General features: G+C 37.8%; 1 protein-coding gene and 1 non-coding gene across 4 annotated transcripts; one reads left to right on the forward strand and one right to left on the reverse strand.

Moving 5' to 3' along the window:
* Positions 1-7,318: 7,318 nt before the first annotated feature.
* On the reverse strand, positions 7,319-7,426 carry LOC138175216 (U6 spliceosomal RNA). Its single transcript, XR_011171935.1, has one exon. It is a non-coding gene; the product is annotated as a U6 spliceosomal RNA (small nuclear RNA).
* A 16,276-nt stretch (positions 7,427-23,702) lies between these two features.
* TMEM184C (transmembrane protein 184C) lies at positions 23,703-48,197 on the forward strand. 3 transcript variants are annotated; one of them, XM_069105484.1, is made up of 12 exons: positions 23,703-23,800; positions 24,497-24,596; positions 29,394-29,462; positions 34,104-34,234; positions 34,342-34,378; positions 37,040-37,245; positions 39,753-39,827; positions 41,279-41,372; positions 42,477-42,589; positions 43,267-43,366; positions 46,967-47,138; positions 47,396-48,197. In XM_069105484.1, the coding sequence occupies exons 4-12, from the start codon at positions 34,152-34,154 to the stop codon at positions 47,662-47,664; spliced, it is 1,149 nt and encodes a 382-aa protein (XP_068961585.1). In that variant the 5' UTR covers positions 23,703-23,800; positions 24,497-24,596; positions 29,394-29,462; positions 34,104-34,151; the 3' UTR covers positions 47,665-48,197. The 3 variants fall into 3 exon arrangements, with proteins under 3 accessions (XP_068961585.1, XP_068961586.1, XP_068961584.1); XM_069105485.1 differs by lacking the exon at positions 23,703-23,800 and adding an exon at positions 24,020-24,172; XM_069105483.1 differs by lacking the exons at positions 23,703-23,800; positions 29,394-29,462 and having other exon boundaries at positions 24,331-24,596.
* Positions 48,198-50,636: the final 2,439 nt, after the last annotated feature.

Genomic DNA, 50,636 nt, shown 5'->3' on the forward strand with positions numbered 1-50,636 from the left:
CATATGGTGATCCCTAAAAGCCTGGTGTACAAAAGGATTCTGACTGATACTTATGAATTTTAAACAGTCCTCACTGTCCAGTGTTATTCCTCCGGCGCCTTCATCAGTGATTCTTACTATCCAAGACACTAAAGACTCCCCCATTCTTTGGGTAAATCTACTCAATATATCAGTGATCTCCTGTTGAGTGAAATCCTCAATTATCTCCCTGGACTCTGTTTTGCCTCGGTGGCTCTCCTGTCTTCTTCTTCGTATGGGGAGAGCTTCTACATTAGAAGACTCCTCATCTAACCTTGCTCCATTCTCCTCACACACATTCTCCTGGAAGCTGTCAGGGCAACTCTGCCCAGCCTGTACAAAAGCTGCATGCACATTCGTTCTGCTAGTTTTTTGCTTCCTTTTAGCTACATGAATAGTAGCTTGCTCCTGGACTGGAGTCCCTCCAGTTTGCTCTTCTGAGTGCTGTGACACAGAAGAATCCTCAGGCAAACCAGCTGACTCCCTAGCCATCTGAGCTCTTTCCTTCAGCAGCTTATCCCTACTTTTACACATAAGGCGATAACTTGTTAGCAGCACCCAGCCTCTCCTGCACACTCCTGCCAGTTCTTTGCCTGGTTCTATGGGTATTGCTTTCAAACATCTTTCCAAATCTCCAGGTTCTCCCTCTTTTAGCCTTGGTTCCCAGTTTTCACAGGGCCCTGTGCTTTTAGCCCATTCTCTGGCTAGAGAGGAATAAGGCAAATCCTCCCATCCTGGAATAGCCATTTCTCCCTCTAAAGCCCCACTGCTTCCAAATAGAGGCCTGACATTTTGTGATCCCATCCTGGTCGCCAAATGTATCAGCAATGCCATATTCACAATGCCTATAGAGATTACAAATATGCTGATATAATTATCCATTAGAAAATACGTCATGTTTGCCATATGAGGAAATAAACTAGAAAATTTATTAAGATACCAAAAGACTGAGTCCCAAAACCAGAAAGTGAAAGCCATCAGAGTAGTTATGACATTGGCACAGGTAGATAAAGTAGAAAGCACCCACATTTTCAAGCCTTTAAAACAGAACAGGCTACCTCAGGCAAAGGTCCTCCTCTCCCCACTCACAGCAACCACCCAGCGTCCTGGAAGAGCGCTCCCAGCAGCTCCGGCCCCTGGCAGTCCTCAGCAGGAGTCCTTAGCAGAAAGTCCTTAGCAGTTCTAACTCAAAAAGGGCTTCGCGCTGCCACTGCCTCTGCTGCTGCCGCCGTCACCACCACCGCCAGCCACCGAAGGAACGCTAGCTTGGCTTCCGCTTCCTCTTGCTCCGCCCCTTCCTGCTACGTCAGCAAGTCCAACGGGGCATGGAAGATCTTTAAATCCCATAACCCTTACATAGTCCTAGCTCCTTTGACCTCTGGAATATCATATTCCAAGCCCTTTGATCCATTAATGTAGAAGCTGCTAGGTCTCTCCTGATTGTGTTTCCACAGCACTCAATTTGTTTCTTCCTGACTGCTTGCAGCATTTTCTCCTTGACCTGGGAACTCTGGAATTTGGCTATAATGTTCCTAGGAATTTTCTTTTTGGGATCTTTTTCAGGAGGCAATCAGTGAATTCTTTCCATTTCTATTTTGCCCTCTGGTTCTAGAATATCAGGGCAATTTTGCTTGATAATTTCTTGAAAGATGATGTCTAGACTCTTTTTTTGATCATGGCTTTCAGGTAGATCAATAATTTTGAAATTATCTCTCCTGGATCTATTTTCCAGGTCAGTGGTTTTTCCAATGAATTTTTTCACATTGCCTTCTATTTTTTCATTTGTTTGGTTCTGTTTTATAGTATCTTGATTTCTCATAAAGTCATTAGCTTCCAGTTGCTCTGGTCTAATTTTGAAGGAGTTATTCTCTTCAGTGAGTTTTTGAAACTCCTTTTCCATCTGGCAAATTTGGCTGCCGTGGGCTGCTCAGTGTCCAGCACTTAGCATGATTCTGAGATGTGAATAAGAAATGACCAGGCCATGTGGGTAGTTCAAGGAAGAATGATGAACTCTATTTATTGATTCTCAGGATAAGGTTTTTATAGAGCAAAAGAGACAAAGGAAGAGGACTCAAGTTTTCTAATCATTACCTAGTCTGTTGTATCCTGGAAGTAGCACAGGTTAGATAATTTGATAAGGATTTGTTATCTAGGTAACTAAAGTCTTAGAGTAAGACCTTTGACCTAGGCCTCAGGTATCTGCTAATGCAGTCGCAGTCATAAACAGATACAACTGAGAACAAACTTCAAAGCCAAAGCTGCAATCCTCAAAAGACATCACATTTAGAGCTGACCACCCAAAGACACCTGAGTGCTGAATCAAATATTTTAGCTCTTAATAACTAAAGTCTTGGGGCAGAGCCTGTTGATCTCAGAAGTCAAACAACATCCTTGTAAGTGTAACCCATAATAAAGAACTCAGGAGCTAACTTGATGAAAAGTCACTTCTCAAAGAGGTCTTTGATATTCAGGTCCACTGATATCAAGGTAATTATCTGAAGTTCTGGCTCAGGCCTCTTTGGCTCCCAACATTCAGCAATTTAAAGCATTTAAATTAAATATTTTTCTCCTCATTGGATTTTTGTGCCTCTTTTGACATTTGAGTTAGTCTATTTTTTAAGGTATTATTTTCTTTAGTATTTTTGGGGGGTCTCCTTTAGCAGGCTGTTAACTCTCTTTTCATGATTTTCTTGCATCATTCTCATTTCTCTTCCCAATTTTTCCTCCACTTCTCTTACTGTATTTTCAAAATCCTCTTGAGCTCTTCCAGTAACCAGTTCATATTTTTCTTGGAGGCTTTTGATGTAGGAGTTCTGATTTCAATGTCTTCCTCCTGCTCCATGCCTTGATCCTTTTTGTCCCCCAAAAAAGCATTCTATCGTCTGTTTTTGTGCTTCCATTGCTTGCTCATATTGGCAGCCAATTACTTGCCTTTTGAGCTCTTTGCCACACTAGAACCCTGCTTCCAAAACGGGGAGAGCTTTGTCCCAAATCGCTGGGATTTTTGCAGTTGCCAGAGCTATTAGATGGGCGCCCTCTCTACAGGTCCCACACACTCTGGCTTACTGGTCATACACCCCAGGACCACCACCCATGACTGCGGTCTGGATCCAAGCAGGTCAAAGCAAGAGTGGTTACCCTCTGAATGGTCACTTGATCCACCTACCATCTTCAGGCCAGGAGCTTCAGAAGCAGCCATATAGCAGCAGCTGCAGCCACCATGCCTCCTCTGCTTCTCACTCTGGGGATAGCAGCTGGACCACACTCCCCCTGATCCAACAAAGTTCCACACTGACCTTTTACTTTGTCTTTGGCATTTATGGATTGAGAAGTCTGTAAACCACTACAGCTGCTGGTGATCCACTCTCCCAAAGTCTGCTCCAGGGATGGCTGATCTGTGCTGCCCTGGGGCTAAAACCACAGCTCACACAGGACTGTGCTTGGCTCCCAGCATGCTGTGATGGACCCTTTCTTCCAGCCTGTCGGGCTTCCTTCAGTGGGAGATTTGTTTCTCTCTGTCACTTTGTGGATTTTATAGCTCTAAAGTTTGCATAGAGTCATTTTTTACATGTATTGGAGGAGGTGGGAGCCAGAGCCTTCTGCTCCACCATCTTGGCTCCAGCCCCAGGTTTCTTTTCAAGTTACTGCTATTCTGACTCTACTATGGGAGCTCGAGTTGCCAAGATAGCTAGTTGTAGTGATTTTCTGCATTGTGAATGGACTAAACCTTTCAGCCCAGGCTGATGGTGCCCTCAAGTCAGACACAGAATTGGGTTTCAGCAGGAAGAGTTTTAAAGGCTTCCATTCTTGGGTAGTTGTTATATCACGTTTAATCTCTATTGGTCTTTGATTTGTTGTGTCTACCTCTGCTACTCTGACTGCATATGAGTCTGTAGCAGCAAGCACCCCAAGTGTCCTCAGGGTTTGCTGCCAACACAGGTTCTTAGATCTGCTTTGATAAAGGAAAGCAACTCAAAATGGGTCAACAAGCTTACTTTAATCAAACATGTATCATTTACCTAGTTCAGGGGGAAAAGGTCAGCACCCCAAACTTCAGAATACACAGACAGAATTATCAAGTCAGAAAAACAGATCAAGTAGACAGATTTCCAAACTGTCCAACCATTACATCCATACCAAATCAACATCTGGGTTTCAACCTCTGGGTTTTTCAAAGCCGAGGGTGGGGCTCTCAACAACAGCTTCCCAGAATCCAGATCAAATCACAGAACACTTCTCAAAGTGAGCCCCAAAACAAAGCTACACATCAGGGCTTATATAGCCTTCTCCTGGCTCAGAGAATGTAACAACCTTATTGACTCACTGCCCAATCAAAAAGTATCTACTGAAAAACAAGCCTCTCACCCCAGGCTCCAGGTGCACTTTAGACTAGGGGCAGGGAAGATCTTTAAATTTACATTCCCATTACAGAGTCTCAGACCCATTGTTTGTTTTACATTCTGGTTTCAATTATGCTCCTTGGCTCTTTGATTTTGGCTGGCTTTGACTGCCCATTCTATCTGAATGCTTTTGGATCTTGCTTAACACTGCTTATTAACACTTAGCACATAGCAGGCACTTGACAAGTATTTGTTGAGGTGAATTTACTAGACTTACTTCCTGATGTGGCCATGAATGTTAATTCTAGCTCTTCTCTCTCTCCATCCTAAGAAACACAGATTTACAGATTCTAAGAGTGGGAAAGAACAATTAATACCAATACTTCACAAATTATTCTCATAAATTGAGAAAAAAAAGCACACTACCAGAATCCTTTTACAAAGCAAATACAGTCCTAATTAATACCTCAACAAAGGAAAAATAAAACATACAAGGAAAACTATAGGCCAATATCATTCATGAATATTGACTCAAAAATTTAAAACAAAATCCTATCAAACAGTCTACAGCAATTTATGCAAGAAATCATTAAATATGGCCAAGTAGGATTTATGCCATGGATGCAAGGGTGGTCCAATATCAGGAAAACTATCAACATAATTAATCATATTAAAAACCCAAAAACCTAAAACTACATGACATCTCAATAGATGCAGAAAAAAGCCTTTTGTAAAGTGTAGCTTTCTTTTTGCTCAAGATTCTACAAAGTATAAGCATAGAGTCCTTTTTAAAAAATATTATAAAAAGTATCTATCTAAAACCAAAAGCAAGCATCATATGCAATAGAGATATGGTAGAACCTTTCCCAGTAAATACTAGATTGAAGCAAGGATGCCTACTATATCCACAATTGTTTGATATATTCTGGAAATGCTACAAATATCAATAAGAAACAAGAAATTAAATTCATAAAAATAGGTAAAGAGTAGATAAAACTAACCTTATTTGCTGCTATGATGATGTATTGTTCTTAGAAAATCTTAGGTAATCATTAAAGATACTCATTGAGGCAATAGCTACAGAAAAATTGCAGGCTACAAAATGTACATTAAAAAATCAACAGCATTTCAATATAATGATAACAAATTCTAAGAAACAACAATAGAAAGACCTCATTGCCTCTCCCCTAAGCTATTGCAACATTTTCCTAATAGTTCTCCCTCTTTAGCTAGAGTAGTAGGATGGTAGGAGATGTATTTTTTTGTACTTAATAGTATTTTATTTTTTTCCCATTTCATGTAAATATAGTTTTCAACATTCATTTTCGTAAAGTTTTGAGTTCCAAATTTTTCTCCCTCTCCCTTCCCTCCTCCTCCCCAAGACAGCATGTAATCTGATATAGGTCATACATGTACAATCATGTTAAACATATTTCCACACTAGTCATGTTGTGAAAGAAGAATCAGAGCAAAAGGCAAAAACCATAAGAAAGAAAAAACAAAAAGAAGTGAAAACAGCATGCTTTGATTTGCATTCAGACTCCATAGTTCTTTCTCTGGATGTGGATAGCATTTTTCATCATGGGTCTTTTGGAACTGTCTTGGATCATTGTATTGCTGAGAAGAGCTAAGCACTTCTCTCCACATCAGTTCATGAGTCTTTCCAGGTTTTTCTGAAAGCCACCTGCTCATCGTTTCTTATGGAACAATAGTATTCCATTACATTCATAGTATTCCATTACATTCATATACCACTGAACCTGATTCAGCCATTCTCCAATTGATGGGCATCCCTACAATTTCCAATTCTTTGCCACCACAAAAAGATCTATAAATATAAATATTTTTGTACATGTGGGTCATTTTCCCATTTTTATGATCTCTTTGGAATACAGCCCTAGAAATGGTATTGCTGGGTCAAAGGGTATGCACATTTTTATAGCCCTTTGGACATAGCTCCAAATTGCTCTCCAGAATGGCTGGATCAGTTCATAACTCCACCAGAAATGCATTAGTGTTCCATTTTTTCCACATCTTCTCCAACTTGTATCATTTTCCAGTTTTGTCATGTTAGTCAATATGATAGGGGTGATGTGGAACCTCAGAGTTGTTTTGATTTGTATTTCTCTAATCAATAGTGATTTAGAGCATTTTTTAATATGACTATAGATATCTTTAATTTCTTCAGCTGAAAACTGCCTATTTATATCCTTTGACTATTTATCAATTTGGGGAATGATTTGTATTCTTATAAATTTGACTCAGTTCTCAATATGTTTTAGAAACAAGGCCTTTATCAGAGACACTAGTTGTAAAAATTCTTTCCCAGCTTCCTCCTTCCCTCCTAATCTTGAATGTATTGGATTTGTTTGTGTAAAAACTTTTCAATTGAATATAATCAAAATTATCCATTTTGCATTTCATAATATTCTCTATATCTTGTTTCATCATAAAATCTTCCTTTCTCCATAAATTTGACAGGTAAACTATTCCTCACTCTCCTAATTTGCTTATAGCATCAGCCTTTATATCTAAATCCTGTACCTGACTTTATCTTGGTATATGGTATATGCTCAATGCCTAGTTTCTGCCATACCATTTTCCAGTTTCCCCAGCAGTTTTTGTTAAATAGTCAGCTCAACCCAGAAGCTGGAGTCTTTTTTTATCAAACAGTAGATTACTATAGTCATTGACTACTGTGTCTTGTGTATCTTACATACCTAACCTATTCCACTGATCTACCACTTAGCCAGTACCAAGTAATTTTGATGACTGCTGCTTTATTTTTTTTAAAGCAATTGGGGTTAAGTAATCTGCTGACGGTTACACGGCCAGGTGTTTCTGGGTGGATGCTAAGTGTCTGAGCCCGGATTCGATCCCCCAGGTCATCCCGACACTGGGGCCGGTGCTCTTACTCTCTGTGCTACCTGGCCACCCCTGTAACTGCTGCTTTATAATATAAAAATACAGAATACTTTACAAATTTGCATGTCATCCTAGTGCAGGGACCATGCTAATCTTCTCTGTAATCATTCCAATTTTAGTATATGTGCTGCCAAAGCAAGCACAGTTGAAGATGTAGTCTTAATCAAACAAGAGATAGAGGCAATTATGAAAGATAAAATAGATAACTTTGATTACGTGAAACTTGAAAACTTCTACTTAGACAAAATGAATGCATCTAGGATAAGAATGGAAATGGTTGTATAGGAAAAAATCTTTTTGTCAAATTTCTCTGATAAGGGTTTGGTATCCAAGAAATATATTAAACATATATATGTATGTATGATTAATAGCCATTCTTCAATAGGTAAGTGGTCAAAGGATATGAACAATCCTCAAAAGAATAGCTGCAAATTATCCACAACCACATGAACAAAAATGCTTCAAATCACTAATAATAAGAGAAATAAAAATTTAAAAACCTGAGGTTTCACCCCTTATCCTGAAAACTGACAAAGATGACAAAAAACAGCAATCGTCAATGTCGGAGGGGTTGTGGAATGATACACTATTGGTGGCATCGAGATGGTACAACCATTTGGAAAGCAATCTGGAATTGTGTAAGTGAAGTGACTAAGTCCAAAGTCTCCATTACTGGGTTTATACCCCCAAGAAAGCTACGAATAAAAAGAAAATCCCTATATTCACCAAAATATTTATAGCATCCTTTTTCGTGAGCTAGAAAAGACTTGGAAACAAAGTAAGTGCTCATCATTTGGGGGATGGTGTTAAACAAACTTTGGTATTTGAATATAATGGAATATTACTGTGCTATAAGAAATGATGTATGTGATGAATACAGTAATGCATGGAAAGATCTATATGAACAGATGAAGATAGAAGTAAACAGAATCAAGTAAACAAAATACATAATAACCACAATAATGTAAATATAAAGAATAATCATACACCAAAAAATAAAAGTGAATGTAACAAAATTATAAAGATCAAGCATGACTTTGGAGAGTCATGTACATTACTTTTTCAATGTAGCAACCAGCTGTGCTAGTGGTTTTTTCACCCTGTTTAAAAAAAATAGCTGTTATATTGGATGGCTAGGGAAGGAATGGGATAAAATATTGGGACTAATTTTGATGATATAAGAAACAGAACCCATCAATACTTATTTCTTTAAAAAAAAAAGTCCACGAGTAGAAATCACAGTTTATATAAAAGGGTATGTTATAGGTAGACAAATGTATGAAATTATTTTAACAAAATTCTATAGTGTGCAATAGAGTGGCACAATCATATTGATAGTGGAAGATAGTGAGAAATCAATCAAACAACAAGTATTTATTAAGCACCTACTATGTGATAGGCACTGTACTAGACATTTAGTTCAAACAATGAGATAATCCCTCAAAGAATTTGTATTCTATTGAGGGAGATAAGAAGTACATATATATATATATATATATATATATATATACATATATATATATTATACTACAGAAATATAGGGTGCATAAATATAAAATAGACAAAGTAGTTAAATACAAGGTAATTTCAGAGGGAGAGCACTAGCATTTTCAGGGGACAGGGAAAAGTTTGATACGGTAGATTGTACTTGTTGTTATTGTTGGTTTCCTTCATTCTCAAAGAGGACCATAATATTAGGGAGATGATGTCATGACAGGAAAGTGAACTGGATTTAATTAAGGGAAGGTGGTGCAAAATCACCAGTCTCATATTTTCCTCCAGAGCCATCTGGGTCCAGTGGCAACACATAAATCAGGACAATTGGAGATGATCCCAATTCTGGCCTTATTAAGATAAGGTCTTTCCCAGGTCTTCCCAGGTTTGACTGAAGCAACACCCATTCAGTGATTAAGGCTAGGTAAGAAATTAGGCAGAAAATGGCCTCTTTACCCAGTCCAAAAAAACATTAAAAAATCTATCTGGGAAGGGAAGACCTCAGAGTTTCTGGTTAAATTATTATTTCTTCCTCCCTTTCTCTCTCTCTCTCTCTCTCTCTCTCTCTCTCTCTCTCTCTCTCTCTCTCTCTCTCTCTCTCTCTCTGTCTTTCTTTCTTCTTGCACAAAACCTTAAACCCAGTTCACTCTGAAGCTCACAGATTAGATCACAATAGGTCCCTGACCAAGCTCCACTTAATGGCTGTATTTGGGGCCCCTTTGGGTTAAAGTGAATGTCAGTGGTAATTGCTTCCTTTTGGAACAGCAATCCTTAAGGTCTTCCCCCTCCCAGCTTGATTTCTTTTCCTTTTTTCTAATTAAAGTGGCCATCCTTTGACTTACTTCTTAAAAGGCTGAATGGATGTCCTCACTCTAAGTGAGTATGTGAAAAGGTCTTAGCCTAAAGGCCAGGGTCTCCCATTGCATCCTGGGTCATCTACAGTCATTCAGATGAATATCTGCTCACTGGATAGCTCTGGAGGAGAATATGAGACTGGTGACCTTGCACAGCCCTCCCTCAGTCAAATCAAAGTCACCTGCAAGTCATGTCATCATTTCCCTGATGCCATGATCCTCTTTGAAAGCAAAGGACAAACACAACAATTATTGGGTAATCAATGAGAGCCAGAGTGATTTGGGGTTAAAGGTGATCTTTAAGAAAGAAAAAAAGTTTCATAGATTATAATTGACATCCCTTTTGGGTAAAGCACCTGAAGGTAAGGGTGTGATATCGAATAGTTGAGAGAGACAGACAGACAAACAGACTGAGACAGAGAGACAGAGACAGAGAGGAAGAGGAGAGGAAAGGAGAAGGGAGGGAAGGGGAGGGGAAGGGAGAATAGGGGAGGGGAGAGGATAGAAAATGTTGCCCAACTACAGTGGGCAGATTCCTTTCTACTCACAGAGACAGTGTTTCATCCTTCAAAAAGTAGAGGAAACAAAAAGAAGAATTTTTCTGCTTCTATTTCTCACTAACAGGGAAGAACTGGTTGCTAGAGTGGGAAAAATGGGAACCTTGGGTAAAAATGAACACTACATCTTAGGGTTTAAGCTAAAGGAGAATAAAAAATCTGGGCACAGTATAACATGCACTCTAGATTTTGTGAAAGCAGGCTTAAAGGGATTCAGAAGAAGTCAGGTAGGATACTATTGAGTAAAATTGAGAGGAAGTCAGATGCAGGATCTTGCCAACAAACTTAAATTTTAAAAGGAAATACAGAAGATCAAAGCAACTTCAAGTAGCAGAAAATGAATACAAAAGTATGGCATGGCTTTATAAAAATAGTCAGGAATGATGAAGCTTAAAAAAGCTGTCTGGCAAGGGGAAGCCAAGGGCAATGAAAAAGGTTGGGGAGGGGGGTGTTTTTTAATGTATTTTTTAAAAGTTATACTGAGAAAAAAAACATTCAAAGAAAGGAACTTTGCTTGGGGTGGGTGTGGTAATGATAATAGTAGAGCTGCTTAAGTTTTATCTGGATCTAATATACACTTTTTCTTTTTCTTTTTTCTCTGCCAAGGACATCAACCTTTCACCCTGGAAATGACTGAATAAAAATTACTAGTAGGGAACTAATGTCCAAGATTAAAGAAGGGAGTAAGAAAGTTCCTGGGTACTTTTGAAGAATTCCAGTCATTTGGTCCCAGTGACATACATCCCTGGTTCTCAAAGCACTGGCAGATGTAATGGCCAAGGCACTGTCCATAATATCTGAAAGTTATGGAAAACAGGAGAGGAGCCCTAAGATTGGAATAGGATAAAAGTCAAAATTTTCAAAAATGGAAAGAGAAGAGTCTATTGGCCAGGACTTCCAATCCCTGGAAAATTCTAGAAAGAATCTTTAAAGTATGTTTGGCAAATATCAAGAAAGGGAAGGGGGAAATTATAAAAGGCCAGCATGGCTGCATCAAAAACAAGTTATGGCAGGCTAAATTAATTTGTTTTTTTTTTAAAGGATTACTAACTGATGCAGGGAATGTTGTGGATACAGTTTACCTAGATTTTAACAAGTGTCACATAATTCTTGCACTGAAGATGGAGATAGATACATGGATCAGAAAATAATACAGTCAGATGGAGTCATAACTGATGACTCTAAGAGGCAGAGATAAGGAAGGAGTGCATTTCGGGTATGTGGGACAGCCAGTGTAAAACCATGGAGAGAATGAGGAAGGAAGAGAAAAGGGTCAGTTTGGCTGGACTGTAGCCTGTGAAGGGAAGTAATATCTAATGAGGCCATAAAGATAGGCTGGGAGAGATTGAGTAGGGGTAGACAAAGAAAGGAACTTGTGTTTCACCCTGGAGACTATAGGAAATCAATGATGTTGACTGAGTAGGGAGTCCTATAGTAAGATTGACGTACCAATTAAGAAGCTATTCTACTAATTTAGAGGAGAGGTAATAAGGGGTTGAGGGCAGCTAGGTAGAACAGCAGATAGAGTGCTGGGCCTGGAGTCAGTAAGAGTCCTCTTCCTGAGTTCAAATCCCATCTCACACATTAGCTGTGTGACCCTGGACAAGTCACTTAATTAACCGTGTTTGCCTCAAGTTTCCCCATCTGTAAAATAACCTGGAAAAGGAAATGGCAAACTACTCCAATATCTTTGCCAAGAAAACCTGTAATGGTAATGGGAATTTGAAGAGCATCCCAGAGACCCCAAACTACATTATCACTTCCCCTAAGATTCAAAAAGATTCCTCTCAGAGATCAAGAATCTCTTCTGAAAAAGAGAAGAATAATAAATAGTAATAATAATAATTCTGAATAGTGGAATAGTGGGCATTTCCCTTCAGTGAGTGATAGTCAAAGGACAGAGAATACTAGAAACAAAAGAATACCAGGTCCTAATCTATTGCCTTATGAAGTCTTTTTGTCCTCTACCAATCTATCAACCACAATCACAAAGTCTAAAAAGAAAGAGAGAAAATAGTATTTATTAATATTTTTAGTTTTCCTAAAAAGTTAGTTTTTCACATGCCTCTATGCTACCACCATTTAAATGTCATTATGTTGAAGTTTGGGGCTTACAGTGCACGAGATCCCAAAATACCAACATGCTTGGTCCTGCCAAATGAATTCGACTCAAGTCTTCTCTCAGTAAAAGTAAAGCAAAGTTTATTAAAGATTTGCCATAATGAGTAGACTCTTAAGGAGCCTATGTATATTGTGATTCTGGGCCAGATTGAATCTCCTATAGATTGAATCTAAGTGCCTTTCCCTGACCGGGAAAAACTGCTAATCACAAGTTCTTTTCCAGCTGGAACTAGAAGGTATGTAAGCCTCTCTCTTTCCCTAGTACCTTGGAAGTGCAGTTTTTTGTATTTTTGTTTTGTAGTTTGTGTGTGTGTGTGTGTGTGTGTGTGTGTGTGTGTTTTGTTTTGTTTTGTTTTTTTGGACCTGACCTCTCAGGTCCCATTAGGTCAGACAGCTAGGAGGCTGTTTTGTAATCAGCCTGACATCAGGTTTTCAGTCTTATTTGGTTATTTTGGAGAACATGGACATGTGAGCAGTTCCTGAGGAATGGAAGATAAGGATAGATACCCCATCTGGAAGTGTAAGTCATATTCTTTCAATTCTCTCGGCGCTAGGGAACTGGGAAGACTTCAGGTACTTTTTTGTGGGGTTTTTTTTGTTTGTTTTTTGAGGCTTACTCTCAAACCTTCCTTTATGGAGGAAGGGACTTCCAGGCCTTATGCCTGTAGCTCCCAAAAGTTCACCTTTGGGTTATCTTTTACAACACTGCTGGAAAAAATGTGTTTCTCTGGAGATCTTAAAAAGCAAAAATTGGGGTTTGTTTTTTTTTTTTTGCAACATTGTTTGGCCTAGGTATAGCCTAAAAGATGATGGATCATGGCCTGTTTTGGGGACTTTAAAAGATAATACTCTCTTGCAGTTAGAATCATACTGTTGCAAAGAAGGAAGATGGATAGAACTTGCCTACTTAATGGCTTTTGTTTAACTTTCTCAGAACAAAGTTCTCAGGAAATACTGCTAAATGCTTGAAGCTAGAGCGGACCAATTGAATGACCTCTTTCCTATGGCTTCAGTCCTAGCCCCTCCCCCTTCAGCAACTTCTGCTCAGGTCACTGAGGCAGCTCCCCCAGCCCCTTCTGTTGCACCCCAACCCTCTTCCCTTTGGTTCCCCTTTCCTTTTCCTCTAGCCCAAAACCCCTCATTTCCTGTTTCCTACACCATCCATATCTCCTACCCTGCATCTCCCAGCATGGCCCCTCCCCACTCAGGGACCCCTGCTCAGGTGACAGCCAATGGTCAGGCTGAAGTGCCTCCCTCTGTGGCCCCTCCCCCTAAGGCAACATCCACTCAGCCCTCAGGCCCTAATCCCTAGGTAGTCATAGAGATATCTCCTCTTCTGACCCCTTCCACTCCCCAGGTACCAGCTGACTTTCCCCCTTGCCAACCAGATCCCCCAGTCTTACAGTCTGATCCAGTTCAGCCAGCACCCCCGTCACTCTCTCACAGAAAGTGGGATTTCCAATCTCCCTTCCCAAGCCTCTGTCCCACACAGCCTTCAGGGTTTTTTCCCTCAAGGGAAGCAGCTCTTTCATCTGGTGGGACAACTAGAGTGCATGTCCCATTCTCCATTTCGGATCTCAATCAAATTAAAGGAAAGTTGGGTAAATTCTCCGAAAACCCAACAAAGTTTACTGAAGGCTTTTGGGACTTATGTCTGCAATTTGAGCTTTCTTGGGAGTGACTTGCATATCTTCTTCTCTACCTGTTGTTCCACTGAGGAAAAGAGGAGAATCTGGGAACAAGCCCAAAAATTTGTGGTATATAATTTTTGCATATAAGATATATCTTATATACAGAAAGACTGTGGGAGGGATCTAGGGGTGGTCTAGAGGAGGGCTTTGGTAAGGGTCTTGAGGAAGATCTTAACCAGGACTGAGGTCAGACTCCAGGAATGGAAGCCTCTCCTTCCCCTCTTCATCAGGTGGATCCTTATGATAAATGATCCCGAGACAAAGACAAGGAATGGGATTAAGGGTGAGAAACATCTGAAGGCTACCTGAAGATGACAGATGATGGAGGACTAGGCTAGTCCTAGATTTGAGTATAGATATTTTGATAGGATCAAGAGTGGGAAGTAGCTGGACAATTGAGAGTTAGGCTAAATTAAGATTAACAGAGATTTGGGCCTAGCTCTAATGAAAGGTTTATGGCTTCAATCAAATGCCTCATCAAGTGGGAAGATTCAAGGGGTTCCCAGAGCCTAAACCCCATCAATTGCATCTCTGGGATGGGATATATCTGTGACAAAGCCTAACAATATCACTATTCAAGGACAGAGGGTAAGTTGGTAGAGATTGCATCAAACCTCCTAGTAGTCCATCGAGAACCTAGTCCAAAATAACATTGCACATAATCAGAAATAAACATAATTCCTGACCATGTCCTCTGCAGGTTATCATGCCCTTTCTTCTACCATAATTTTTGTATGTATCTTTCCCCTTCCTTGAGAGCTGGGCCTCTGTTGTTATATTTGTAATCTCAGAGACTATCACAGTGCCTGGAACATAAATACTTAATAAATGTTTGCTGAATCAAATTTGTTATTGGGTTATTCCATCTTTGCCCTTGGGTGATCAAAAATGACTGAAAGGATCATCCTGGCTCCAGCACCTGAGGCAGAATACATTCAGCTAGGCAGAAATGGAACTGGTTGAAAAATGGGACACAGAGAGGTATCATTAATAGACTGATGTCAACCTGCAGGCTAGTTTTTAGGGGTCTGCTACAGGGATCTGATCTTGACCCTATGTTATTAAACATTATCAATGACTTGGACGGAAACATAGATCATGCCTCTGACATTTACTGGCTATGTGAGTTTGGACAAATTACTAAAACTTTGTGAACTTCACCTGTAAAATGGAGGTAACACCTGTAGGCACTCATCACATAGTTTCTGTGAGGATTTTATCAGATAATTTTATAAAGGTCTTTGAAAAAAAACCTTAAAAGCACCACGAAGACATTGACTATGGCATGCTTATTAAATCTTCAGATAACACAAACCTAGAAGGGAAAGTTAATAAATTGGACAACAAATCCAGAATACTGATGAAGTTCAGGGCCACCCCAAAATGTTGGGGTACAAGTTTGTCTCAAAAGAATTCACTCAAGCTGTCTTCAAGTCAAATACCAATGTTTATTGGGGGTAATACAACACAACACAGCAAGGAAAACATGCCAAGAAGGCTTAGGAAGATGCCCAAGCAAGGGAGGGGATCTCCGTTGAGGGGACACTCACTTAGGAGGATGTCCTCTGCTTCCTAGGATGCCCATTAGCCAGGAAAGGTTAGGGATTCTTATAGATTAAGACCTGCCTTGTGGGCAGGGAGATAAGGTGACTAAAGACTTGTAGGCACAGGGGTAGAGGAGATGAGGTAATAAGGGACAGTAGGTTCAGGCATTATCTGTTATTATTATTAATTATTCCATTGTCCAGCCCTAGGCAAACTGGCAGAGGCCCCAGTTAGTTTTGGTTTTTCACTACACAGCCTACTTGAATCTCATTGTCTCCTCAAGTGGCTTTAAGTGGTACTAGAGATAATGGGTCTTTCATTGACTGCTCTATTTGAATCTCATAGTCTTCCCCTTTTAGAAGTAGGCACCCAAATTCATTTGGGAAAAAGCCCAAGGGTAATTCATTCCTCAACTGGCTAAAAGGATGGGTCAAACCTTATAAAATGAATTTAATTAGGGATATAGGTAAAGTCTTATGCAGGTTCAAAAAATTAACTGTTCAAGTACAGGATGCAAATGGAAGAAGGGGAAGTGTGGTTAGTAAAGAATTCTTATTGGAAAAAAAGATTTGAGTTTTTTACTGGGTTGCAAGTTCACGTGATATGACATCCAAAAAAGTTGATGCAAATTATACTAAGTTAAGACAAGCACAGTATCTCAGAATAAGAGGTAATGGTCCCACTGATGAGGTACAGACTATGGAAACCTCCTTGAGCTCTCCTTGAATCTTCCCCTATAAGGCATTTGTCTGAGGCCATAGGCCTTTCATTATGGCTCTGCCCAAATCTGCCCAGCAATTTTCCACCCTTGATCCTCCCAGGGTATCTATGCCCAAATCTGTTGCACCCTTGAACTGGCCTAGCCCACCATTGTCTTGTCTCCAGGTAGCCTCCAGCAACTTTTCACCCTTAATCACTCATTACTGGAGTCTGACCTCTTCTGACTCCTCCTGAAGACCCTCCCCAAACTCCTCCTCTAGACTACCCCTAGATTCCTCCCACAACCTTTCTGTATATAAGACCTAATCTTGCCATGTAGTGTGAAAGCCCATAGAATTTTCTAGCACAGACTTGCTCTGTGTCAGATGATTCTGACCCACTTGTCCAATGCAAGCATCACAGATGCCAAGGCTCCTTAAGAGTCTACCCAATATGGCTAACTTTTAATAAACATTGCTTTTCTTTGGCTGAGAGAAGGCTTGAGTCAAATTCATTTGGCGGGACCCAGCGTGTTGGTATTTTGGGGTCTCACGCACCCCTAGCCCTTCCCTCATCATTTTTAGGTGACCTTCAACACCAGAGTACTTTGTCTTAGTTGATGCATATCTGGATGTATTATATTAAGTTCTGGAGGTCATGTTTCAGAAAGTACTTCTAAGAGTAGGGCAGCCAAGATGCTGAATAACCTCAAATTCATGAAACAGGGAAACTGGCTGAAGGAGCTAGGGATTTTTTAGCATGTAGAGGACTTAGAGTGGGGAAGGATGCTTCATACCTTAGTGGAAGAGGGATTAAATGTGTACTACTCTGCCCTGGAGGAAAGAACTGGGAGTTATGGATGGAAGAAGAACAAGGAGAAATGGCAAGAAATTGGAATGAAGTAGACTCAGAAAAGGAAAAATGAGTATCACTCAGAGGGATCCAAGAGGAATATGGTGGGTGTGAGCAGGGCATATGATACAGAATAAATGAGAAAGATGAAAACTTCTCAGCCCATAAGTTTTGAGGGAGCAAGTCGGAATTTCAGTTTCACCCTTTCCCCTCTCCTTACTACTGCCACATCAGCATTAGGCCCCCTTCAAAGGTCTTTCCTTGTTTAATCAGCATTAGGCCCCTTCAGAGGTTTTCAACCTCCACCTTTGCTTGTGAGCTTTTTTACCCTCCCTTGCTTTAGCCTCTACCAAATAAGGACATGAACGATACTTTGGCTCCCTGTCCCACCTCCCAGCCAATAGGAGATAGTGGCAGACTTATTTGTTATCTGCCATTGGGTTAGATTTCAAGCCAAGACTGAGAGCCCGCCTCCCAGCCAATGGGAGAAGAGACAGGGTAGGGGTGAAGAGAGGTAGGGTTTTTTTTAATGTATATTAGGGTATAAATTCTTGTTCCATCTTTTACAACATGCCTCATTCTGCTGGTTCATACTGGTGGAAGGGATGCCCTCTTCTCTAGAGAACTGAATAAACTTCCTGTTCCTTCCTCAAGATACTTCTGACTTTTAATTTTTCTGGGTATGGGATTTTTGGGGTCCCCATACTCCACACACAGAACAATAAGGAACATTGGAGAACTGGAAATAAAGGATGTCAAAGAAATGTATGGTCAAAAAATAAGATGGGCTATTCATCTGGCAAGAGTAAGGAATAACTGATGGAGAGCCAGTGAGGAAGCCTCTCCTTCCCCTCTTCATCAGGTGGATCCTTGTGATAAACTGATCCTGAGACAAAGACAAGAATCTAAAAGTCAACCAATCAACCAACAAGCATTTATTCAGCACTCTGCCCTAAATGCTGAAGATACAAAGAAGGCAAAAAAAAAAAAAAACACAAACACACAAATCAAACAACATGGTCCCTGACCTTCAAGACCTTGAATTCTAATGGGGAAGAAAATATGCAAACAAATGCATACATAAAAGACACATACTATGTAAATAGGAGGTAATCCCAGGAGGAAGGCAATAGGAACAAAGGATGGGGATTTGGGGTTGGGTCTGGCAAATGGGAGTTCTCTTATAGAAAACAGGATTTGAGCTGGGTCTTAAAGAAAGCTAAGAAAATAGGCTGAGGTGAGGACTTCTGCATGGGGGACATTCCGTGAAAAGGCACAGAGTACAGTGATAAAAGAGTCCTGTGTCAGGACATAAAGTACATGGAGAATAGCACATTACAGGACTGAGAAAGTAGGAAGAAGGCAATTGTAAAGGATATATATATATATATATATATATGAAATTCTAGAAATAATAGGAAGTCACTAGAATTTATTGTGTGGTTGTTGGGAAGGGGGTAGAGGAGGTAACATGATCAGACCTGTGTTTTAGGAAAATCATTCTGGCCACTGTGTGAAGGATGGACTGAAGCGGGGAGAATCTTGAGTCAGAGAAAACAACCAGCAGTTTAATATAATAGTCTAGGTATCCATACTCTAGGGTGGTAGCTGTGTGAGTGGAGAGAAGGGGATATATATGAGAAATATTGTCAATGCTGAAACAAGACAAGTGACAGATTGGATATGTGGAGTTCAAGAGAAGAGTAAAAGACAAAAGTGAATTAGCCAGCCTGGGTGACTAAGAGGATGGTGGTGCCTTTGACAATAAAAGAGAATTTGGGAAGAAGGATTGGATTTAATGGGAAAAGATGAGTCTTCTTTTGGCCATATTGGATTTGAGGCACCTACCGGAAATCCATTTCAAGATGCCCAAGAGGAAGTTGGTGATGTCAGACTAGCTCCAGAGAGAGGTTAGGGCTGGATAGTTCTAGAAATTATCTGCATAAAAATTATAACTGAATCCATGGGTGCAGATGAAATCACTGAAGAAGAGAAATCCCAGGACAGAGCCTTTTGGGATAGCCATAATTAACAAGCATGACCTAGATGAAGATCCAGTAAAGGAGACTAAGAAAGACTTGTCAGTCATGTAATAATAATGATGACAATTAATGATAATAGGCAACATTTATATATCACTTACTATGTGTCTGGTACTGTGCTTTACAATTGTAATCTCACTTGATCCTCACAACAACTCTGGGAATAGGTGCTATTATCCCCATTTTATAGATGAAGAAATGGAGGCAGACAGAGGTGGTGACTTGCCCAGGGTCACCCAGGTAGTAAGTGACTGAGGATGGATTTGAACTCAGGTCTTCCTAACTCCAGGCCTATCACTCTATCTACTGCCCCACCCAGCTGCCCCTAAAGTAAGAGAAGACCTAGAAGAGAGCAGTGTCTTATAGGAACCTAGAGAAGAGAAAGTATCCTGGAAAAGAAGTAATCAGTGGTATCAAAGTCTGACTTTTGGAAAGAACAGTTTTAGTTGAATGATAAGATGAGAAACCAGATTGCAGAGGAATTTAAAAGAGAAGAGAGGAAGAGGAGGCACCAACTGTAGACAGTTTTCTCAGTGAGTTTATCTGAAATTGAGAGAAGAGGGGCAGCTAGGTGGCACAGTGAATAGAGCACCAGCCTTAGAGTCAGGAGGATCTGCGTTCAAATCCAACCTCAGACATTTAACACAAAAAACTAGCCATAAGACCTTGGGCAAGTCACTTAACCCCAATTGTCCTCCAAAAAGCAAAAAAAAAAAGTGAGAGAAGGATTAGAGAATGATAGCTAGAAGGTAAGTGAAGGGTTGATTTTGTTTTGTTTTTTTTAAAGATAGGGGACATGAGCATGTTTGTAGGAGGCTGGGAAAGATCAAATAGCTATGCATAGTGAGGCTGCAATCTGTGTTATTGAAAGGAACACCCACATTGAAGAGATTATAGATCCATGTGAGGGTGGGGAAAAACTTCCTAACAACTGAAGTTAACCTAAAATAGAATAAGCTGCCTCTGGATTCTCAGTCCCCGGAGGTTTTTCAAGCAGGGGCTAGATGACCATTTGTAAGCTATGACAGACTGGCTTCTTGTTCTGATATTGATGACACTAACCAATCAAAAATATTTATTAAATGCCTGTTATTTGCCAGGCATTGTAATAGGCACTGGGGATACAAGTGCAAACAATGAAACAACCAATAAACATTTCATCAATAAACATTTATTAAGTACCTACTATGTGCCAGTGTAGTAGCAAGCACCCTGGCACACCGAGGATGGCCTGCTAGCACAGGTTCTTTGATCTGCTTTGCTAAAGGAAAGACAACTTTTAAAGGGGTCAACAATGTTTACAGATAAGTAGAGAATACAAGCAGAGAAATTAGCACTGAGATTCAACAGACAGGACTCCTACTGTCTAAACAAAGTAATGCAACCACTTACATCCACCACTGCATAAAGAGAGCACAAATTTTTGAGTAGTTGGAGGGCTCTTAACAAACAGCTACTCAGAGTCTTGTCCAGGGAATCAAAAGGTCTTTCCATAATCAAATCCTCAAAGTAAAATACCAGTCTCCCAGTATATATAGTTTTCAACTAACAGGCTCAGAGTCAGAAGGCATCACAACCCTCCTGACTCAGTGCCTAATTAGTTTAGTACCAAAAGGTGTGAAAGCCTTCCTACAAGCAAGCCTCCCCCTAAACAAACTTCCCCCTAAGCAAGCTCCCCCCCCCCAAAGCAATATAAATCTCCCTGAATCACCTGATGGGCTCTATGTCAGTCAGGATGTGTCACAGCTATGAACTGAGCCAAAGTTCAAAGCAACAAGATACTCATGATTGAAATACCTGTGTACCTTTAGACCTGGGAATATAGCTCCTGTTCCAAGGGAAAGGGGGACAGGTAGTCACATAGATCTATTAATGGACAGGGAAAATGTTCCTATTCTATTAACATTACAGCAAGTCACTGCGCTACTTTCAATGAGCTTAAACAATAATGTGAGATACAAGTATCTATAAAATTATATACAGTAGACACATAAAATTAATAAAGGCAACTATATACAAAGTGTTAAAAAACAGAGTAGTTTTATAGTAAGGAAGGACACCATTGGTTGAAGGGGATCAGAAAATGCTCAGTGTAGGGGCAGCCAGGTAGCTCAGCGAGTAAGAGTACCAGCTCCAGTGTTGTGACGACCTGGAGATCAAATCCTGGGCTCGGACACTCAGCACCACACCCAGAAATGACTGGCCATGTAACCTTGAGCAAGTTACTTAAGCCTGATTGCTTAAAAAAAAAAAAAAAGAAAATGCTCAGTGCTGAAGCTGGTGCCTGAGCTGCATATTAAATAAAGGGAGACTCTATGGGATGGAATGAAGGAAGTAGTAGAAATGTGGGACAGTCATAAAAAATCATGGGGAGTAGAAATGGAATGTCACAAATGAGGAACAAAGAGAAGGACAGTTTGCCCAGACTGAAGGGTGTGGGAAGGAGAGTAATATTTAATGATAATCATTTAATATCATTTTGAACCCCCCAAAAGATCCAGAGCCTGAACTTATCAACCAGAAGAAGAGCCTGGACCTAACAGCTTCTTTGTTCTCTGAGTAAACTCAGAGAATACTTCTTCCTATGTCAACATGGCCAGATGGGGCTGCCTTAAGAACATTTTCTGTTTATGGCCCATTAAGGATAAGACCCTTAACCCAAGACATGATCTTGCATAATGGGACTTTTTCTGATTGTGATATTTTATGGACATATACTATGTTAAGTCATGTTAATGGTAAAGAAAACACAGATATACTGGGCTGTAATTTCAATTGACACTTTTGTCAACTCTCTTATCTTTTTGAATTTACAGTCTATTCAGTTAAGAAAATTCCTTTCTCATAAAATGGTTAAACATATATGGAGATCACAAATTTGAGTGACACAGACATGCTGAGTTGGGATTGTTCTAAAACATATTTAAGCCTGGTCATTCTTGTATCAGACATTCAAAACTTACATTTTGGCTCCTTGTACATACAAGCTCGCTAGCTTTGGTTAGATCTAAGGGAATAAACAATATGGATTTACATATCAACTAGACTGTTTGCCTCCTTTAACCAAACTTTCAGACAGTAACACAACTGAAAAAGCAGATGGGGCCAAATTGTGTATGGTATATGAACCACAGGTAGAAATCATAGTTCAAATAAAAGAATATGTTCTAGGTTGATAAATGTACCAAGTTATTGCAACAAAATTCTTCTTTTGGGCAATAAAGTAGTGCAGTCATTTTGATGGTGGGAGATCAAACAAGTATTAAGCATCTACTAAGCATCAGGCACTGAGCTACACCCTTAAACAATGAAACAATCCCTGTTTTCAATGAATTTACATTCTAGTGGGGGAAACAAGTATATATGAAAATACATGTAGCAGAATTTATAAGTACACATGGTTAAATATCTTTGTTTGGGAGAGAAGGCATTAGTAATTATGGGAATCAAGAAAAGCTTCATGCAAAAGATGGTGCTTGAGCTGCTTCTTAAAAGAAGCTAGGAGGTAAGGAGAGAATGTATTGTAGGTATTGAGAACAGCCGGTGCAAAGGCACTAAAACAAAAGATGGCAGTGTTGTGTGCAAAGAATAGCAAGAAGGCCAGTTAGACTGTCAAAACCTCCTCCTATTTATGTATTCCTTTGAAGCTGGAGTTCTTAACCTTTCCTGATGTGGACTCCTTTGGCAGTCTAATGAAACCTATGGGCCCCTTCTCAAAATGATGGATTTTTAAAAATTCATAACTGAAGAAAGTTAGAAATTTCAGTTTGAGATTAGTAAGAAACATCTATATATAGGTATATGTATATCCCCCATCGAAGTTCAGAGATGCCCTGAAATTTATTCACGGATTCCAGACTCTCAGGTTAAAAACCCCTGCTTTAAAGTTTGCAAAGATCTTTCGGTACACTACCCCATTTGAGACCCACACTAACTCTGTGAAGTAGATACAAGTAACTGTTGTTATATTCTCATTTAACAGCTGAGGAAACAGGCTCAGAGAGGTCAAGGGATTTGCCTGGTGTCACAGAGCCGGTAAATGTCGGAAGTGGGATATGAACACAAATCTTCCCAAGACCTTCAGATCTATCAATCATCAACATTTATTAAGAACTACTCTTAGGACCTGAGTTCAAATGTGACCTCAAGACACTTGACACACTAGCTGTGTGACCTTGGGCAAGTCACTTAACCCCAATTGCCTGCCTTCCCCCCTCAAAAAAAAAAAAAACTACTCTGTGCCAAGCATCCAGCTGCCTGCCCTGCGAGTTCCTTTCCAGCTCTGAGATGCTAGGACGAGGAGTTTAGGCTGCTGCCCTTCCCCCCACGCAAATAAACCCAGGCAGTCCTAGTCTGGGAGTCCTCCAAAAAGGGAAGCAGGATAGGGCTACCATGAGGAGGGGCCGCATCCCGGCCCATCCTCCCAAGACTCCTTCCCTACCGCCACCCACACTGGTATCCCAAAAGCGAGGTACAGGATTGTCTAGCCGATCCTCCACCGCGCAACCGCAAACCCCACAGTGCGTCGGCCAGCCTCGTCCAATCAGAGCATGGTTAATAGACCGGATGAGGCGGGGCACGTTGGGCGCTGAAGAGCGAATCAACGCCTTCGGGTGGCCACAGGCGGAAGCGGAAGCGGTCCAGGAGCTGTTGTGGGGACTGGTGTGTTTGGGTGTGAGAGGGGGACTGTGCGTTTGTTCTTTGGAGGTTTTGGGGGGAAGGGCCTGGAGGGGGCTTCGGGTCTCGGCCGTGTGGAGGCAGCTCCTTGAGGCCGCCGCCGCCGTCGCCATGGTGCAGGCAGAGCGTGGAGTGGCTGCCGGGTGAGGGGAGGAGGGTGGGGGGGTGACGGCTGCGACTTGGCCCGGCCCGGTTGGCTCCGCTGTGTCGGTCCGAGCTGGGGCGATACCCGGGCGAGCGGGACGAGCGGCGCCGGCCGCGCCGGGCCAAAGACGCGGGCCGCGGCAGCCGCAGGAGAAAGAGGAGCTCTTACCCCCGAAGCCGCGGCAGTAGCTGCGCCGGCACCACCAGCTCCTGGTAAAGTAAAGCAAACAAAAGCCCGGCCGCCCCCTCCCCACCTCTGATTGTGCCACCCGAGCCCGTGCCCCAGGGAGGCCTGGAGGGCGGGCGACGGGAGGGGCATCGGGCCTCGGCCTGCAGCCTCCTCCGGCTGCTCCTCCTTTTTTTCCTCTCCCTCCTCTTCTGCTCTTCCTCCTCTTCTTCTCCCTTTCTATTCTTTCTTCTACTTTATTCCTCCTCCTTTCACCCCTTTTCCTTTTCTTCCTCTCTCCCTCCCCTCCCCACCCCCTCCTTTCTCTTTCCCGGGGTTGGTTTTGACGAAAACATGCCTTGCACCTGGAGGAACTGGAGGCGATGGATCCGGCCCCTCGTGGTGTTTCTCTACCTGGTGGCCTTGGTCGTCTCTCTGCCTCTGTGTGTATGGGAGCTGCAGAAATTAGAGGTAAGATGAGCCTTTACTGGGACACTTTTAATACCCTGTGCACCTTACTCCTAGGGAAGGACATTTTTCATTTATAGTTTTTCTTCTGCCCTTTTCCCTTTATTCTCCAAAGACACTTCATATAGGATCATACATTTAGAGCTTGCAGGTCATCTGATTGCAAAAACTCATCATTTTGTAGCTGAGGAAACTGAGGTTCAGTAAGGGTAAGTGACTTGCCAAAGGTCATGCATTTAAATGACAGTCAAGATTTGAACCCAAGACGATTGCTCCACATGCAGTGCTTCTCTTAAGGACTGTAGCTTTAACCTGTCTTGTTGTCTTGAAAAAAATGCATGGTCTGTTCAGAAATAATGTTTGGGGTATATAAAGAAGCCTAGAAAAGCAATATTCCAAATAAATTCATTTTCATGAAAGTCCATTTTCAGGAACAAATGTTCCTCTTTTTAAAATTATGTGTTTTACTACTTTTAACTCGGGTAGTTTTGCTTAACTTTTTATAGGTTAGAGATGTTAGGAAGTGACTGCAATAGAACAAAATTATCACAGTGATTTTGGTTTTTCACACAAATTGGGTTTACTACAAAAATATCAAATAAGTGACATTGATGACATGCATTTGCATTTATTAGCAGTCTTTAGCTTCTTAAATTAAAAGATCCAATTAATTTATCTTTCTCTTTTTTAACTTTAGAGGATAATTAGGTCATACCTATCAAAGGTTTTGCAAAATAATCCTTGTGGTTCTATACAGTTTTTTTATGTCACATTCTTATTATGACATCAGTAAAGTAACTCTAAAGAGCCTGAAAATTCCTAAGGTAAAAACTTATGTTACATAAACTTTTCAAAGTTTAACTGGTAAAACACAGAGTAAACTGGTTAAGCTCTTAATCTTTTCAGTAGCTCCAATTTAAATGTCATTATCCATTAAAGTAAAACTTCAAATATGTTTATCCAGTAAAACAGGTTTGAAGCTGCTTCAGCCTAACTGAACAGGCTCCTTTTCCTTTCTGTTTCAAGGCCAACAAGTTTATTAGTTTAGAGAAGAACTCTGGATGGAGAAACTCCCTCCAAATGTAATGTAACTTAACTAACTTAGTTTTGCGTGGGAACCCTGAAGGTCATGCAGCTAATACATAATATTGTTTGAACTCAGGTCTTCTGACTCTTATACTGACCGACACACTGCCCTATAGTAGCATGATAATAACTTTTAAAAAGCAAGATGATTTATTACAGCAAGAAAAGCACTTTTGTCAAAAACTTTATCATGCTTTCTAGAAAAAATGTTTTTAGACATCCTTTAAATCTATATAAATCATACTGCTAGTGTCATTTATTAATAAAACATGTCTTGCCAGATGCGTCAGTCTTTGGTAGTAAATGTAATGGGCTTCTGATGCTTTTTAATTGAGATGCTTATTCAGACATTCCCTTTTTACTTATGGTTTTCATAACCAGTAAATTTATGAAAATAAATTTCATAACCAGTAAAATATTTTAAAATAAAGAGAATTATTGTTGTTAGACATGCCCTGCGAAATATCTTTAGGTTTGTCACTTATGGTAGATAACATCCTTAAATAAGTAAATTGTAGGAATCAGTTATTCAACAGGTAGTGCCTTCCTCAAAAAATAAGCATATTCCTTACTCTAAAAAAAAGCCATATCAGCACAACAGTTTTTATCCCTCATTTTTCCACTGGAATATTGTTTTCTTTTCTCCCACAGCACCTAAGTTTTGTTTTATGGAATATTGCTATACATCAAGTTAAGAAGACCTGACTTGAAAATTCAAATTATGAACTTAAGAAAGGCCCAGTGTCTCTCTACTCACTCTACTGACCCCAAAGCAGTTTTTGGCTTTATTTTGTTTGCTGCTGGTGCTCTGTGTGTTAATGCAGCAGCCAGGCTTTTTGAGATTTGAATCCAGGGCAATTGTATTAAACAAACTTACACTTTTGGAGTTTGATTACCTGTTATTGTTGCTTATGCTTTTTATATGTGTTAATTCCACCTTGAGCAGACCTCTGGAGAGAGACAGATCTGTCCTCTTCCTTCTATGTCTTCCCCCTGTCACCTCAAAAGTATCACTTTGACTCTGTCCTATCCCCCATCTCCCCAATTTGAAAGCCAAAAAATACTCTGCTAGTTATGGGAGAACAAAGTCAAAAATAAAACAGTGCTTACTTTCTAGAGGAGGCATAGACATATAAATATATGCAAAAAGTATACAAAATAAATAAAAGGTCATTTTGTTGAGGAGGATATAGGCAACTAGAGAGAAGGCAATCTTGTAAGTTGTTTATTTTTTTCCCCTTTTACATTTTATTGATTTGGATTTTTTTTTAATTCCATACATTTAGCGATTACTCTTACTTGATGAGAGGTCTTTTGTAACAAAGTAAAACATTTAAGTAAAGCTAAATACAGTGACCTCATTTGAAAGTATGTGCAACATTTTACATTGGTGTGCACTCCCCCCCATTTTAAAAATGTCCATTTTCTCTCCCTCCCATCCTCTGCCTTATTGAGAAAGAAACCATTTATTATAACAAATATTCATTGTCAAGCAAAACAAATTCCCTCAGTGATTGTATACCAATATATATGTCTCATTCTGAACCCTAGATCCATCACCTCTCTGTAAGGATGGCATATTTTATCATCTGTTCCTCAGGAATTATAAATGGTCATTGTATTGGTCACAATTCTTACAAAGTTCGTTTTTACAATGTTTTTATTGCATAAATTTTTCTCCTTGTTCTGATTAATTCACTTAATGTTTTCATAATGTTATAATATTGCTGTTGTAATATAAATTTTTCTCCTAATTCTGCTTACTTCACTCTGCATCAGTTCATATACTTGCATGTTTTTTTTTAATCATTTACTTCCTCATTTCTTACACCACAGTAGTTGTCCATTACATTCATATGCCAAACTTTATTCAGCCACTCCTCAATTGATGGGTATCCCTTTAGTTCTCATTTTTTTGACACCACAAAAAGAGCTGTTATATATTTTTGTATAGAAAATACCTTTCCCTCTTTCTTTGATCTCTTTAGAGTATAGATTCTTATAGAGTATAGAGCTAGATTAAAAGGTACTGACCCATGCACAAGTCCACCAGTGTGCCTCTTTTCCCATGGGCCCTCCAACTTTTATAATTTTCCTTTTTTGTCATCTTTACCACCCAGATGAGTGTAAAGAAGAAATCTCAGAATTACTTTAATTTTCACTTCTCTAATAAGTAGTAATATAGAGCACTTTTTCATATGGTTATTGATAGTCTGGTTTTCTTCTTTTGAGAACTGCCTGTTCATATCCCTTAGAAGTTTTATAAATTTGGGAATGCTTTGGTTTGGTTTTTATTTTTTAATTTGAATCAGTTCCTTATGTATCTTGAAAATGATACCTTTGTCAAAAACACTTGGCTGCAAAGCTATTTTTTCCCCAGCTCCAAATGGATATGTGACCTAGGCACAAAAGTTCACATCATAAACATATCAGAGAAACATGGGGAAAAAAATTACCCAGATCTGTGGAAAGAAGAGATCTTGAAGTTTCTTCACAAAGCCAGTAAAGCTAAGATTAAAAAATAAACCCTTGAACTGAGTTTTGAAGGTAACAAGGGTTTTTGAGACAGAGATTGGGCAGAAGTACTTTCCAGACACAAGATAAACCAGTGCAAAGGCTGAGGGGTGGAGTTTCCTATGTGGGATTTAAGCTTTTGTTGGCTGGACTGGGAACCTAGCTACCAGTTAGAACATTGGTGAAAATGTTTTGCATTCCAACTAACTTTTGAAGCAGTCCATTTGCAATTTTGAAACAAGCAGCCAAGTACTATAACTTTGACCCGTTTGTTCACATTCCGAGTCTATCCATTGTTGATACGGTCAGCATAACTTTAATTTCTGACTTCAATGCTATGGCGGTTCCATAGACTACTTGTTCATGAACATAGATGAAGTTTTTCTTACTAATTTTCAGCTGCAGTTATGGAAAATGATATTCCAATGCAGGCTGGTAAAAAATAAGCACAAAATTTAGTCCGCAGCACCATAAACTACAAATACATTCTATATTTTCTATCCTCCCTATAATAAACATTACTACCGAGCAAGCAGTGTACTGAAATGTGCTTTCAGGGTGAAATGGTTTAAGAGATCTAAGTGTTAGGGAATCAGATTCTTAACTTCAAAAAACATGTTTAAGTAATATACATTCAAAGGTAAAAAAAAATTCCTTTTAAAATTTGTATAAGAGACATGTACCTTTGAAGATAAGTGCACTTATTTCTAACAGGTATTCTGATTTCAGGCTCAGTGGCCTTTTCTCCCTACTGTGCTGCCTGGTTGAATGCCATTTAATTACATAAATTAATGTTTCCACAACATATTTTGTATCTGAAAAACTATTGCTGGTATTGGACTGAGTCATCCTGTGTTGCAAAACCTTTTTTATTTTTTTTTTTTTTGTTCACAAAATGAAACCCATGGCTTTTTATTCACCCCACTGTAAGATTATATGTGTAATCACACTCAGAGCAATAGTTAAAGGATGTCCATTCTGTCCCATAGGTAGGACCCAGGATTTAATAATAGTATCATTGACTTAAGACTTCACTTCAAACCCCCAAATGTTAATACCTAATTTTTTTTAATTTTACTGAATATAATATCAGTTGCTTAGTTCCACATTATTTTAGGTTTTGCAGAGGACCTGATATTAACTTTAATCATGGCATTGACAGTTTGTGGTGGCATTTTTTTTCTTTCTGCTTGCTTTAAGGACCACACGTAAAGCTCAGAAGAGCCAGGTGTCCCTTGGGCTGTGGTTTGCCCACCCTTGAATTAATTGGTGAGCATGATGATAATGTGAACCAAGAAAATGCAAGCATGTTTGTGATCATATAATTTAGTTACAGCTTATAGCAAAAAATTATGATTTAATCAACTCTTTCCTTTGTAAATGGTTTTATAATGATATTAACAGATATGTTAGAGTTGTTTTTTTTTAACAAAGCAAAAGCAGTTCACTAAACACTATGACCCTATTGAAGTTTTAAGTCTCCAGTATTAAAAGTAAAGCAGAGTTTAAAATAACATGTTAACTTTACAAAGTTAAATATACTTTATGTTCATAAATATTAGCTAAAAAGCACGTGGATGTTTTAAATGAGAGTTGCTTTATATAGAATGAGAGGATTTCCAGAGGAATCAGAAGAAAAATAATTATTAGAAATTGTAAGGCAGTTTTAAATGATTTCTTTCAGGAGCATCTTAGAATTGCACTGATTTAAATCTAAATTTTATATATATTGGTTGATTGTACTACTGTGTTTCTCATCTTCTTAAAAGCCTTTCAGCTATTCAGAGATCAGTTAAGAATCATTATTAAGCTACTGTATACCAGATACTGTGCACTGAAGACAGAGACCAAAAAGAGGAAAATGATCCCTGCTCTTAAGTAGCTTACATTGTATTGAGGGAATTAATGTGTACACATGTAAGTTGATGTAGAATAGATACAAATTAAATACAGGATAGAAAGGAGGGGGGAACTAGCATTTGGTATCCAGAAGGGCTTGATGTAAAAAGTGGTATTTGAACTGAAACTTTAAGGAAATGAGGAGGGATCCTTTGAATTGGAAATGAGAAGTGAGTGTATTCCCCAAATGGGGAAGATGACTAGTGTGGGAACATGGAGATGAGCGAGAGAGCGCTGTGTGTATGTGTAAGGAATCCAGAAGGCCATTTGGCTAGATTGTAGATTACAAGAAGGAAAACAATGTATAATGAGGTTGAAAGAAGGATTGGGGTTAAATTGTAAAGGGCTTTAAATTCAAGCAGCTTAGAGGCAATAGGGAGCCACTGGAGTTTGAGTAGGTAAGTGGCTGACCATGATGAGATTTGTGTTCTGGTGGATGTGAAAGGAAGCTAGATGAGAGTAGAGATCAATTAGGAGGACGACAAAAGGCTTAACAATGAACTAAATCAGTGACTGTGATAAAGAACAATTTGAATGTAAAAGATGTGGATGCAGAAACTATAAGATCTGGTGATTGTTTGAATAGGTGGAATGAGCAAGATTGTGGTCATTCAAGAATAACACCAAGGAGACTGGAAGAATTGTGATATCTTCAACAGAAATAGGAAAGTTTGGTAGGAGGTTGAGTTTTTTGGGAAAAGATAATGAGTTCTTTTTGGCCCATGCTGAGATTGAGATGCCTCTGAGACATCCAGTTTTGAAATATTGAACAGAAAGTTGGTGATAATGATATTGGAACTCAGGAGAAAGATGAGGGTTGAACATATAGATCTTGGAGTCAGCTACATAGAGATGGTAATTGAACCCATGGGAGTTGGTGAAATCTCAAAGAGGAGAGGAAGTGGAGGCAATGAGGGTGTTGACAGCTTTTTCTAGGAGTTTGGCTCAGAAAGAGAGGTGAGGTAGAGAATAATAACTTGAAGGAATGATATAATATTGTTAAAGTTTATTGATGGGGAGATTTAGGCATGTTTGAAAGCAGTAAGGAAGGAACCAGTAGAAAAGGAAAAATTGAAGATTAGATAGGTATAGTTGAGTTGATCTGCTGAGTAGGGAATGGGATCAAGAGCATATAAAGACTTTTTTTCTTGGCAAGGAGAAAGACTGCCTAATCAGAGACTGAGGCAAAGAAGGAGAGAGTAGAGAATGCTGATAAGGGTTTTTAAGATAAGAGAGGAAAGATCTGTTTTCTTATTAAAGTAACAGGTAAGATCCTCAGGTGAGACAGTTGGGGGAAAGAAAGGTAGGGGAGGCTTAAAATGAAAAAAAGGTTTTAGATGTGAAATAAGGAGGGACAAAAAAACAAACTTTAGTCTTAAAACTTATTATACCTCAGTACAAAAAATTCTGTTGAAAATTAAGTTACTTTTTATATTTAAATTCTTCCACTAAAATAGTATTCAGGTGCATCATTGTGGTGTGAAAATGACCATGGGTTCTTGAAAGTATTCCAGATCAACTCTTAAGCTTTTTTGGTAAATCCTGCCAAGTTGAAAAGACTTCAAATAAGGGCCTAGAAATGGATTTTGTACCTGCTGTCCAACGTGGCTAGATTTGGAGATGTTCTATACCAGAATAGTGTTGGTTACAACAAATTTAGTATACAGGGTTACAATCTGTATAGGGAGTGTCCACAACAGAGACATAATGAATCTTGTGATGTATCACGTCTAGCATCTCCTTTACTATCCTTTGGAAAGAGGGAAGGGATACAGTGGGGCTTAAAATATTACTGTTAAGTAGAATGGGATTCCATTGCCATATTGTAATGACCACTGGGGGAAAAGGGAATAGGTTGTAAAGTTTATTGGAAGTTCCAATCCCAGATCTCCCAATTACTACCTTTGTGACGTTGATTATTCTTGAGATCTTTTTCCTCATATGTAAAATGAAGGAGTTGGACTAGGGGACCTTGAAGTTACCTTCTGGCTCTAAATCTAATAAGCCTGTATGTTTAAAGGAAAATTGTCAGTAATGATAGGTAAATCAGCACATATTTTGAGTGACTATTATGTTCTGGGCTCTCTTAGAAGCAAAAACAATAACCTTCCAGTAAGTGAAGTGCCATATTGTAATGTAAAAAGACTCTGCATTCCCTTGCTAACAGATCTGTGTGAAGTAGTGCCTTGTGTTCTTCTTGACCTTAGAAGTATATTCTTACTTATTTTCAAACCCAAAGTAATGGGTTGGTTTTTTAAAATAATCCTTAGTGTAGAAATTTTAAAATACTCAACCAAGTTCCTCTTTGCTTTGTGGGGATTACTGTGTTGTAAGATTTTTATATTCTGGTCAGAATTATTAGTATTTGGAGGACTTTTTTATATATTTGCTTGGTGTTCTAAATTTCTTATGTTTGTGATAGTAGTAGCCTGATTCCAGTATTCATTCAGTGAACTTGTATTAAGCACCTACTGTGTGCAGTGGACTGTGGAAGGGGAAAAACATAATAAGATGACCCCTGCTCTGCAGGGATGTTATAACACATTTAGGGCATATAGGCACTGTAACTGTGATATAATATTTCATCATTGGATATGGAATTTTCATATAAGGAAAGTTCCACTACTAAAACCACTTTCTCACCAACTTAGAGTCATAGAGTTAGCTAGGACTAGGTTCACCTTGCCAGGGTCACACACAAGTATATGTTGGGGGTAGGACTTGAACTGAGATCTTCATGGCTCCAACGCCATGAAGTTCACTCTACCAGAATATTATAACAGGCAAAAAAAAAATAGTACTAATTACAATGGTGGTGGGTACATAAAAGAAATATATCAGAAATGCACTGTTAAGGTGAAGAAAAAACTATTAGGCAAGACAATCAGGGATGACTTCATAGAAGTAGTGTGGAATCTTAGATCATTATTAGCCTGGCATGTCCTTTTAAGGAACCTTAGAGATAAAAAGCCCTTTTTATGTAGACCAAGAAGAGATTATTTAATTCCCCAGTTATTAGAATTCAGTAGATACTTATTGAATACTATAGGCATTCTTGATTTGGAATTAAATTTCATTGATATCTTTGAAACTGGTAAAGATGTATAGGCAACTTAATATATAAAAATTTTAATTAAAAGTGATTCAGGTAAAATTTTATCATACAAACTAAGGGTCCCACTGGCAAATTGGGATATTTTACCTTAATTCATTTAACACATTGCATTCTAAGGATCTGACAATAGGGAGGAAAGGGGCAGAATTCTGGGAACTCTTAAGAATGGAAAGTATGAGAAGGAACAAATTGCAACCATTGAGTTGGAAAAGAATTGAAAAGAAAAAAGTAAATAGGTGGGTACCATTAACTTCTAGAAGGTTTAGCTGTGCTTTTTTAACATGATGCTCAGCATTATGGCTGATCATTCTGAGCCCTTCCTTAGAAAAAAAACTGCCAGCCAAATCAATTGGGAGATTTTCCTTTGGGAATATTCTTCCTAATATTTTATAATGAAAGCAAAAATATTTTGCTTTAGAAAAATTAGTTTTCTAATCAAATTGAATGAAATGCCTCTATTAAGAAAAGATAGGTGTACTTATGAAATATTTTGCTCTTACTATGACAAAAACGTTACCCTTTAAAAAGAGGAACTCTTAGGGATGGCTAGGTGGCGCACTGAGTAAAGCACTGGCCCCAGAGTCAGGAGGACCCGAATTCGGTTCCAGCCTCAAACACTTAACACCCACACATAAAGAAAAAAAAACTAGCCATGTAACCTTGGGCAAGTTACTTAACCCCAATTGCCCTCTAAAAGGCAAAAAACAAAAAAGATACACCTAATTTTTTTATCTTGTACTAATACAACAGAAGGACAATTAATCTGGCTCAAAATTAAATACAAAAAGGAGATTGGTCTCTAAAAAAAAAGAGGAACTCTTTTAAAAGGCATGGTTTTTTATTTTTTAGTTTTGTAACAATGAGGTGTTTATACTAAACTATTTCTTTTTTCAAAGGTTGGGATACACACAAAAGCATGGTTTATTGCTGGAATCTTTTTACTAATGACTGTACCAATATCTTTCTGGGGGATTTTGCAACATTTAGTGCATTACACTCAACCTGAACTACAGAAGCCAATAATAAGGTAATATCTTAACTTGATTTAATCTTACAATCATCTTGGAAATTTTTCAAGAATATGTTGAGTATTTTATTAAATTTGCTAAATTGTCTTCATTGCTTTCTAAATAGGATTCTTTGGATGGTGCCTATATACAGTTTGGATAGTGTAAGTATGCTTCCCTTTATCTAGTTACTTGAGAACTTGTATACTAATAATAGTAACTACTGTTGCAGAAGATTTTATATCATTAAAATAAATGTGACTAAATAAATGGTGTATTTGTTTGTTAAAAGTCCTTAATAATAGTAATTCCAAAACTGCTTCTGTAACACTGCTTATCTTTAGTTTGATTTGGGGGAAATACAATAATCATTATAATATATTTAATCAACTCTCAACTGTTCACCAGATTATTCATGGCAGTTTTTTTAATAAGTTTATTAGCATCATTACCAAATTAAGTACTTGTTGACAGAAACAAAATTTTTGTTTAGCACAAAAGAAGCTGAAGAAAATGTTCATTTAGGAATTCCTTTCCTATGACAGGAAAGCATGAAGTAGCAAATTTAAATGAATTTATGAATAATTGTGCTTTCTGTTCTCAGTATGGAGTTGGTGGCATCGGAGGAGCTAAAGGATTGAGACACTGATTTTAAGTACTATGATGTTCTGTTTTTTTCATGCTCCTGCTGCCTTCTGTTAGTATTGATCATCAATATTTGATCATACAGTAAAAATAACATTCTAAAGGTTCACATTTCCTTTCTAACCTTTTCTCCTTTGTTTTCTAATTTATTACATTTAAGTATTGATATGTATATAGATACATACCCACACACACACACACACACACACACACATACACACACACACACACATATAATAATTGTCAAGCTAGTTTCAATGAGAGGAGGGTATTATCCAAAGTGAATAACCTAAGAAGCTAATCTTGACATTAACCAAATCACAGAATCTGAGTTGGAAAGGTCAGAAGTTATTTAGTCCAATCTGCTGACTGAACAGGCATTCTTCTACAAACATTCCTATGAATTGGCCATCCAACTTCTGCTTGCAGAGCGTAAATGAGGGCTGCTTATCCTGGAGTCCAGGAACAACTTTTAAAAAAATAAAATTTGGTAACTATTTCTATATAATTTTTTTCCTTTGTGGTTACTATATTTTGTGCGTTTAAATATATAATTCTTAGAAGGGGTCTGTAGACTTCAGCAGACACCCAAAGGATGTCCATGACACAAAGTTAATTCCTAATCTGGAATGATGGGAAAGCCAGTCCCAATTTTGGACAACTCTAATTATTAGAGACTTTTCTTACATTAAGCTAATATATGCCTCATAACTTCCATATGTTATTTCTGGCTCTGCATCCCGGGACAAAGTAGAAGAAATTATCTCTCTTCCACATCAGAACCCTTGAAATATTTGGAAATGTGGCTGCAGTCTCCCTTTCCTTCCTCCCTACCCAAGTCTTCTCTTCTCTAGACTAAGCTTCAGCAGGGGCTTTCTTTATGCCCAAGACTCTTCATTCACAATATTCACAATTTGTCCTTCTTATAATGTGTTGAAAACTGACCACAGCACTGTGTGTCATCAGACAAGGCCAGGGTGCTATCTGCCCTTGCTGTGGACTTTGCCTCTTTTAATGAAGCCCAAGACTCTTGTGTGCATGCCATGTATATTTGTTGACTCATTGAACGTGTCAAACCACAAGATCTTTTTACATGAGCTATACCTTTTACTTTCTTAAGTCATGCAGCCACACTGTAAATTTCCACAGTTATAGCAGATGATTTAGCCTTCCAGTTTCACTGAAAAGGTGCAGGCCAATTACTGTGAAGTGCCTCACCTCTGGCCTCCTTTCCTGTGAAGTCTATCTTTTAAAAAGCAACTCCAAAAGGAGGGTATTGGATTCCCAGCAAGGGAATACTGCTGAATATCTGGAATAACCCCCAAAGCTCCTTAAAGCTTCAGAGTCTCATACACTCAATGAAAACCCCTAGTTTTGTCAGGAGAGGTGGTTGTGCATGGGGGAGAGGAGGGGAGGGGTAAATACCCTGAAAGTAGTATTATCCCTTTGTGTCAGTTTACTTGGGGATTTTTGAGTGGTCTAGATAATTGAGCATGCCGATTTTAATGTGGTTAATTGTAATGCTGTTTGTTACTTTAATAATGTGCAAAGTGTTTTCCTCACAATTTAGTTACAATTACTTTTTCCTAGATGCTTTAAATTGGTCCCAGTATAACTGCATTCAAAAAATCCTGGTTTGAATCTTTACTCCATTTGATTAAATGGTAAAAGAAAATGACCTAGACTTATCTGGGTTAGAATCCCAAACCATTCTTAGGTACAGACATCTAATTTTATTTGTCTTCCCATTCATTTTCTCCCAGATGTAAGATTAATTATTTCAGATTTTCACATTAATAAATTTGACCAAACTAACTGCATAGCAAACATCCAGTCTAACAAAAACACTTCATGGTTTATAAAATGCTGCCCTCACAGCAGCCCTGTGAAATATTGAAAATATTACCCAATTTACAGATGAAGAATTGGAGACTTCCAGAGCTTAAATTAAGTAAGTTTCCCAGAATCTCATAGCTAGTGATTATTAGGGCTGGAATTTTAGACCAGGTTATGATCTGTATACCAATGAAGGCTAGAGATAGGCCCAACACATCTGAGGCAATTTCAAATATTTACATGACAAGAAATATAAAGTTCAGTACTATAGAAAATGTACTGAGAATTACAATGTTGATTCATTGTCTTTTGGGTGAAATAATTTTAACTTTTATTTTTCATAGTGGATAGCTCTGAAGTATCCCACCATTGCAATATATGTGGATACTTGCCGGGAATGCTATGAAGCTTATGTCATTTACAGTTTCATGGGATTCATTTCCAATTATCTGACTAACCGGTATCCAAATCTGGTATTAATCCTTGAAGCCAAAGATCAGCAGAAACATTTACCTCCTTTCTGCTGCTGTCCATCATGGGCAATGGGAGAGTAAGTATGTTTGTTCTTATCTTAATGCTATAACTAATGCCTGCTGTGTGCAGTTAGGCTCTGTTGCTAGGGGTATACAGAGGTTTAAGACAGTCTCTGCCCTTCAAGGAGATTATGGTCTAATTAGAGAGCTATGTTTTTGGAACATTGATATGGCAGAGGTGTACAGAATGAATTGAATGGAGTGAGACTAATGGCAAGGAAATGAATTAGGTATCTGTTACAATAAATTACTTTGCCATTTAATACATGAGTGTGACATTGGATACACATTGAGCCTTAGTTTCCTCTTTTGCAAAATGAATGGGTTTTGGACTATGTCATTATTAAGGTCCCTTTTGGTTCTAAATCTTTGATCTAGTCATGAGATGCTACAGGGCTGAACTAGTTTGGTAACAGTGAGCAAGGAAGAATGAATAAGATCGTGAAGGAAGTGAAATTAGATACTCAGTATGTATTACAAAAGTTGACCTAGCTAACTAAAATCATTCATTCAGAAAACAAGGTTTTTACTTTTGATGCTTTCAACAGAAAACAAAAGGTAAATTTAAGGTAACTTTGGATTTATATTCACATCCCTTTTCTAAGATTCCAGTAGGGTACAGAGGTTGAAAAATAATATCATCTTACATAGAGGTAGACAGTTACTAGCTATACCTAACCCTACTTTGGTGAGTCATGGAATCACAAATCTTGAAACTTAAACAAAAATCTCCAAATAAGGAGTAGTTAATCTCTTTATCTGAAAGCAATGAGTAACTTATGGTATTTGTGTTTGGAATAGTTTGAACTACTTATTACAAATGCTGGGTTTTTACAGTTAGATTCTCAATTTACCAGTGTTGATTTTTATCCTGAACATATAGTTAGGATGTTGTTATAACTTGAGTCCTCAGTATACACAATTACTTATTTTCTATACTTACATCTAATTTTTTTTACAGTTGTATCCCAGTGAAGTTTTTTTTAGTGAATCTAATTTTTGGTATCTTGTTGAAGCCTTTACCACCTTCACTTAAGTCCTTTATTAACAGCCCATTTTTTGGGTATTTTCTTACCCCCTGTCTAGTTAATGCCCCAACTTTTTTTTTAATGGCCCAACTTTAAAAGAAAGCTTTTTAAACCAAAACAGAACTTTTCCTTTGCAGAGAAGATATGGGCAAGAAACTTAAGGCAGAAGAGACAGTTTTTATTAGATGAGACTTTAATTTGGCAAAGCTTTGTTGTCCATCAGTACGGAGTATACAGTTAGGGGCAGAAGAGTGAAATTGGACAGTTGCCTAGCATCTTTCAAACCAGTATCACTTTTTAATTTGTAAAATATTAAAAATTCCTTGAATGCCATATACATTCATGATTTGAGTCAGAATGTAAGTACAAACGTGTATTTCAAAGTCAAGTTATGTCATGTTACCACTCCACTTCCTTCAGCAGGCAAAATCAAGTTGAAAGTATCTAAAAATAATAATACAGAGCATGCACTCTCAAGTAAAAGTTAACCATGATTACCATGTTGCTTCAAAGATAATGCCAGCCTTATAAAACGTTAGCATGTTACGAGTAGACAACCAAAACTTTGTTGAAATGTCCCTCTTTGCTAACATACTGCTTTTAAATTCCCAAATTGATTAATTTCTGTATTACCTTAACCCATTATAATTTCTCCCTTTAATTATGTATTCATTCAAAATATATTCATATTTTAAATAATATGTCAAAATAAGAACATCATAATTTTGTGCACCAAAGCTAAGCCTCAACTGTAATTTCTATGCTTGTTTTTTAGATTGTTAACCCATATTCAGATAATGCTACTTCATGCTTTGAAATTCATGATGTGGATTAAATGGGTTGGTTATTACACTGTGTAAACAAGTCCACAAATCCAAGTTCTTATATTTGATCTCAGATTCTTACAGCAACAGGCTATCTCTAACCTAAGTCTCCAAATATGTATACTTAATCACCTATGGAACTAGATAGGTTTGTTTTAGTATCAGGCTATTGCTTTTACTGGGGGAAAATCTACTTAGCACTATCTTCTGATACAGAGTATTGAACATTTCATAATGCAAATCCAATCATTGAGAATCTTTGGGTTTCATGAAGTTTATATTTGTAATCTTAAAAGTGCCCCAATGTGTGTCTCCTGAGACACAATGTGAAAAAAAACAAGTATCTTTTATACATTTGATTCATTTTTAAAATTTATCTTATATATGTATCTATTTGTAGACATATGTATGTGTATGTCTATGTAATATTTACCTCTGCTTTGAAATAGACACTGTGCTACTATAGTATTGTCCTTGCTGAGGTAGGGGTAGCATAGCTTATTTGCTGATGGCTAAGGTATCAAAGGGGAAAGAGAGGCTGCAGTTATTCCTAGTCATCTGCAAGTTCCTGTTTCCTCCTTAGCTTTATTCTCTGTACTTCCAGTGGGGCACGTGAGAATTTGAGTTAGGAAAAATGGTTAAAGTATTGAATTATTTGCATTTCTTTTGCAGAGTATTATTGTTCAGGTGCAAACTAGGTGTCCTGCAGTATACTGTTGTCAGACCATTCACAACCATTATTGCTCTGTAAGTATGTAAGTGTGAATGAATGTTTTGGAAGCACTTTGTTATGTTGCTTTTTTTGTGTTGTAGGAACTGTTAAGGATATGTCAGTTATTCAGATGAATAATATAGGAATAAATGAAACTTATTTTGTGAAAATTCTAACTTAAAACAGATGAATTAAAAAGTCATAGTTCATTTTATACAAGAAAGCCCAGTTCAGTAAGCATTGACTGTGTGCGAAAGCACCATACTAGAGACAGAAACACAAAAGCTAAATGATCCCTAATGTCAGGACACCTACATTCTAGTGACAGATCCTGGGATACATCTTAGCTTAGCATGGAATGGCAAGAAAATGCATTTTTAAGATGCTTATGCCACATAACCTTCAAAGTACCCTGCATCTCTGGGACAAGCACTGTAAGAGTGAAAGTCTCAAAAACTAACCACTGACCAGTAGGAGTTAAAAGCTTTGGAACTTCTTTATTTGATTAATGAATGCCAGAAGGTATTTAAAGTCATTAATTTGTCATTTTCAGAAATATTTGTTGTATAAAACAAATAATACAAAAGCAAAATTAACGTATTCCTGTAATTTGTATACGTTTTACTGGAAATTATATTAATAGGTACTAAAAAGCTAAGAAAGATATTGAAAATCTTCTCAAGATTTATCTTTGCTAGGTCTTAAAACTCCATTTGGGTATATAGGTTTATAGTTTGAGTTATCCAATAATCCTGTTTTCTTGGTGTGAGAAAGTAGTAAATAATATTAATAGGGCTCAGTAGTATGCCTGCCACTGTATCAAGAATAGTAATCAACATACTGTGGAAGAACCAGAAGATGACCTTGAAAAAGAGAGGACTTGCTGGCTTCTTTTTCCCTTCTGCTTCTAAGTTAGTCATTTTTTTTTTTTTTTTGGTCACATCTTTGGCTTTACTCTAGATTGGCATTCAGCATTTGTTATACTATTCTGTGGTGTGTATCTAGTTATCTCTTTTTCTTAACTTTTTTGATATTAGGAAATTGCTTCATGCTAAGATGACATAAATAATGGCAACTGATTTGGAATTAACATTGGTATATCATCAACTGGATTTTTAAAACTAAGAACAATAGATTATCGGGTTTTTTTTTCTTTTTTTTTTTTAAATATGCTATAACAATGTTTGAATCTTATTTTAGTAGTATTGTGTGTTGTTTTTTTACTTAGCCATGGTTACCATATGTATACAATGAGTGAGTGTTTTATTTTGGGCTTCCTGCTCTATTTATGAGCCTGCATGTTCTTGTAACATTTTTACAAAAATAGTTAAAATATAACTTTTGAGCAACCTGTTTATCCAAATATTTCAGAGTATTCTTAATAATTGACATTTTAGAATCCTTCAAATGAGTTTTTCATAAGACCTTGAAATAATAACTTTAAAATTATATTGTAAATGTAATGTTTCTTTTAAACTATTTTTAGAATCTGTGAGCTGCTTGGTGTATATGATGAAGGGAACTTTAGCTTTAAAAATGCTTGGACTTATTTAGTGATATTCAACAATGTTTCACAATTGGTGAGTTAGAATATGGATTTTCTTTGTTTTACTGATAATTAATGATAGTACTCAAACTGTGACTAAATCCCTGGTGAAAATGCCTGGTTTGATAACTACCTGGTTGATAAATTTGTTACCACTTTCAAACTTGATTTTCTAAGCTCCCCACATTGTATTATGACTTATCTTGATCTGTTTGTGTCTACCTACCTGTCGATTGCATGAGCCGCTTGTGGTTTAGTATGGGATATAAATGAGACAGTCTGGCCTCCTGAAAGTGAGAGATTAGTTGTTGGTGATATGTTGAAAGAATTTATTAAAATCAAGGCAGTAATTCTAAATTAAATTGATATCTGATCATTTTCATATTTTTAAAAGATGATAAAAGAAAACAAGCTTTAAAAAATTGAGTAATATATAAATTATCTGAAGATACTTGTCTTTAGAATGAAAATATAAATGTGTGTAATACACAAGAAGTTAATGAGATTGTGTCATAGTATCAACATCAGCACAAAAACATTAATTACTAGTACAAGTCAAGTTGTGTGCACCAGTGCTAAACTTGATAGTTCAATGATAGCTGTTAATAGTTTTCTCTTAGTCTCTTAAGTCAGTTATTTTACTGCTTAACTTCACTTTATAGTCCAATTTCACTTTCACATTATGTTATGTTTACTTTCAAGTTATATTTTTACCAAAATAATTCTAATATAGAATACTGTAAAATCCATTACTTTGTTTCCTGAGCATTTGTAAATTCCAATGCTTTTGTAAGAGTCAGCTTCATTGGATAATCATATTCTGTATAGTATTTTCTCCATAGTTTCTTTGGTTTTTCAAAATGAATATTTTCAAGAAGATAGTAAAACATTCTCAGTATTTTTATTAATATTTTATGCAGGATATATTTTTGAACAATAAAAGTTCATGGATAATTATACATCAATCCAATCACAGGGAAATATTTCTGAAAACAATACACCTTATCACTTTCTCCACTATCTAATCTATTTTCCTCTCCTATGAATAATATAGATTTTCATAATATTTATAATTTTACTTTTACTGGACAGATAATTTTTAAAAGCCAAGATACCAAAACTTTTTTTTTTCCCCTAGTTTGCTATGTATTGCCTTGTGCTGTTTTATAAAGTGCTGAGGGAAGAACTGAATCCAATTCAGCCTGTTGGCAAATTTCTTTGTGTAAAGATGGTTGTTTTTGTTTCCTTCTGGTAAGTTCTGCTTTTCTACTAAATTATTTCAAGTATGAAAAAGCAATATTTAACTATTAAGTAAAAGTATATGGGAAAAAATTAATTAGCCAACAGTTATCTTGATTTAGTCAAAATGTTGAGTTTTCCAGTATGGTTACAGTAACTTACTTTGCATATGAGATATTTGCCATACAATTTTTTGTTCAGTTTTGCAGATTCTGCTCTCAGTGGTATTATATTATACAACATTCATAATAAATATGTCCTCATTTAGGGTTCATTGCCATTGTGTACCTTTTATTATAAAGTCTAGACTATTAAACTTAAGATATGATATCTAACTAGTCAAAGACTAACTCACATTTGTATTATATAGAGCTTTGATATTTACAAAGCACTTCCCTGTTTCAAAAAGGTCCTTATGGAGTTGATGCATGAACATGGATCTTAATTCTCTTTGGGGGGGAGCAGATCCTCAGAGTCCAGTGAAAACAACTGTCCAACTTGTCTAGATAACATAGAGATAGATAGCAACTGATTTGTATACCATAGCTTGCCAATACCCGCTGGTCTTAAAATAAATAAAATGGCGTGTGAAGACAACAGTTTTAAGATACGATATAAAATTACACTTTTCAATATTGGGCTCAGTCTCTCTGACATGGATTACCTTTTTGTAAACATGTTCCATGTAGGCAAGCAGCAATTATTGCCTTGTTGGTAAAAGTTGGAGTTATTTCTGAAAAGCATACCTGGGAATGGCAGACGGTAGAAGCTGTGGCCACAGGTCTACAAGTAAGTGAACTCTCACCCCCTGGATCCAATTACAGATGATCTCTCTTCCATTCACTTACCTTCCTCTCTGATTCGATCCTTCATTTCCTCTTTCCTGGACTATCATAAGGACATCCTAATCAGTCTCCATGCCTCAATCTTGTCTCCATCTTCAACACCTAGACCTCAGTTTCCTCATATAAAATGAAGTTGGACTAAATGAACTTTGGTACCTTCCAGTGCTGGTTATAGATTTAGAACTAGAAGGAACCTTAGAAATCACTTATTCTAAGTCTTTCTTTTTATAAATGAAAAAAATAAGGCCCAGAGGGTAGAAAAATTTGCCCTTTGTCACATGGTAAGTAGCTAGAATGTGACCCTTTATAATTTTTTTTTTCAATTTTAACATTTGTTTTTAAAACTTTTGAGTTAAAAATTCCCTTCTCTCTCTCCACCTTCCCCATTGAGAAGGCAAGTAATTTAATATAGTTTATGCATATGTAGTCATACAAAACATCCAATAATAGTGATGTTGTGAAGGAAAACATAGCCAAAAAAATCTGAGAAAAAATGAAGCATGCTTCAGTCTATATTCAGACACCATCAATTCTTTCTCTGCGGATGGAAAGCAGTTTTCATCATAAGTCCTTCAGAGTTGTCTTAGATTGTTGGAATAGAGAAGTCATTCACAACTGATCATCTTAACAGTATTGCTGTTACTTTGTATATAGTACATTTCACTTTGCATCAGCCCATGCAAGCCTTTCCAGGTTTTCCTGAGAACATTCTGCTCCCCATTTTTTATAGGACAATACTATTCCATCATAATCACATACCACACCTTGTTCAGCCATTCCCCAATTGATGGGCATCCTCTCAGTTTCTGATTCTTTACCCCCATAAAAATACTGCTATAAATATTTTTGTACATAAAGGTTCTTTTCCTTTTTGGCTTTTTTTTTTTTCCATCTCTTTTGGGATACAAACCTAGTAGTGGTATTGCTAGGTCAAAGGGTATGCATGATTTTATAGCCCTTTGGGCATAGTTCCAAATTGCTCTGTAGAATAGTTGAATCAATTCACAACTCCACCAAAAGGGCATTAATGTCTCGTTTTTCCCACATTCCCACATTTGTCATTAATCTTTTCTGTCCTATTAGACAATCTAATAGGTATGAGGTAGTACCTCCAAATTGTTTTAATATGCGTTTCTCCAATCAGTAGTTAGAATATTTTTTCATATGGCTATAGATATTATTTATCAATTGGAGAATGGCTCTTATTTTTATAAGTTTGACTCAGTTCTCTATATTTTTGAGAAATTAGGTCATCAGAAAAACTTGTTTCAGATTTTTTTTCACAGTTACTGTTGCTGACTGTATTTCTCTCTATCCTGTTCCTCCCACCCCCATTTATTCTATTCTCTCTTTCCTTTCACTCTGTCCCTCCTCAAAAGTGTTTTTCTTCTTCTGACCACCTCCTCTCTCAAGCTACCCTCCCTTCTATCACCCCTCCTTATTCCCTTTCCCTCCTACTTTCCTGTAGGGTAAGAGATTTCTATACCCAATTGTGTTTGTATATTATTCCCTCTTTGAGCAGTTTTGATAAGAGTAAGACTCACTCTCCCTCCGCTCTCCCCTCCACTGTGAAAGCTTTTTCTTGCCTCTTTTATGTGAGATAATTTATCCCACTCTGTCTCTCCCTTTCTTTTTCTCTCAGTATATTGCCTTCTCATCCCTTAATTTTATTTTTTAGATATCATCCCTTCATATTCAACTCATATCTGTACCCTCTGTCTATAGATACTTCTGACTACCCTAATGATTTCTCTTTCTTGTTTATCTTTTTATTTTTCTCTTGAGTCTTTTATTTGAAGATTGGATTACCTATTCAACTCTGGTCTTTTCATAAAGAATACTAAAAAGTCCTCTGTCTTATTGAATGTCCATTTTATCCCCTGAAGGATTATACTCAGTTTTGCTGGGTAGGTGATTCTTGGTTTTAATCCTAGCTCCTTTGAAATCTAAAATATCATATTCCAAGCCCTCCAATCCTTTAATGTAGAAGCTACTAAATCTTGTATTATTCTGACTGTGACTCCACAATACTTGAATTATTTCTTTCTGGCTTTTGGCAGTATTTTCTCCTTGACCTGGTAGCTCTGGAATTTAGGTATAATATTCCTGGAAGTTTTCATTCTGAAATCTCTTTCAGCAGGTGATTTGTGGGTTCTTTCAATTTTTATTTTACCCTCTGGTTCTAGAATATCAGGGTAGTTTTCCTTGATAATTTCTTGAAAGATGATGTCTAGGCTCTTTTTTTCAACATGGCTTTCAGATAGTCCAACAATTTTAAAATTATCTCTCCTGGAACTATTTTCCAGGTCAGTTTTTCCAGTGAGGTATTTTAAATTTTCTTCTATTTTTTTCATTCTTTCATTCCATATCTTTCCATTTGCTGCATTCTAATTTTTAAGTAATTATTTTCTTCAGTGAGCTTTTGGGCCTCCTTTTCCATTTGGCCATTACTACTTTTTAAAACATTCTTCTCTTTGGCTTTTTGTGCTCTTTTGCCATAGGCTGGTTTTTTAAGGTGTTATTTTCTTCAGTATTTGGGGGGAGGGGTCTCCTTTAGCAAGTTGTTGACTTGTTTTTCATGATTTTCTTGCATCACTCTCTTTCCAATTTTTCCTCTTCCTCTCTTACTTGATTTTTTTTAATCCTTTTTGAGCTCTTCCATGGTCTGAGACCAGTTCATATTTTTCTTGGAGGCTTTGAATGTAGGGGCTTTGACTTTGCTATTTTCTTCTGAGTGTGTTTTGATTATCCTTGTCACCATAATAATTTTCTGTAGTCAATTTTTTTTCTGTTGCTCATTTTCCAATTTATTTCTTGACTTTTAACTCTGTTAAGATAGGGCTCTGTTTCCAGGATGGAGGACACATTGTCCCAAACTTCAGGGGGTTTGTGCAGCTGTTTTTAAAATACTTTTAGGGACCTGAGAGGTATTTACTATCCTCCTGGCCTGTGCTCTTATCTGTGAGTGATCACAAGCACTCTTTTCTACCCTGGAACTGTGAGGAAGGTCTCTGTGGCTGTAAGTTCTGCTATGCTTGTTCTCCTCCTCACCCTGGGACTGCCATCTGGGACTGGGACCTGGATCCAAGTATGGGCAAAGCAACAGAGTCCTGCCTCAGTGCTAGCAAAAAGACCCCTGTAATCTCCTTCGGGCCAGTTGTTTGACACCCTTATCATCTGTGGACTGAGAGCTCCAGAAGGAACTGCTTCTAGTTGGCTGGGGCTGTGCTGGGGTGGCCTGTGCTGTACTGTGTTCCACTCTCACCCAGGTGTGACAGATCTTTTCTGCTGACCTTCCAGGTTTTCTTGGGCTAGAAATTTGTTTCACTCTGGCTTTTTATAGGTTCTGCTGCTCTATAATTTCTTTAGAGTTATTTTTTAAAAGTATTAGGAGGAGAGCTCAGGTGAGTCTCTGCCTTTACTCTGCCATATTGGTTCTGCCCCCCCAACCCTTTATAATTCTGTGAAGTACAATGGAATTGTTCCTGTATATAACAAACAGAATATAAAGGAGAACATGACTGGTATCTCTGCTCTTTTATAGGATTTCATCATCTGTATTGAGATGTTTTTTGCTGCTATTGCTCATCACTACAGCTTTTCCTACAAACCCTATGTGCAGGAGGCCGAGGAAGGTTCATGCTTTGATTCTTTTCTTGCAATGTGGGACATTTCAGATATTAGAGACGACATATCTGAACAAGTAAGAAATGTTGGTAAGTATTTGGCAATAAGTGTATTTGTTTTTAATTTATCTAGATAGGGAGGTTACTGAATGTCTACACTAGTACTTTACTTGGACCAGAATTTGGTAGAAAAGAATGGAGTAAGGAACTTTGTTACTGAAAGATTTTATTTGAAGGCAGTATTAGCCTTTTATAACAAGCTTTTAGCATATTTAAAGAGTGGCTTATTTTGTGTTAGTTGGAATTATAACAAAGGTTCTCATAAAACTTTTGCATTTCCTTTCAAGGAAGGACAGTCCTGGGTCATCGTAGTAAAAAGTTTTTTCCTGAAGAGGAAGAACAAAATGAAAACACAAGTTTATTATCATCATCTCAGGACCAGCTTTCTGTTGTTTCTTCTATGCCATCTTCACCCTTGGGTCACTACCAAGGGTTTGGACACACTGTAACACCACAGACTACACCTACCTGTTCTAAGATGTCTGACGAAATTTATAATGCTGTTTCAGGAGGAAATGAAGAATCTTCAACTAGGTATAAATCTGTGGCCTCCTGAACATTCAGAAGAAGAATGTTTCTTCTTTCCTGCCATGTTTCTTCATAACCTGGTATCCCATCACTTAATGGATTTTGTGCTTGGGACAACACTAAACTGGTGGAAAATTCCAGTACAAAGATGGTTGGTGAAAGCCAGGGTGTGTATAAAGGTAGAGTCAAATTTAAAACTGAATTAAGCACATTTTATGTATCAAATAATCAGTCTAAATTTCCTAAGACTTGATTTATTTCTCAGTGTCAGAATACTACATTCTTACATTTGACGAAGAGAAGAAAATGACTGCAACTATCACTGACATTAAACTGCTCTATCAGATAGATGGACATGAAAATCAATGTTTTCTACCCTTGCTGCATGGAATAGAATGCTGCTGAATTAACCTGAAGAGTGGATTTTATAAACAGTTAGGTAAATGAATTAGTGGGACTTGATCATAATTAAAGTTAATGGTTACTTATGTAGGTTGTGCTTACATAACATTTAAATGCTAGATTTTATTCCATTCAATAAAAGCAGGAACTTCTACCCTATTGTTGTCTGCACATATTTTCTCCATATTGTCAAATCCTAATATAGTAATAATGGTAGAGTAGAAAAGGGCTAAACTAGAAGGTAGAGAAGACCAAGCCTCCAGTTCCAGTAGCATCAACAAGATGGGCCAAACCTGACTGAGAGCCACTGAAGGAACCAAATGCACTCTCAGCAGCACATTACTGTGGAGCTAGCAGTAGGAAGTCTGTTACAAAGATTTCTTGTTTGGAGGTGAGAGGAGACATTTAAAATGAAAATTAGGTAATAGAGAAACAGATTACAGGTGACATTCCTATCACAATTTCGAGTTCTTACCTAAGAAGTTATTAGTTGTAGCAACCGAAAATATTTTCTCTGACCTCGGTATGTAAAGCAGATTGGTTTGTTCATTATTATCAGTTAACTGGATTTAATGTTGAGGGAAGGGCCCGAACTGTGTCTTGCAAAGAAAATGAAGAGTCAGTTGTCTTGAGTGCTGTTGGAGATGGCATAGACTCCAAGTCATACTTAGCACATATTTTTGTGCTTTTAAATATCGATATTATATCTTAAGTAATCCATCAATTCTTTCACATCCTTATTCCTGTCACGTAAATCCTCCTTAGAGGATCTACTGAATCATCTTTTTTTTTAGGTAGGTTTTTTTTTGAGTTCAGAATTCTCTTCCTCCTGCCATATTGAGAAGACAAAGCTACATGATACCCACTGTACGTATGAAGTCATGCAAATCCTATTTCCTGTTAGCCATGTTGGAAAAAAAATGACAAAATATGCTTCAGTTTGCACTCAGAATCCATCAGATCTGCATCTGGAGGTAGATTGCATTTTTCATCTTAAATCCCTCAGAATTGTCTTGGATCATTGTTTTGATCAGAGTACCTAAGTCATTTATAGTTTATCATCATACAGTATTACTATTACTGTTTACAATGTTCTGTTTCTGTTCACTTTGTGTCAGTTCATATAGGTCTTCCCAGGTTTTTCTGAAGCTACCTCATCATTTCTCAGCACAAAAGTATTCCATTACAATCATATACCACAACTTATTCAGACATTCCCCAGTTGATGGGCATCCTCTCAGTTTCCAATTCTTTGCCCCCACAAAAAGAGCTCCTATAAATATTTTTGTACCAATAGAATCTTTCCCTTTTTCTTTGAACAATTTGGAATACAGACCTGTCTAAAGAATCTTCTGAGAAACCTTCCTCTGAGTCTCTTAATTTGTGGGATACTAATGAAAACTTTTTGGTCTGTTATTCTTCAGTATGTGAACTACACATCTTTTAGACCACTCATGTCTAATTTAACTGATAAAATACTATAACCTAATAGCAGCTAACCACTGAACAAATTTACATTGTCCTCTTAGTAAACCAGATATTGAAACCAACCTGAGTAGAGCTGCTTCTAACTGCTTTTTTTTTAATCACACCTTTGGCCTCTGAGCAGGTTAGAGTACAGATGCTTTTACCAGTTGCTGAGCAAAGATTGGCAACTTTTGTTACTTAGCTGAGGCCACCTACCTTAGGATACATTTCTTTCAGCTCCTTATGGACTACGCCTGCCCAAAATCTGCTCGTTAATGAATTGACTGGGTTTTGTATTAAGGCATTTCATTATTTATGTATATAACTTATCCAGATATACATAGGGCTGTGACATGAATCTTATCCCTCAAGAACCAAAGTAGAATATAAACTGGAATTTTACTTGAAAAAGGACGAAGTGTTTTTAAATGAAACTAAACTGTATTGTACTGTCTTGACTTCTAGGCTTTGATATTTTGCTGTCATTTAAAATTTAGTCTGATATACACAGCCCCACACCCAACAAGTCAGAAAGCCCTTTGGGGGCAGCTAGGTGGCGCAGTGAATAGAGCACCAGCCCTGGAGTCAGGAGAACCTGAGTTCAAATCCAGCCTCAAACACTTAACACAAAAACTAGCCTGTGACCTTGGGCAAGTCATTTAACCCCATTTGCCCTCCAAAAAGCAAAAAATAAAATACCCTTTGTATTTTAAGGTTCAAAGACATAAAGATCTATATTGTCTGTACATTTATATCAAATTTCTGTTACAAAAGAGTTAACAAAATGAAAGCAAGTCAGATACTCTGTAGTAAGAGAACCTATAATAAAAGAACCTTGAAATTTTTTTTTCCATTTTCATACTTTAGTGAATCTGGGATCTCATGGTTTGCACACATGCACACACACACTGCCAGTGATACAGAGCACACCCCATCTGTGCCACTTTCCATCCATGCCCTTCCTCCCATACGTGTTCCCCATGGTTGTAAGGGTTATGGGATTTAAAGATCTCCCATGCCCCTTGGATGTGCTGACATAGCAGAGCAAGAGAAAGTGAAAAGCCGAGCTAACGGTCCTGCGGTTGGCAGTTGGCGGCAGTTGCCTTTTTTTTTTTTTTTTTGAGTTAGGAC

This window comes from Petaurus breviceps, unplaced genomic scaffold (genome assembly GCF_028583685.1).
Source record: "Petaurus breviceps papuanus isolate PSGF00001 unplaced genomic scaffold, PetGlider_PUasm1.0 76, whole genome shotgun sequence".
Lineage (NCBI taxonomy): Eukaryota > Metazoa > Chordata > Mammalia > Diprotodontia > Petauridae > Petaurus > Petaurus breviceps.

Excerpts from the sequence above, each read along its gene's own strand:
- TMEM184C (XM_069105483.1), top strand. The coding sequence starts at position 24,480 with ATGCCTTGCACCTGGAGGAACTGGAGGCGATGGATCCGGCCCCTCGTG. Across the intron at positions 34,379-37,039 it reads CTATATACAGTTTGGATAGT|TGGATAGCTCTGAAGTATCC; the intron begins GTAAGTATGCTT and ends TATTTTTCATAG. Across the intron at positions 42,590-43,266 it reads GTTGTTTTTGTTTCCTTCTG|GCAAGCAGCAATTATTGCCT; the intron begins GTAAGTTCTGCT and ends TGTTCCATGTAG.